The following is a 72,089-nucleotide window of genomic DNA, read 5'->3' on the forward strand; positions in this document are numbered from 1 at the left end:
TGTAGGGTGCAGACACTCTGAGCCAGGATCTAATCAACCGTAAGTATTATATGCTTCAATTTTAGCCATTTGTCAACCTCACAGGGTGCACTAAAGGACAGAACCATTTGAGCCCCGTAGGTGTGTCAAGATACCAGACAAAGGGGGCCATTCCGACCCTGGCGGTTGACTACCGCCAGGGCCGGGGACCACGGATGCACCGCCAACAGGCTGGCGGTGCATCCATGGGCATTCTGACTGCGGCGGTACAGCCGCGGTCAGAAACGGGAAACCGGCGGTGTCCCGCCGGTTTCCCGCTGCCCTAGCACCGCCAGGGGGATTCCGACCCCCTTACCGCCATCCTGTTCCTGGCGGTTTTCCCCGCCAGGAACAGGATGGCGGTAACGGGTGTTGTGGGGCCCCTGGGGGCCCCTGCAGTGCCCATGCGAATGGCATGGGCACTGCAGGGGCCCCCTAACAGGGCCCCACTAAGATTTTCAGTGTCTGCCAAGCAGACACTGAAAATCGCAACGGATGCCACTGCACCCGTCGCACACCTTCAACTCCGCCGGCTCCATTCGGAGCCGGCTTCCTCGTTGAAGGCGCTTTCCCGCTCGGCTGGCGGTCGCCCGCCAGCCCAGCGGGAAAGCCAGAATGGCCGCAGCGTCATTTGACCGCGGTGCGGTCATTCGGCGGCTCCCGCCGGCCCTGCGGTTACCGGGGCCGGCGGGAGTCAGAATGACCCCCAAAATGTGTAAGGTGCTTCTGCGCAATACAGCTCGTTATAAATGCAAAAGTATTAAAGTTCCTCCCAGCTGCTGAGGCTTGCCTCTGTGTCAGCTTTACAGTCGAGAACTTAGAACAAGCAGCACGGGTGCATGGACCGGGTCCGTGTGATATCTTCGAGCTCAATATATACACATTTCTTCAACTCTTTCTGGATACACGTGCATGTTTAACTATGGGATGCATCGGCTTTGTGGAACTAATTACTCACTACTGGAAGATGAGCACACGTCAAAAAAAAGAAATCATCACTATCCCTATGAACAAATATGCAGGTCTTTTTAGCTACTAGCATTTTCTGCCCTCATCCCACTTGAGGATACCCTTTACACAGCCACTAGACTGCGAGGGACCCTTCGAAATACTGTCCGCAGCGGTGAATTCTCTGACCTCTTAGGAGCGATCAGTCGCTACAGCCGTCTCTTTCACTCACACCACGGTCTGTCCTCTCTAGCAGAGATTCTCTCGCTAATGCTGCTGGATCCGAAGGTTCACTGCTAATCCCAGGATTACGTGCCCACCTCACCTCAGCGCCTCACTGACATAATGGTTGGCTCAATAGGATTGGGTCAGAAATCCAGGAGATTAGGGCTCATCTCACGCTAACCGTGAGAGGGGCCTCGGGTAATGATTTAAAGTAGGAACGGCCCTGGACTTCTCAGAAAAGAAGACTCTTCTGAGGACATGATGACTCAGCCCTGCACATCTCCTCCCTCAAATGCCATTGTCTCGTCAGCGCCAGACTCAAGAATCTATGACATCACAGACATAGGCCTGTTCTCTTGTAAGGTTATGTGATGACGTCACATACACAGGCCTGTTCTTTCAGGCCATAGAACGGTCACGCCAGCCTTAAGGTTCTGTGATGACACCACAGACAAAGGCCTGTTCTCTCAGGGTTCTGTGATTAGGTCACAGACACAGGGGGTTCTCTCAGGCTCCTCACAAACACAGGCCTATTCTCTCTAGCCCTAGACCAGTCAGCGCCCCCTCAAGGTTCTATGATAATGTCACAGACACAGGCCAGTTTTCTCTCAAGGTTCTGTGATGACATCAGACACACAGGCCTGTTCTCTTCAGCCATAGAATGGTCAGCACCAGCCTCAAGGTTCTGTGATGACATCACAGACACAGGCCTGTTCTTTCAGGGTTCTGTGAAGAGGTCACAGACACAGGGGGTTCTCTCAGGGTCCTGTGATGACCTCACAAACACAGGCCTGTTCTCTCTAGCCCTAGAACAGTCAGCCCCGGCCTCAAGGTTCTATGATAACATCACAGACACAGGCCTGTTCTCTCTAGCCCTAGAACAGTCAGCCCCAGCCTCAAGGTTCTATGATAACATCACAGACACAGACCTGTTCTCTTCGTAGAATGGTCAGCACCAGCCTTAAGGTTCTGTGATGACATCACAGACACAGGCCTGTTCTCTCTCAAGGTTCTGTGATAATGTCACAGACACAGGCCTGTTCTCTGTAGCCTCAGAACGGTCAGCACCAGCACAAAGGTTCTTTGATAACATCACAGACACAGGCCTGTTCTCTCAGGGTTCTGTGATAACATCACAGACACAAGCTTGTTCAGCCTGAAGGTTCTATGAAGACATCACAGACACAGGCCTATTGTCTCTCAAGCTTCTATGATGACATCACAGACACAGGTTTGATGTCTCTCAAGGTTCTGTGATGACATCACAGACACAGGGCTGTTCTCTCTTAAGGTTCTGTGACGATATCACATACACAGGCCTGTTCTCTCTGACCTTAGAACGTCAGCACCAGCCTCAAAGTTCTATGTTAACTTCACAGACACAGGCCTGTTCTCTCTGGCCCTAGAATGGCCAGTGCCAGCCTCAAGGTTCTGTGATGACATCACAAACACAGCCTGTTCACTCTCCAGGTTCTGTGACGATATCACAGACACAGGCCTGTTCTCTCTCAAGGTTCTGTAATGACATCACAGACACAGGGCTGTTGTCTCTCAAGGTTCTGTGATGACATCACAGATACAGCCTGTTCTCTCTCAAGGTTCTGTGATCACAGACAAAGGTCTGTTTTCTCTCTGGCCCTAGAAGGTCGGCACCAGCCTCAAGGTTCTATGATGAGATCACAGACATAGGCCTGGTGTCTTTCAAGGTTCTATGATGTGACAGGCCTGTTCTCTCAGGCTGTAGAACAGTCAGCAACAGCCTCAGGGTTCTATGAAGACATCACAGACACAGGCCTGTTCTCTCTGGCCCTAGAACGGTCAGTGCCAGCCCCAAGGTTCTGTAATGGCATTACAGACATAGGCCTGTTCTCTGAGGGTTCTGTGATGATGTCACAGACACAGGCCTGTTCTCTCTAGCCCTAGAACAGTCAGCACCGCCTCAAGGTTCTATGATGGCATCACAAACACAGACCTGTTCTCTCTGGCCCTAGAATGGCCAGTGCCAGCCTCAAGGTTCTGTGATGACATCACAAACACATCCTGTTCACTCTCCAGGTTCTGTGACGATATCACAGACTCAGGCCTGTTCTCTCTCGCCCTTGAACGGTTGGCACCAGCTTCAAAGTTGTATGATGACATCACAGACACAGGCCTATTCTTTCTGGCCCTAGAGCGGTCAGCGCCTGCCTCAAGGTTCTGTGATGAAATCACAGATACAGCCTGTTCTCTCACAAGGTTCTGTGATCACATCACAGACACAGGCCTGTTCTCTTTGGCCTTAGGACGGTCAGCACCAGCCTCAAGGTCCTATGAAGACATCACAGACACAGGCCTGTTCTCTCTGGCCCTAGAACGGTCAGTGCCAGCCCCAAGGTTCTGTAATGAAATCACAGACACAAGCCTATTCTCTCAAGGTTGTGTGACGATATCACAGACACAGGGCTGTTCTCTCAGGATTCTGTGATGACGTCACAGACACAGGCCTGCTATATCTAGCCCTAGAACAAGTCAGCGCCCGCCTCAAGTGTCTATGATGACATCACAGACACAGACCTGTTATCTTCCGCGGTAGAATGGTCAGCACCAGCCTCAAGGTTCTGTGATGACATCAAAGACACAGGCCTGTTGTCTTTCAAGGTTCTGTGATGACAACACAGGCCTATTCTCTTCAGCGGTAGAATAATCAGCACCAGCATCAAGGTTCGTTGATGACATCACAGCCAGTTCTCTCTCAAGGTTCTGTGATGATGTCAAAGAAACAGGCCTGTTTTCTGTGGTCTTAGAACGGTCAGCACCAGCCCCGAGGTTCTGTGATGACATCAGAGACACAAGCCTTTTCTCTCAGGGTTCTGTGATGATGTCACAGGCACAGTCCTGTTCTCCCAGGGTTCTGTGATGACATCACAGACACATGCCTGTCCTCTCTGGCCCTAGATTGGTCAGCGCCAGCTTCAAGGTTCTATGAAAACATCATACACACAGGACTGTTGACTCTCAAGGTTCTGTAATGACATCACAGACACAGGGCTGTTGTCTCTCAAGGTTCTGTGATGACATCACAGATACAGCCTGTTCTCTCTCAAGGTTCTGTGATCACGGACAAAGGCCTGTTTTCTCTCTGGCCCTAGAAGGTCGGCACCAGCCTCTAGGTTCTATGATGAGATCACAGACATAGGCCTGGTGTCTCTCAAGGTTCTATGATGATGTCACAGGCCTGTTCTCTCAGGCTGTAGAACAGTCAGCGCCAGCCTCAAGGTTCTATGAAGACATAACAGACGCAGGCCTGTTCTCTCTGGCCCTAGAACGGTCAGTGCCAGCCCCAAGGTTCTGTAATGACATTACAGACATAGGCCTGTTCTTTCAGGGTTCTGTGATGATGTCACAGACACAGGCCTGTTCTCTCTAGCCCTAGAACAGTCAGCACCGCCTCAAGGTTCTATGATGGCATCACAAACACAGACCTGTTCTCTTCGGCGGTAGAATGGTCAGCACCAGCCTCAAAGTTCTGTAATGACATCACAGACACGGGCCTGTTCTCTATCAAGGTTCTGTGATGATGTCACAGACCTAGGCCTGTTCTCTGTGGCCTTAGAACGATCAGCCAGCCCAAAGGTTCTGTGATAACATCACAGACACAGGCCTGTTCTCTCACGGTTCTGTGACGATGTCACAGACACAGGGCTGTTCTCTCAGGGATCTGTGATGACGTCACAGACACAGGACTGTTCTCTCTAGCCCTGAAACAGTCAGTGCCTGCCTCAAGGTTCTATGATGACATCACAGACACAGACGTGTTCTCTTAGGCGGTAGGATGGTCAGCACCAGGTCTGTTGTCTTTCAAGGTTCTGTGATGACATCACAGACACAGGCCTGTTCTCTTTGGCAGTAGAATAATAGCACCAGCCTCACGGTTCAGTGATGACAACGCAGACACGGGCCTGTTCTCTCTCAAGGTTCTGTGATGATGTCAAGGACACAGGCCTGTTTTCTGTGGCCTTAGAACAGTCAGGCCAGCCCCAAGGTTCTGTGATGACATCACAGACACAAGCCTGTTCTCTCAGGGTTCTGTGATGATGTCACAGACACAGTCCTGTTCTCTCACGGTTCAGTGATGACATCACAGACACATGCCAGTTCTCTCTGGCCCAAGAATGTCAGTGCTAGCCTCAAGGTTCCATGAAGACATCACAGACAAAAGGCTGTTGTCTCTCAAGGTTCTGTGATGACATCACAGACACAGGGCTATTATCTCTCAAGGTTCTGTGATGTCATCACAGACACATACCTGTTCTCTCTGGCCCAAGAACAACGCCAGCCTCAAGGTTCTATGAAGACATCACAGACAAAGGGATGTTGTCTTTCAAGGTTCTGTGATGACATCACAGACACAGGGCTGTTGTCTCTCAAGGTTCTGTGATGACATCACAGACACAGGCCTGTTCCCGCTGGTGCTAGAATGGTCAGTGCCAGCCTCAAGCTTCTGTGATGATGTCACAGATACAGGCCCATTCTCTGTGGCCCTAGAATGTTCCTTACAATACGAACATTTATGACGTTCAGTCTTACCTAAAAACATACCCTAGTCAACATCCATTACTCATGAAATACACATTAAGGGGGTCATTCTGACTCCCGCCGGCCGCGGTAACCGCAGGGCCGGCGGGAGCCGCCAGAATACCGCTGTGCGGTCAGAAGACCGCCGCGGTTATTCTGAGTTTCCCGCTGGGCGGGCGGGCGACCGCCAGAAGGCCGCCCGCCCGCCCAGCGGGAAACCCCCTTCCACGAGGATGCCGGCTCCAAATGGAGCCGGCAGAGTGGAAAGGGTGCGACGGGTGCAGTTGCACCCGTCGCGATTTTCAGTGTCTGCATTGCAGACACTGAAAATCTTGGTGGGGCCCCCAGGGTCCCCACGACACCCCTTACCGCCATCCTGTTCCTGGCGGCCAAAACCGCCAGGAACAGGATGGCGGTAAGGGGGTCGGAATCCCCATGGCGGCGCAGCAAGCTGCGCCGCCGTGGAGGATTCCCCAGGGCAGCAGGAAACCGGCGGTACACCGCCGGTTTCCCGTTTCTGACCGCAGCTGTACCGCCGCGGTCAGAATGCCCAGGGATGCACCGCCAGCCTGTTGGCGGTGCATCCGCGGTCCCCGGCCCTGGTGGATTTTACCGCCAGGGTCGGAATGACCCCCTAAGTCCTCTGACTTAAAACACACTCGGGTCAAATCAATCAATCAATCAAGGCATTTATAGAGCACGCTACTCACCCATGGGGGTCTCAAGGCGCTGGGGGGGGGTATTACTGCAGCTCAAAGAGCCAAGTCTTGAGGCGTCTCCTGAAGGCGAGGTGGTCCTGGGTAGTTCTAAGGTGAACGGGGAGGGAGTTCCATGTCTTGGCCACCAGGTAGGAGAAGGATTTGCCTCCAGCGGTGGTTCTGCAGATGCGAGGGACGGTGGCGAGAGCGAGGCTGGCGGAGCGGAGCTGGCGGGTGGGCGTGTAGAACGAGAGGCGTCTGTTGAGGTATTCGGGCCCTTATTGTGGAGGGCTTTGTGTGCGTGGGTGAGGAGCCTGAAGGTGATCCTCTTGTTGACGGGCAGCCAGTGCAGGTGCTTCAGGTAGGTGGATATGTGGCTGTGGCGCGGTATGTCAAGGATGAGGCGTGGGGAGGCGTTCTGTATTCGCTGGAGACGATTCTGTAGCTTGGTGGTGGTTCCTGCGTATAGGGTGTTTCCGTAATCCAGTCGGCTTGTGACGAGGGCGTGGGTAACAGTTTTCCTAGTATCGGTGGGGATCCAGCAGAAGATCTTTCGGAGCATGCGGAGGGTGTAGAAGCAGGCGGACGAGACGGCGTTGACTTGCTTGGTCATTGTGAGGAGAGGGTCCAGGATGAAGCCGACGTTGCGAGCGTGGTCAGTGGGGGTAGGTGCGGTGCCCAGAGCCGTGGGCCACCATGAGTCGTTACAGGCGGACGGGGAGTGCCCGAGGATGAGGACCTCCGTCTTGTCAGAGTTCAGCTTCAGGCGGCTGAGCTTCATCCATTCTGCAACGTCTTTCATTCCATCATGAAGGTTGGCTTTAGCGGTGGCTGGGTCTTTGGTGAGGGAGAGTATCAGCTGTGTGGCGTCGGCGTAGGAGATGATGTTGATGTTGATGTTATGTTTGCGAGCGATGTTCGCGAGGGGGCTCATGTAGATATTGAAGAGTGTAGGGCTGAGCGAAGAGCCTTATGGAACGCCGCAGATGATCTCGGAGGGTTCTGAGCGGAAGGGCGGGAGGTAGACTCTTTGGGTTCGGTCAGAGAGGAACGAGATGATCCAGTCTAGGGCCTGGCCTTGGATTCCAGTGGAGCGGAGGCGGGTTATTAGGGTGCGATGGCATACGGTGTCGAATGCAGCCGAGAGGTCCAGGAGGATGAGGGCAGTAGTTTCTCCATTGTCCATCAGGGTTCTGATGTCGTCGGTGACTGCGATGAGGGCGGTTTCCGTGCTGTGGTTGGTGCGAAAACCCGATTGGGAGGGGTCGAGTAGGTTGTTGTCTTCGAGGAAGTTGGTCAGTTGCTTGTTGACGGCCTTCTCGATGACCTTGGCCGGGAAGGGGAGAAGAGAGATGGGGCGGAAGTTCTTCAGGTCGTTGGGGTCAGCCGTGGGTTTTTTCAGGAGAGTGTTGACTTCCACGTGTTTCCAGCTTTCGGGGAAGGTGGCAGATGCGAACGAGTTGTTGATGATGCTTTGGAGATAGGGGGCGATGATGGCGTCGGCTTTGTTGAAGATGTGATGGGGGCATGGGTCCGATGGGGAGCCGGAGTGGATAGTGTTCATGGTGTCACGGTGGTGGATAGTGTCAAAGGAAAACTAAAAAAAACGCAGAACCCATCATATCATTGTGACACTTGCAGAAAGCAGTTTCCAAATAAAAAACCTGAGAGCAGAACTCCTATGTGTTACACACTAGTGCTGGCTGTAGATGAACTCACTTCTCTGTTTCATACCAATTTGCATCCCCTGGAAAAACAAGATGCCTCCCTCCCTTAATGATTCTTTTCTGTATGTACCCTTCCCGCGTGACACTAGAGTAGCCAGAGGGCCAAAATTCGAACCTCTTCCTGCGGCCAAAGAGGCTCCAAGGAAATGCCCCAATGAAAGAATATTAGGCTTCCCATTTCTCACCTCATCCTGTAACAGGAGGATGAACACACCTGATAACGCGTCCCGACCTAGGTCCTTTACTTACACGGGGACTTGTTTTAGGCCAATGAACCTTTTGACCCTGATTGGAGACACCTTAAGACAAGCTATCTATTCCGCATTTCAATCACTAGATCAATAACCTCATCAATATTCACAATAACAAATCAATCAAATTAGTTAACTGCATTAATAAGAATTGAAACACAACATAACCCTTCAGCCAATGAATAACCACGCAAATTTAGTAAGATTTATGATATTTATTCCCTATTGGTTACACTCTACTAGCAGGTTTATTAGTCTCAATACCAGAAAACACATTAACAATGTCACAATGTGGCAGCTTAAATATGACTTAAGCAAAGCAAAGATCATGAACATTAGAACAAAGCACGACGTCAACATGAATCAACTCGAGCAGAGTGTCATTAGCACGTTATTCAACAAAGCAAAGATTCAGTCATTTGTCTATTTGCATTCGTATTAGTGAACTCCTTATTTAAAATTAGCATCGGCATGTTGGGCTTCATGCAAAACAATTTTGTAACACAAATTTAGAAAACATCTTAACTATGGCCTCTATCAAAGGAGCAGTTGGTACCTAGAAGGAAAAGGCAAACAATTACAATTTCATCATCATATAATTACCCTCCGTAATGGGTCAGCATACAGAATCAGTCTTCATCCTTAGGACAGCAGTCGATCCACCATCAGCCAGGATAGAACAGCAAAGTCTCGGCAGAATAGGATAAGTAGGAATACTTCCCTCATAAGGAGGAGAAGTAAATATCGGGCAAGACAAAGTGAGGATGGTCTAAAGTATCAATAGCAAGGACTAAGTCAGAATATCAGGGCAGCACTAAGAGCGTCCCTCTAATGTCTCGGTAAGAGACACGAAAATGACTAAGAGTGACAGGATAAAGGCACGCAATGGCTGATTTCTCCTTGTGACACGTCGTTAAATTTAAATTTGCCAGACAAGTCTCTAATTTCCAATTGGTCAGTATTTGGTGCATCATTATCTCTATCCAATAGTCCGTTGATCACCTTACAAGAATTTTCACTTAAAACAGTTCTCATGCAGTTTATTGGCTCCTGTGATTTACGTCTTCAACGGATAGAATTTCAGGTAGGAAAAGTTACACTCCTTGCTTCAGTCAGTAGCTCCATTGTCTTTACCAGTTTGGGCGACCTTGTACCTGTTGCGAATTACACTGTTGCATTCATCAAGAATGTCTCCTTGAGCAAGTCGGGTCTCATGAGAAAGAATTTACTACGATTACACACACATCTCTAGCTTCTGGAAAAGTACAATTTTATGTCCTTCAGGAAGACAGCACATTGCATTTTAGAAAAACACATTTAATATGGGACCAGGCAGCTAGGCCCAGACCCTTGCTAACTAAGGCCTAATGATTAATTCAACAAAACCTTAACATATAACTCTAAATGCTAAAACAGAATCATACATTAGTACATTAATAATTCATTATTAGTCAATTTCATTAATCATCATATACATTGGTGGCCACTCCCCGTGGGCACATTTCAAACGTGTTTATTAATATTAGTCTGTCACGTCTTCTATGCAGCTTCATTACACATCATTTTGCAAGCAGTTCACATAAATTTTGATTTAAAAAAACTACACTCCAACACACCTTACAAGCATAATGGATGTGCTCAAGGCACTGCTACACTTTTCACATTTAGAGAACACACAGACCCTTGCACTCTGGTGCAAGGATGTGTGCATTGGCATATGGCTGCCAAAAGTACGCCACTGGAGTGGAGAGGATATGGTGTTGTACTGCCCTCTCCCTTTCTCGCAACGCGGCACAGCAAAGGGCATATTTACTAATATTTGACACAACACAGCACATTGGTGCAGAGGAGATTTGGCAGCTACCTTTGATGTCACAATAATTTATCTATATGTGACTAAATTGAGATTATATTGCGTGAATTTATAACAAGCTTACTGTAATGTGGTGCACTGAAAGTCCATATGAAGGTGCATTCATCGTAGGCTATTACTTTAGTGTTTGTGGTATAGATATGCCAACTACAAATAATAATTTTACTTGTTTTGTATATTAAAAATATAGTTGTCATTGAAACAATGATGAATTTCCTGATAAAAGTGCTTTAAATATTATATGTTAAAGTTGAAAACCGTAGTTCCCCATCATTTTTACTGTCATGGATTAACAATATATTTTACTTTTGCGAGTTACTGTAAAATTATTTATTAATGATGAATTAATTATAGAAATGTGTGTTTCTTTAACATGGATAATATGTGCCACTTTAATTCTGCTTTAGTCGTGTCAAGGCCTGCTAGGCCCTCGCATCATGAATTTGAGAAAGGTTCTTCTTTTCGCTAACATGTCTTTTATTTCATATTTTGTTCACATAAAATGTTAGTTTGGGAATAGATGTACTGTTGTCTTATTCATAGAGAGCCTGAGAAAGTAACCTAGAAGACAGTGCGTCGAGAGACGGTCTTGGGAACTAGTCTGGATGTTGCAGGTGTCTGTGTATGATGTGATTTGATTGGACAATTGAAATCTTAAGATCAATGTGGTGTTACCAATGGGCAAATCATCATTCACCTTGGACTTTAATTTATCATTTCTAGTAAACTGTAGTAGGAGAGACACCTGGACTTTGAGAGGTACAGACATCTTTGCCTTTACCCCACACTTTCCCAATACTTGCTGAGGAGACTTAGATTTTTCTTGACCTATGAGAAGACTCTTGACCGAGCTTCTGAGATGCTGACACATTCCCTATTTACTTACTTTTTGCTTATCTTAGTTAGCCTCATTTTGTCCCAGATGTCATTTTTCCAACTTCTTTTTATTATTCTTCTTTATTCCCATTCTACCTTTTGACCCCATGTTTTGTAGCCCAGCATATGTCAATTAGGGACTTGTTGTCTTTGAAGGAATCCCCAATGTTTAGATATCTATTTAGAATTTTTCAGTTTGCACTAATGCTTAGAACTGGACAACGTTTATATACTGAGCATAAAGTCCTAATATTGATATGTTGAACTTATTGAATGTTTAGTTTGTCTTATGTTAGTCCGCCTAAACTTTTTTTGTCGCTTTGGTCACCCGATGGTGATACTGTACCTTTATATTTTGGTTTTGAGAATTGTTTACATTATCCTGAGTATTAACTTGAAATAAAACCCTTTAATTTCATTTCCAATTTGGGTTTTCATTGTGTGGCCCAATTGGCCATACTGTAAAGCAAATGTTGATTGGTTGTCATGATTGTCATCTCATACCCCCTGCTTAGGGTGAAATGATTTGTCAACCTTGAAATGCTCCACCAAACCTGGTAGCAGAGGTCTGGTTTCTCCCACTGGGGAGGAGAAGATCATAATTGGCAGACAATAATAGGGAGATAGTATTAGGGACTTAGGGAGTCCTATTATGAAATTGTCCAGACCAAGCCCAAATTCTCTATGGTTGTTCAGAGGTTTAAAAGGAGTTCAACCATCATTCCTTTGCAGCAGAAGTGTGAGTATTCATAGGGTTTATGGTTTTTTGTTGCTTTGGCTTAAAAGTGAGGTGAAGTGTGAAGTTTGTGAAGTATTTTTCTGAGTTTTTGTTGATATTGTGTGAATGTGCTAAGAAGTTGTTTTGGTTAACTGGTCCGTCAAGGCCTAAGATCCTGGGATAATGCACAAGTGTAGAAGACACTTGGTTAATTTATTGTCTGCAGTATGAGGTGCTGGTCATGAGACGTCCACAGTACTAGCAGTATTTCTTGTGTGAGTGTGAGAGGTTGGTATTAGTGAATCTTGAGTACACGTAGAGGGACTGTATCAATCTCAGTGAGATCCGCTGGTCGAGCCTCATTCGTAGTATAAGTGTGAAAGCATAGTCAGAAAGTATATCTTCCTACTGCTTTTGAAGTGTTTGATTACCCGATCCTTTAGCGACCAGACAGTTGTTGTTTGTTTTTGCTCACATTATTTTGCATTAGGTTTGTGTGAGAGTGATTATGAGACAAATTGTAAAAAAGGGTGAGCAGCTGCAAGGAGTGTGATTGACCTCACACCGTGTTGTGCTGGTATAGGGAATTTGTGTGGAACCGGCTGGAATTGGTGGACTACGTCACAGAGTGTTGCGCTGCTATTGGTTGTGAACATCGAAAAGAGGAGGGTGGGAACAGAATTACTTTCTGATTGCAAACGAAAAAGTCAAGTGTGAATTATTGAAATGTTTATTGAAAATGAAGTTCTTGAAAATTTTGATAAAAGGTGATGTATTAATCACGATTAGAAAGGGACTAGAAACTCCACCCGAAGTTACTACAGAATATTATATATTGTCCAATATAGGTCTTCATGCATGTTTGCGGCTTGAAAAATGGCATAACTTTACTGAGAAAGTAGGTGAATTAGCATTTCCACGTTATGGAACATTTCATTTGAAAATTATTGAGAAACTGAGGCAAATGTTATATGAGATGAGACTGGCTTCGAGACCTGTCCAGTTTGAAGCACTTAGGGCCATATTTATACTTTTTGACGCACAACTGCGCCAAAGCAGTTGTGCGTCAAAAAATTTAACGCCGGCTAACGCCATTCCAAAGCGCCATGCGGGCGCCTTATTTATTGAAAGACGTTAGCCGGCGCTGCGGACTGGTGTGCGTCGAAAAAAATGACTCACACCAGGCAGCGCCGGCGTAGGGGAAAATGGAGCTTGGGCGTCAAAAAATGGGGCAAGTCGGTCTGAGGCAAAAAATCTGCCTCAACCCGATTTGCGCCATTTTTTGGGACTCCCACCCTCCATTGACATGACTCCTGTCTTAGCAAAGACAGGAGTCATGCCCCCTTGCCCAATGGCCATGCCCAGGGGACTTATGTCCCCTGGGCATGGCCATTGGGCATAGTGGCATGTAGGGGGGCACAAATCAGGCCCCCCTATGCCACAAAAAAAAAAAAATTACTTACCACAACTTACCTCAATGTCCCTGGGATGGGTCCCTCCATCATTGGGTGTCCTTCTGGGGTGGGCAAGGGTGGCAGGGGGTGTCCCTGGGGGCAGGGGAGGGCACCTCTGGGCTCCTTCTGAGCCCACAGGTCCCTTAACGCCTGCCCGACCCAGGCGTTAAAAAACGGCGCCCATCAGGCTGGGCGCCGTTTTTTAAGGCCTGCCCCCTCCTGTGCGTCAAAATGACGTCACAGTATAAATATGGGGCACAGGCCTTAAAGACATTTTTTAGAAGGGAACGCCTACCTTGCATATAATTAACGCAAGGCTGGTTAGCCCTTCTAAAAAATGGCGCACATGGTGGAACTTTGACGCCCGCTGCGTCGGACGTCAAAGTATAAATATGGGGCAGTGTTTGCGCCGAATGTGCGTCAAAAATTTTGACGCACATTCGGCGCAAACAGAGTATAAATATGCCCCTCAATATGTGGGAACACATAGCTCATCAGAGAAAGAAAGAGAAGTATGAGGGTAGAGTAAAGAAAGCAATAGGAACTGTTGCAGAGGTGAGATGGGATAATCACCAAACAGAAAGCTTGGAGAGAAGACATAATAGAGGGAACTAGATTGCATCTTCCTTAGCATGTGAGGAAGGAGATACCACTAAACCAAAGGGAAAGAAAAAGACAGAAAGGGCAGAACTGACAAGAGAGTTAGAGAAAAAGGCTGAAAGTTATGAGATTGATTTGGATGATAATTTTATAAATGAGTTACTGTTAAATCGTCTGCCTCCATACAATTCTGAGCAGACAGAAGTGTCAGGTGAGTCATCAAGAAATTATACCTTTGATTTACCTACTGCACCCGTTGAACAGAGCCCTAATCAGATATTACAAAGTCCAAATTTGAACCAGATGAGAGAGAGTTTTAATCCAAATCAGACAGGACAAGATTTAAATAGTAACTTGATAGGACAACATTTAGAGGTGACAGTTCCTTCAAATCCAATGAATTACACAAACCCAGATGCATTAACATTTCCAGTAGCAATAGGTGAAGTTGTTCCTTTATATGGTCCAGGTATGACAGGAAATAATGCACATGCATTAAATGTTTCAAACATTCCAAATGTCCTGAATACCCCAGTTGTTCCCACTGTTTCTTTATCAACAAATGCCCAGGGATTAGTTAGCCCAGGTGGTTTAGATATAGAAAGGGTTCTTTCACTTCTGAGGCCACTGACCCCTTACATGCATTTCGGAAGACCCAACTTCAATGGCAAGTCAGACAGGATTTACCCCTGATGTGAGGTTTCCTCCTAGATGTTCACCATATTTTGTACCCATTAAGAGCCTACACTGACCATTGCTTGTAGCACCCCAAATAGGAGATTACCTTTTAAATCTTCGGAAGAAGAACTGTCCATTGCGAAAACCCCAGATCAGGCAAATTTGAGTTCTTCAAGAGGAGAAGCCTTGTCTAATCCTCCAATAAGTTTGTGAGATTTTAATGCTCAGGAGTTAAATGATTGGTCAGATGGTCTGAGCGCTACAAATGCAGCAAGAAACACCAGTTACTGTGGAAAATCAGTACAAATCTCAGAGCGAGAGAGACCACTAGATGTGCCCAGACTGAAATTAGAGTTAAATGAGATGATATTGAGAAATATAGATATGGCTCAGTTAGACACTTACAGAAATGATGAACTCCAGTTCGTATGCAAAGACATTACAAAGCGTGCAAGTCAAGTTTATGAAAGATTGGAAAAATTAAAACCTTTAAAGAACAGTATTGTCTAGAATTCAATGACAAGGATATTATGAACATGAGGACCTCTGAGAATGAGGTTGCAGACTGGAGAATTCATTTGTTACGTACGAAAATGGGGTGCACTAGACAAATGGGAAGGAAGATAGGTGAAGAAGAAGGATCAGAAGAAAGTGAAAACAGATCTGCCTCCGGCTGGAGCAGGTCAGAGTGAGGAAGATGCAAAGATGCTTCCAATGACAGAAGTCCTTGGTGGAGGATATGTTCATGTACGTTAGAGTAGAAGTTTTATTCTGTCATTGACAAATGATTTCCTGAAATTGGGAGAGAAACATGCAAAATAGTACAGGCAGATTGAAAGATCTGTTAAACTTTCCAAATATTTGTGGAAGGATTTGAACACACTGTTTGACATTGTGGTTATGAGTGACTTGTGGAGTGAATGCAAGATTTCTGTTGATTGGGTTGACAGGGAGCCTCCAAGAGATCCAATTACTAATGTGCCATCTGAAGAGGTGACGAAAAAGGGAAATCAGAAGATGATTGCATTTTTTAAAGAAAAGGTGTCCCCCCAAAGCTATTGATTGGTTGCAAATTGACATATCGACTCAGAAGTCTCAGGAGTAAATGCATTCCTACTATGGGAGATTGTTGCAGGCCTTCAAACATTTCAGTAGTACTGAGACCATAGAAGTGAAAGATATAGGTTATTTTGTGTTCAGGTTTGTACAGGCATTGAAGCCAGAAGTGAATACCATGATTTAGCAGCATTTCGATTTGTTGGCAGAACAAACCAATTGATGGGATCCAGCTATATGCAAAGTATTGCAGCAAAGAACTGGATTTAAAGCAGAAAAAGTGGAAGGAGAAGTTAATGGTAATGCAACTGAAGACTGTACAGAGTAATCAGAATCCATGTTTTTTAGGAAATATAGGCAGAATGCAGCAAGTGTATCAACAGGGAGTAATGGTTTCTAACAGCAAAGTAAAGGACAAGGTGTTCCTTTTGATCCGAATACAGGCGTGGATGTAATGACTTTGAAGAGAACTAATCCATTGCACCTGTGTGGCAAATTGGGCCATTGGAAGAGGGAGTGTCTCCATCATGTGATTAATAATCAAATGAAGAATAGTGAATTTGTGCAAATGCAGGGAAATCATCAGGTTCAGATGCAGCAAGTGCAGAGACCCCCAAGTGCACAAATCAAATGTGTCTCAAAGACAACAGATGCAGGTTACACAAGCCCTTATGACCCAACAACAGTCAAATGTTCCTCGACAAAATTTGAACCAAGTCACAAATGTAAATTCTAACCCAATGGCAACATAGTTTCCCTTAACTGATCTGAGTGATGATGATTTTTCAGATATTCTCCAATTATGATGCGCGAAGGTAGAAGAGGAATGTGTGTTTGGAGCATCCTTAGCGGTAGATCTGTGTGGTCTATACGTTGATGGTAACGTGTACGGCTCCAGTGTGTCCTTTTTAGTAGACACAGGTGCTTTCCACTCCACTGTAAGAAAAGGAGAGGTCCCTAACTTGCCACTCTATGGAAAGAAAATCCAAGTTGTAGGAGTTGCAAATCAACAATTGACCAACTCTGTAACAGAAGGTGAAAGCTGTAAAAATAGGTTCCTTCAAAGATGAGCACCAATTTGTGGCATGTGACTTGAGTCCTGTGAGTTTGCTTGGACGTGATGTGCTATGCAAGTTGAACTATTCTATCTGCTGTACACCAAGAGGTGTAGAGATTCATACTAGCGATGTGGATGCATCATTGAAAATTACGAATCAAAGCCCGAGTGTCACATTGTTCCCTATGTTGACCTGTAATGATTTATACGCAGATTTGAGAGACACTGTGTTACCTGAAGTCTGGGACTTTTCAAGAAAGGAGATAGGAGTCATCAAAGCTGTCAAAATAATTGTGAAGCAGAACGATGTGCATCCAAGAATCCTGCAATACAACATGACACCCAAAACAATTGCAGTAATTACTCCATTGCTCAAGTCCATGACAGCACAGGTAATCTGTCCATGTAGCTCTCCCATTGTGGGACTGCGGCAACCCAGACAAAAGTACCTCATAGTCCAGGATCTTAGAAAGATAAGAGAAATAGTTGTTACTTGTTGTCCTGTGATACCGGATTCAGCAGTGATTTTGTTTCAAATTCCATGTGAAGCCGAGTGGTTCACTGTGACTGACCTGTGCCAAACATTGTTCTCCATACCGTTGCATGAGGAGAGCCAGATTCTCTTTGCATTTTGGTTTGACAGTAGTGTTTTGTCATGGTGCCGAGTTCCTCAACGGTATACCGAGAGCCCCTCAATTTTCAACCACATCTTGAAAAAGACTCAGGAAAAATGCCCTGCTACTCAGTCCTGATACAGTATATTGACAACCTGTTGTTGGTGTCAACTACTCAGGAAGCTTGTAGGAGAAACACAATTGCTGTGTTGAACCACTTAGCTGAGAATGGACATAAAGTTCACCCAACTAAATAGTAGTACTGTAGAAAAGAAGCCTTGTACCTAGGACACCCGATGGTGTTACTATATCTTTATAGTTTGTTTTTGAGAATTGTTTACATTAACCTGAGTATTTGTAATAAAACCCTTTAACTGTATTTCCGATTTGAGTTTTCATTGTGTGGCCAAATTGGTCATACTGTAAAATAAATGTTGATTGATTGTCATAATTACCATCTTATACCTCCTGCTTAGTGTGAAAAGATTTGTTCGAGAAAATCCAAGGCAATTTGCTGCGCTGCGTGAAATGAAGAAGGCAGAAATACACCATATCTAGAGAGATATGGTGCATTCCTGCTCTCTCTCTATGCTGGCACTCTTGTAGCTGCCAAGCACCAACACAGACACCCTTGCACCATGGTGCAAGGGTGCCACTTAACACCCAGGACTGTTTTGTGCAGAAAGGGACACCTCCTGCAGAAAGAAATCCCCAGAACCTTTTTCCACTCTCTACGTGTGCTGTGGAATTTCTCCTCGTTAACACCTCGCCTGGAAAGGTGTACCATTTTGACACTTTCTCATGTTTACTAGTGTTAGTAAATCTGGGAATGCACAAAAAATATGAGTGGATGCGTGGGAACACTCACTCTCCACTGATGAAACACCTTCCCATGGCAAAGTAACACAAGGCAGTAACTTACACTGCCTTGCTTTACTCAAGATTCACTATGCCAAACAGAGCCACACAAGGTAGCCCTGAGTGGCATAGAAAATCCTATCTAAGGGCTTGCATTCCCCTTGTGTTACCTTGCATGATGCAAAGGCAATACAAGCCCCCGATAAATCTGGCCCATAGTTTAGTTACTGCATTGCACTGGGTTTAATTACCTTTTAGTAAACCTGACCCAAAATGTTTTGAGCCTGCCACTAAACACATACATGCTAGGCTGTTGTATGTCTGAATATAAACTGTATTTTTTTTGCTACAAAACTATTGTAGCCAAAATAGCGGCTATCAAAATATGGTGACATTAAGCATATATAATTAAGTATACATTTTTATATACATATAACATCTAGTTACATATTTATCCAATAACGTATAGTAAATCCATACTTACCTTTATCTTCTTACCTTCACAATATTTTAGAAGCATATTTTAACAATTATATTTTTGTAGCACAGTATTTAGTAGCCAATATTCTGGCACTATACTATAATGGTGAAGTTCATTCCACCATTTTGTCCCTGTTATCTGGATCATTTTATCCCACAATGTTTTCCTCAGAAACTTGGGCGACCTCCAGCCAGCCTTGTTCCAAGTACGCCAAGGACCATCCTAGCACATAAGATTTAAATTACGATCTCTGGTGTTCCAGCCCCTGCTCGTGAATAGCTGTGGTACCAAAACTGGTGCTTGAAAAGTTTCCACACTAACATTGTGGCATCAGTGTGTATTCTAGTCAGCACAGGGCTAATGTTTTTCAGGCAAGTGAATCCAACCACCACTCAGGCTGTATAGTTCTGAATTTATTGTAGGTACTCTAGTATCTTCAATGGAGGCTTCCACAAGAGTAGTGCCACAGTATTTGAGTCTGGATCCCTCTTTTGCTTTTGTGATAGCGGTGCTAGTTTCCTCCCATTAAAATAATTTCATGTGTGAATGCAGTGGATATAGTATCCACGCGTTCCTATAAGATGGTTAACTTCCCCTTCCATAGAGAGGAAGCTGTTGAAGCTAAATTCAAAGGTGTTTGATTCTCTTGAACACACACCTTTGAAAAGCCCAGCTTCCAGGTCATAAGTAACTTACTTAATGTTTTCCCAGCAGCGACGAGCAGCAGCTCCATTTTAGCAGCAGCATTAAGTGAGTACTGGCTCTCACACATCCATCTGAGGAGCTCATCCACCAGGCTTGAGAGGGCAGAGAAGACACTTCCAAAGTCACAACTGAGTGATAACACCAGCTGGGTGTCATCAGCATAGACGTGAAAACCTATACGTGTCTTCAAAACATCTCATGATGGTTTTATACAAATGTTAAAGAGCACAAGGTACAGGGAGTTGCCTTGAGGTATTCCACATCAAACTGGATCTGCTGGTTCTTTGCCTTCTTCCTTAACAAACTGGGAAAGAGTCTACAAGAAGAAACAATACAACCACTTAATCGATGGGCCAGTGACCCTGGCAATTTCCTGCAGTTAGTTTGGAGGGTGTTATAATCTGTTGTATCAAAACCAGTTTAGAGTGGAGGAGCACTAAATGTGCTGCGAACTCCTCGTCTGTAGACTCAAGAAGCCTCTTTCATTGATCAGTGTTGACTTACTTCTCTTATGGGACCTGAGTCAAAATTGCAACTTGCCCAGCAGACTATTGACTTTTTGATGTGGCATGAGCTCGTTGGTGAGCCTAAGGAGAAACAAAGTCTCTGCAATAGGTTGATAGATTGAAGAATACACTGGTCACAGAGAGTGCATCTTTATTAAAAGTGTAAACCATGATTGCTTCAAGCAATCCATGACCCATTACTATTGTTGTGTAGCCATTTTAGGTATAGCTCCATGCACGTTATTTTAGCAAAACCAGGCCTGCCGCTGTGCACTTTCACCTAGATATATTTTATTCAGGTTTGTTTATTATTTTAACAATAGCCACATTTGCGGTCTTGTTTTATTTCTCTCTATCTAGCTGTTCTTTGCCTATACCAGCACTGCGTTCTTAAGCAAGACCTTTCTTTCATTCTGTGCTTTTCTCAAGGCTGCAGTAAGATAGGTTGCCAGTAAATGTGGTAACGCTTTGTCTCTATTGTTCATAAAAATATACACATCCTTACGTAGGGACATTTTCTCAGAACATAAGCTGTTTTATTATAAAAACACTTCTCAGTCCCATACACGTTGGATGGAGATTCCAGTTAGATGACCCCAACTGTATGCTGATTGCTGAACGCTTCGCTACAGCTGCTTATGTAAGCTACAGGCCTCTTGCTCAGGTATGAGGGATGATATCTTCCCAGGGGAACCTGAAGGGCAGAACAAGAGCTTAACAAGCTGGGCTCTAATATAGCCTAAGTAGGAATTATTTTTATGACTGTAGTGACAATATGGTAGCGTTATTTTTATGCTTTATTCTCCTTGTCACAATCTTAATCCTGTCATGCTTCATCGTCCTGGTTATTGCAGTACATGCCTTATTATTATTCAAGATGCAGTTGCTTCATTAAAACCTTATTTTGTTTATAACTCTATTTTATTGAGTTTATGATATTGAACAACAAAAAGATAAAAACAGTGCATTGCATATCATTGCGAGATACCACAATATATATTTATCACCTGACTGGAGTGAGATGACATATACAGACAAAAATATGGAGCAAATCCAATTGTTGCAACAGTGGATACCCCCAGCCTCCCCTACCCAAGGACCTCCTATGTAACCAATTTGTTCATATACAATGATTTCCAGCGTTACAACATCACCGCAGTTGGTTGTCACCTTTTATGAACAGCATAACATTCCATTGGTCAGCCATCATCATCAGTACTCCAGTCAGAGCTGGACTCCTCTGCCCTTATGAAGCATTCCAATAGTGTACCTCAGGCCGTTATGTCCGTCAGTGACCCCTCCTCCCTACGTCTCATCCTCATGTATTGCTCTTCAGCAACACCCCATTCCAGTACGTCACAGACCCAATAAGGAATAGATGTACTTTGTGTACTCTTCCAACCCATAGCCACCCTATACTTAGCCAGCACCAGAGCGAGCTGTGCAAATCTATATGGGACGCGCCTTCCCCATGGCCTCCGCAGTACACCTAATAGACAAGTCAGAGGTGTCGCTTCGAGCCCCAAACCGGTGACTCCGTCTATCTTTCGAACCACCCCCCACCAAAATCGCTGCACCTCCCTGCAGGACCAAGCCAAGTGGAAAAAGGAGGCACCTTCTCCCCACATCTAGGACACCCGGTCTCTCTTGTCGGGTCAATCTTATTAAGACGAGCAGGTGTAAGATATACACGATGAACAAAATAAAAATGCAATAGCTTAAATCTGTTGTTACAAGAAACCGTGTGCACCTGCGACAGCGCCATATCCCAGTCCACGTCCTCGAAGGGGTCCTCCAGATCTCGATCCCAGGCCCTGCGTGCCAAACACTCCACCCCTGATTGATCCCCCGTAGCGCTTTATAAAACAGGGTAATCAAGTGGGACTCCTCACCCCAATTTATCAGCCCATTCAACACCTTTGATGTCGGGGGGCCACCAGGACTCCAGACCAGACTTCTCAAGCCACACTCTCCATCTTGGCATTCTGCAAGAACTGACCAGTACGCAATCCAAACCTATTTTGCGCCTCCTGAAAGGAGATAAACTTACCATTGGGGTATAAGTCACCCGCCACTAGGCAGCCTCCCACTCTCCAAGCATCTATTGACATTAGAGTATCCATATTCCTAAAGGCGGCTAAACTCCAAATCTTCAGTTCCCTATCAAATGGGGCACATCGAAGCACTTTCTTAACAGCTTGCTCCCAGATCCCTGCAGTAGTTTTGACCAGATAGGGGACAGCAGTCTCCGACCGACCGCCCATCATCAATACATGCACCAACACCTCTCCTCCCAACATGCCCGCAAATAGTCACTTCTCCCAGGTATCCGACTGAGTCATCCACTTTGCAGCGTGTTTAAGTGTGCTGCATAATAATAGTGTTGAACATTAGGGATTGCCAAGCCGCCGTCTTCCATGTTCCTCTGCAGCGTGGATAACGCCACCCTGCTACGATGCCCAGACCAATTAAATCAACAAACTGTCCAGACGATTGGAAAGCCAAGCTGCTAACGGAAACAAAGAATTCTGCACCAGAGAAAGACACTGCGGCAAGAACACCATCTTGGCCACAGCCGCCCTCCCCATCACTGAGAGAGGCAGCGTATTCCAGAACAAAACAGAGGGCCCCAGACCAGTCACCACCCGCTCTACATTGTGTGTCACATGCGCCGTCACCATATGAGTAACCCATATACCCAGGTATCTAAAACTTTCGAGCTCCCACCTGAGCCCCACCACTGCAATTCCTCCAATGGGGCACCACATAATGACTCCAAAGGAAACAGGAGCGACTTCTTCCTATTCACCAGATATAGGCCCTCATTCTGACCTTGGCGGGCGGCGGAGGCCGCCCGCCAAAGTCCCGCCGTCAGGTTACCGTTCCGCGGTCGAAAGACCGCGGCGGTAATTCTGACTTTCCCGCTGGGCTGGCGGGCGGTCACCTTCAGACCGCCAGCCAGCCCAGCGGGAAAGAGGCTTCCACGATGAAGCCGGCTCGGAATCGAGCCGGCGGAGTGGAAGCTGTGCGACGGGTGCAGTTGCACCCGTCGCGTATTTCACTGTCTGCGCAGCAGACAGTGAAATACATGTAGGGGCCCTCTTACGGGGGCCCCTGCAATGCCCATGCCAGTGGCATGGGCACTGCAGGGGCCCCCAGGGGCCCCGCGACCCCCCCTACCGCCATCCGGATCTCGGCGGTCCGACCGCCGGGATCTGGATGGCGGTAGGGGGGGTCGGAATCCCCGCGGCGGTGCAGCAAGCTGCGCCGCCGCGGAGGATTCAATGGGGCCGCGGTACACTGGCGGGACCCCGCCAGTGGTGCCGGTCCGACCGCGGCTTTACCGCCGCGGTCGGAATCCCCATTGGAGCACCGCCGGCCTGTCGGCGGTGCTCCCGCGGTCCTCCGCCCTGGCGGTCAAAGACCGCCAGGGTCAGAATGACCACCATAGTGCCAAATTCTTCCAGCAACCTTAACAAGAAAGGCACTGAAACATGTGGCTCTCGAAGGCATATCTACGCATCATCAGCGAATAGGGAGACAATATGAGTAACCTGTCCGACCTTAACGCCTCAGGACACCAATTCCTCACGAAGCCAGACCGCCAGTGGTTCCACCGCTAAAGCAAAAAGAAGCGGTGACAGTGGGCATCCCTGCCTGGTCCCCCTGCCAATCGTCCAGGATTCCAAAAGCTCTCCGCTTACCCGAATGCGTGCAGTAGGAGCAATGTACAGCAAATGAATCCAAGCACAAAAATGGGGGCCAAATCACATTCCCTGCAGCACCACCAGTAGGTAGCCCCACTCCACTGTATCAAAAGCCTTCTTTAGGTCCAATGATACCAACACCAATGCGTCCCCTGCCCTCATGGCTTCATGCAAAACATGTGCCAAACGACAAGTTGTAAGTCATACTACGACCAGGAATAAAACCACACTGATCATCATGTACCAAGCACCGAATCACAGCATGTAGCCGAGTAGCCAAAATTTTACACAGAATCTTGACATCACTATTGAGCATAGTGAGTGGGCGATAAGAGGAGGGGTAATCAGCATCCCCACCAGGCTTAAGCATTAGGCAGACAATGCCTTGACGCATGGTCTCTGGGAGAACACCCTGCTCCCGGGCTTCCTCAAACACTGGCAACAGCCTCTTTCTCAAATGAAGAGAAAATGTTTGCTACAACTCAATCGGGAAACCATCCCCACCAGGTGATTTAGATTTTGACAATGCCTTCACCACCGCACTCACTTCCTCAACTGTTATCTCAGCCTCTAACTTTCCATTCTCTCCCGCTCCAGCCCCGGAAGTCGCATCCGCCGCAGAAACTCTCCTAAGCCAACATCCAGGGCTGACGCACCAGCACTGGACACAGCCTGCAAATGCTCCACCAAGACCCGAAGGATATCCCTGCTATTAGTAACCTGCACACCTTCAGTGTTTTTAATGCATAGAATGGGAGGAGAGTCAACTTCCCGCTTGAGGACCCACGCAAGTAATTTACCAGACTTTTCGCACACCCTGTGGAAGTGCTGTCTATACGATCTAAGTGTAACCTTATCTAGCGCGCTCCAGCAGCTACTGACCTTCTTATAAAGTCAGAGCTCCCTGGCTAATGGCATCTGGTGCTGCAACACTTCCAGCGCACTCTGCCAGTCAGTAAGTTCCTGTTCCATTTGTTTGCGCACCCCACAGGCAGTGCCTATATAAACTACCCTTAGTATGCCTTGATGGCTTCCACTCCATTCCCCTAGAGTTGGTCGTACCCCAATTCAAGTCCATGTAGTCCTTAAGGACCACTGCCATTTTATCACGACAGCCAGCATCCATCAGAAAAGTCATAGGCATGCGCCAACTGCGTGTCACTTTGGCATCAGATCCCCACAGCACTTGCATCAATACTGGTGCATGATCAGACAAAAACCTCCCCAAATGCTTTATATCCATCACCTGTGAACAAGTCAGTCCACCCAGGAGGAGACGGTCCAGCCGACTATATGTATTATGTGTCTTAGAATGACAGGTATATTCCCTACTTTCGGGATGCAGTTCCCTCCATCCATCCCAGAGCCCTAAATTGTGCGTAACCTCTCAGGGATCGTGCCATTAATGGTTTAGTGCCCAGTTTTTGTTAAAACCTTATTGAAACATATACTGCCTCTGTTTGTCCTTGTATATGTGAGACTAATGTAAATGAGAGAAACAGATGCGATCTGAGTGACCACGATTTCCCTGAGGAGTCAATTGTGTCATGCGCTCGGCTGCCCAATCGTCCCTGCTCTTGGGTGGAGAAGAGGTACTGCTAGTTAGCTGGAGCAAAACCCGGATTAGGCCAACAGATGTCACCTGTAGTGGGTTAGACTCAGTCCCCCACACCGCAGGTGATTCCGCCGCTCAAATCCAGTAGTCTCATTAGAATAATGAGAGCCTACGTGACACTATTAAGTTGTTCACATTTACAACATTGAGCCGACCCACAGTTAGATCTTTAATCAAATGAGAAGAACATAATTTTCCTGTTCATTTTGTCACGTCATGCCCTGAATTATTCTCTGAATATCCTGGTGGCAGCATGAAATAGGTTTTGGCAACATCAATCTTGAATGTCAGCTATTGGGAGATTGCCTCAAATTCACTCCATCATCTTTGGTCGGTACAATATCTTGACTCTCTCTACCAAAAGATTTTGTACAACCTGCACAGATAAAGGTCCTTTTAGGGGTTGGAAATCTTATTGAGTCACAGTAGATCTTACTTTACTCAAGATAGAAAATAACTCCTTAGAATAGTTCTCAGCCTTCTCTATCCTAGTATTAAAACACATGGATTTGGCCAATTCAACGCTGCCTCTACAGATATTTTGCCAGGATTGTATAACTTCCCTAATGCTGCATTGCTCAGGTTTTTTCCATTAGTAGCAGCCAACAACCATGACTTAATTTCTTTTAGTTCTCTGATGCACCATATTTTAGATGGGGTGGCTTTTTCTCTGGCTGACAGTCAGGGGCATATCTTGGTTGGAAAGACGGGGGCTGGGACCTTCAGATTTTCCAACAATCATGAAGTCATATCCAGTTAAAATAAATTCTACCACTAGCAGGGTATGAGGGGCTTATGTGACAGTGGAGAGGAGAAGGAGTTTTGATTGTTAGGGAAAAGAGAAAACATAACACAATACAAAAAGAAAACAGAACAAATATTACTAAGACCGCATGAAACACAACCGAGAGCACCTGTACCCAACTATTTGTTACAGAATACATTTAGTATGGTGGTGTAACAATGCAAACACTCCCTTGAAGCTAAACCCCTGCTCAAAACCCTACGCAGAGCCAACTTTTCCCAAGCCCCCTTCAAAGTAGTATGACAAACTTTAACCCTCTTGTCAAAGGAGATTGGGGATTGATCCCCAAGAGATCCACCAACAATGGTTCTTTTGCATGGAACAAACACTTCCTTTAAACTCACTCACAAACGATCTTCTTTCTCCTGCTGTTACCTCCCTAAAATGCTTCCTGGCTCAATAGATAGGAGATCAAAGCATTGTCGGGCCATGAAAGACAACAAGTGTGGAAGCCTTGGTTTAAACTAAAGGGTAAGTCTCTTCATGACTCATATTTTCAGAAGATTTATTTTCTTTCACAAACTTAAAAACCTTCAAAAAGGGCACTATATGGACCTGTTTCTCCTTTGCTTCATTGTTAAGTAATTCTGCTGGAAATCATTTATCACACTTTTCAGCAATCCAAATGTTTAGCACCAAATTGACCCTTCATTAATTTTAGATGCTTCGTTATGGTTTGGTAGCCCTAATGTGTTTGATCTTATAGCACACAAACACCCAAGTCTTACAGGAATTACAGAAGTATTATTTTTGAGTAGGGCATCAATAGGGCTGATTAAGGAAAATAATGCAACTGGCCTTCCAGCTATGCAAATTACACATAAAAAAACACAGAGAAATCTCAATTGGAACATAGATATCTGTCTAAACAGAACAGCAACTTTGGGGATATACGTCCATTAATTGGCACCAGTCAAACTGGTGGATCTGAGAAAACCCAAAGAGCCTGATGGCATCACACAGGTGATGTCATGCAGGAAAATACCTGAGGTACGACTGGACAGTGGAGACCATGAAATTATGATCCAGGCTGTACCCCAGAGATGTTATTCTGTAGGGATAGTATTACTGCAGCAGAAAATATTTACATGTCATTCAGGCTGCCTGCCCTGAAAACAAAAGCAGAGCTCTTCACTACCAAGAAAGCCTCTAAACTAATGGACCTCATTGAGAGTCTATTTGGGCTTCACAAGCTTTACTCAGTGGATGTGTTCCGTTGTCGCCTGGTATGACACTAAACCCTGTGATGAGACAGGGTGACTTCAGTGCCCAAAAACAATGATGTTGTTCATCTATTGCCCTAAGAAAAATGGTCATTCAACCAATTGGGAGTATACTGACAATCAGGCCAATGAACCCCAAACTTCATAGGCTGGCTGCAGACTGGTTTGGGACACTCTTAAAATTGTGTGCATTTTTAGGACGGGGTCCAATATTCCCCAAAGCAACATTTCAGCGAGGGTATGCATTATGCTACAATGGCAGCCTTAACCAGGAGTACTGGCAACTCACATTGGCATCATCAAAGGTGGGGGGGGGGGGGCGGTCAGTTTTTGACTGGCAAAAGGCCATCAGTGCAGAAAGATGGAGAGAAAAACATCACCATATCTTAGTAGTCGTGGCGCTCTTCTGCTCTTTCTCTCTTTCTTTACTGAAACGCAGCACAGCAGCTTTGGGTAATTCTCATTAAATGTACCTCTCCATTTATACTTTTAGTTGGATTCAAGTGGTAGAGGGCAGTACTAACTATAGAAGCCATTACACAGTATCCAGCTCTCTTTGGGCCATATGTACGAACACATTTTCCCATTGACACAGAATGGGAAAAACCCTTTGCTACATCTGGCCCTTTGTGTTTTGTTATGCCATCTTTTCTGTGAAACACTTTTTTTCCCCATATTTACTTCACAATCCTTTCAAAATTAGTCTCGGAAATTTTCTCCCACAGCGTGTATCCAACAAGTGCTGCCACATTTTATGTTCTCCTTGGCATCACCTGCTGGCAATTCCTTCCTTGACAAGGGATTCCACTCCTCCTCCAGTCTTAGGAGCATATTTATGATAGGCTTGCACTGCCGTTGACGCAACAGCGTGCAAACCTTTCAACCATATTTATGAGGCCATGCAAAGCCACTTTGCATGACTTTGAATGGCCTCACAGATATGGAGTAAGGCAGCGGAAATCGCTGCATTGCCTTATTCTGAGCTAGGGAGGCGTGCCATGGGCGTTGCGGTGGGCGTTCCCACGCGGCACCCATGGATTTTGACGCATCCCCACACAAGGCCATGTAAACCTGGGGACGCGCAAATACTTTACGCCTCCCGATAGGAGGCGCAAAGAGGAGAAATATCTTTATTTCTTCTTGTTTTTCCTCTATGTGTACTGCATTCTGCAGCCCACATAAAATAGGAAAGAGCCTCCCAGGATTGTTTTAGTGCAGGAAGGTGCCTCTTTTCCTTTGACGCAGGGCAATGCAGCAAGGTGACTTGCTGCGCTGCCCTGCGCCAAAATAACGTAAATCTGCCCCTCAATGTCCATCACTGTGAGTGCACACTTTCATCAGAAGTGAAGTGCTCTTGGAACTTGCACTAATGCCACTGACCAAGCAATGGTAGATTACATTGCCCCCCTTCTCCCTGTTGAACATTTAGGTCATGCCAATGTTTTTTTACTTTTATATGTCCCTTTTTACTGCTTCATTATAACACTATCCGCACAATGGTTTTCCACAGTTTTTTTTTTTATTACTTGTTTTGTGGGTGAGCGCCTCAAACCTGACCATGGATTATGCACAGCTTTTGAGTTTGAATCAATTGAATCAGCACTTTTTTTCCTTTTCATTTTAGATGCACTTATGACTAAAGACATCCCTTATGGCTAGGTGTGGTAGCAACCGATGCCCTTATGTAGCTGTATGCAGCTTAAAGACCATTGACAATACACAGCTGAACAGCTGCAGCCTTGTCCGTGTAAATATGCATTTGCCACACTCGTCACACAATCCAACATCATCTCCATAATTTGCAGATTTTAACAAAAAATGATAAATTATTTTTATCTCAAATTGATCAAAAGTTATTAAATTGCTGCACATGTGGGGGTAATGCCACACCAGACACTTTGCCAAAGTCAACTGGTCACTTTCAGCTTTTGAGTGCTTTAATCCGGCATTAAAAGGGATGGAAATTTAGCTTGGATACTGTTGTGTTATTTTTTTTAAATGGTGACATAGTGATTTCGTTCTTGGTGGATGGGTTACTTCATCACAATGGTCAACATATAAATTCTGTCATATCCTATGGGATTTATATTTCAGCGGACGAAAAATCCATTGCCGTTGTGACGGAGTAACCCATCTGCCAAGAACTAATTCAGGCCCATAATGAAGTCACATGATTGCTTCAGAAAGCTGCATGATCTGTCTTTTCTTGCTACGTAAATTGCCAACCCTGCTGCATAAATTGGTCTTCCACTGACGCTCAAACCCACTTTAACTAATGATCTTGTAAAAATAAGTATTCCTTTTACCTGCTAGTTATTTTTGTCTGCTCACACTACGACTTAGTATTTTCAAGAAAATATTTTGAAAACCGTGTCTAGGACCTAATATTATGTGATGTAATGTCCTTGTAATTTACAGGGTTTAAAGCGGTCTTCCACTCTGACCATGATTCTACTGAGATCATGCCACTGCTGAGAGTATTTTGTAAGATCTGTCTGCTGTTAATCCTGCAAATACGACACATTATCAGGGTTGAAATGCAGTGCCTGCTCCACAGTGACGAAGACTAATGGACCAGATGTAGGGTGGAACGGTGAGAAATCCCACGATGAAACAAAAAATGGGACATTCCTGACAGAGTTTGTCCTTTTGGATGTCTGGATGGAAGTGCTTCAAACACAAAAAAGAAGATATGAAACCAGTGCCAGGGTGGTAATTGTGGTGCAATGTTTTCCTTAGGAGGCTGCTGTTCATCCTGTTGAATAGCAACCAGGGTTGCCACCACCCTCCGCTTCCCGTCTCTGTATCTCAATCTTCCAGGTTCCTTTTCATACTGGATCTCCCTTTGTCCCTATTCTCATGTCCTTATCTTCCTTTCTTTCTCTATTTTCTGCCCTACCCTCTGTTGCTCTGGGTCTGTTGATGGAAAGTAACTCCTGGTCCCCAAAAATGAGTGCTGGTGGTAACCACCAACATAAATTGCTCTCTTTGGATTACCAATCAAACATGAGAAGTGAGGGATATTTCTTACCACTGGCTCTTGTACCCGAAGATGGATCAAAACAGACTTGTAGGTAACCTACCCAAGGGTGAATTGTGTGTACTGTGGAACATGCAATTCAGAAACTCTACATCGAGGAAGAGGGCTGCTGATGTCCAAAGTTGGCACACAGTCAACATTTAGACTTTGACTTATCCACCCAAGTGGCTTTGCATTCTTCAATTTGGGAAACAGCCTTTACTGCGAGGGCTGAACCACTCGCTGCACTTACAAAGCGGTCATTCCATCGGATGCATCTTTACCACGCATTTCTTTACCGCACATGTCGTTACAACGACATGCCCGAGGGAAAGCAGCATTGGACTTTAAAGTCCAACGCTTTCCCTACTGTTGCGTAGACTGGAGATGGAATTGTAAATTATTCCACTCCAAAGTCCAGCCCTTCCCCTAAGGCATATCGTTGTAATGATATGCGTGGTAAAGGAATGCGTGTTAAAGACTCATTGATTGTATGACTGAGGAGTACCAGCATGCAATGTAAAGGCATGCGTTCTACGGACATACAACCCTTCAATCTACAATTGGTGGACAAATTTGCCGTGATACCTGTTCGAATGGAGGTTCACAGTCTTGTGTTTATTCAAGACAATCTGCGGAGTCCTGAATTGGACATGTACTAGCGCAGTGTGTCCAGGTTCCTCCTTTATGGTTACTCTCATGCGTGACGAGAGAAGGTTCACTCACCAGTGCCTCAGTTCTGAAAGCGGTTGATAGCACCACAGAGGCACTAGTCGTACCTCGGTGCTTATGGAAACTGCTGGCCTGGTCCACCCCTTACCTTGCTTGAAGTCACTGAATGGTAAAAGCAAGTGGCGATCCCTTACGGAGCAGAAGTTTAGGGAATTTTTGCTAATTGCTTGAGAGCGAAAGGGACCGGCTGCGGTTTCTCTAGTTAGTTGATCTTGAGTACGAGGGCATTAGTGAAAGACGCACCCATGCACTAGACTGTTCATGGAAGTGTAGCGAGGCCGGGTTCCATGATCGGAAGGTACTGAGGCCGGCTCACCTTGACTTAGGGTTAGTGGGTGGTGTACACCACCCATTACTACGTACTAGTGAATCAGTTGAAACAAATGGCTCTGTGTTGCTTATGGAAAAATGTAAAGGCTGGAGGCAGTCTTATACCTAAAATGGATTTCTGTTCGTGTGTCTGCTTGCTGATCTATCAGGGTGCCCTCCTATCGCCTTGTTATGTTTTTACGCTCTTCTGATGCTCATCTCTTGCACTGTATCTCAATAGTTGTGTGTAAAGCACACTTTACACCTTCTTAGATATAACTCTGCTATAGAAGAACGTATATAAACAAATATTTTTTCCAGGGGTTAAATGTAATGCAGCAGGCACTTGAACAGGTTAGTCTAAACCAATTAATCAGTGTTATAATTGCAAAGTGTAGTTGCACCAGTTTTAGCACTACAGCAAAGTAGGTGTTGGGCACACATTGCACTCACTCTGTGTGTAAATAGGCAATTGCCAATGCAAGCCTGTGCACAAGAGGTACTAACACATGCCAACATGGTGCAGTTATGGTTTAGTCCCTTTCATTTGCCCACTGTGCAACGATTTTGCATCTGCCTTGGTCTAAACGCCCCCTTGAGTAGAGTTCGATGCTTGAGCGGAGAGTGTAATGTCCATTTCCATTCAGATCCTAAGTTTAGTGAGATGGAATTCTTGCCACATCAGTAATTGTGCTCAACTGTATCTTCTGCCGACCCATTTTCAGCGTTGAATTATGCAAACATCATTGACCAGGGCAAACGTCTAGCATCTGCGAAATATCCAATGCCTGTTGTAACAGTCTTTGCAGAGGGGTATTGATGACTGTGTGGGTTGGGTCCAGATGATGAAAGCCCAACAGTGCTAGAGGGAGACTGCTCCCTGTACCTCCTGACCTTTGAATGCCACTGCACATGGCTATGTTGTTAATGATGGTGTGAGAATGGTCACAAATATGAACCTCTTCTTATACAAATGAGGTGTTCTACGCAGCCTGTTTTTTGCCCTTCGTCAAGTCTTTGCACATAAAGGAATGTACGTGTGCCTCTGAGGTCACCACGTTTAAGGAATACACATCCTAGTGCTGATGTGGTGTATCTGCGGCTGGTGGGATCCCAATTCAACTAGGGAAAAGTTTTGCGAAAATGAGTGTATGCATCCCAGAGCATGCGGGGATTACCCAGCAATAATCTGGTACTGTAACCCCCTGTTAGCATAATACTGTATTCCTGCAAACGGAGAGTGGGACATTTGACAAGTTTCCACTTGCAGACTGTGTAGGCTTTACCCCTGGGAACACAATAATTTGGAGGGTGAAGCGTTAGCTCACATTTCTTTCTCCTGGGGGTTGTAACTGGGGGGCACGGGCCTCATTTTTCCCCACCCCAGTAGAGAAAGTGGGGAGATGGCGGTCAAACTACCTTGAGTGAGGGGTTCACCTGGTATTGCAGTGGCCGTGATGCTTCTCTGTATTTGGTTTGTGACCTCTTTCTTATCTAATGCTGACCTGGTGGGGAAGTGTGGCACTGGTGGACTGTGACCGGGCGCTGGTGGACTGTGACCTCTTAGAGGGTACGCCTTGTGCATACCCCAAAACCACTGCAGGCGGTGTGGTCTGTGGGGAGAGAACGGTTGTGAAGGAACTCATGGTTGGATAGTGTCAATAACTAGTTCAGCTATCCCACAATATTTTGTTAGAGCTGAGTTCCTGAAAGGAGATGTGGCCAGGGTGTGGTCACAGTACCATTAAGTCCTTCTGTGCTAAAATGTAACATCAAACTTTCACAGTCCATGTAAACTGTGTCTCAGTGGGACCTGGCTTACTGGTGCGGGCAGGTAGGTAGACCAGTAACGGAACCGATGGTCATGGAACGGCAGTGACTCTAGGGCTTGTGGAAAAATCTTAAATATTTGTAAATTATGCTAAGTAATCATCAGGAACAACGTTTATTGCTTCTGAAACATAGGCCCTTCGAGGCAGCTGTGTCACGAATGGCCCTGAAAATCATATTTCATATTAATAAATGAGGTCATGCTTTTACAGGCCAACTTTGCGAAATTCCTGTAGAATCTGGTAGCCCACAGCCTAAGAGCTCGTGCCTTCTAGGTAACTAGGATCAATCTTGGACTGCAACGCCTTGGAAGGGTTCCAACCATTCCACCAATGAAAAAGCAAGCTTTGGCTTTATTGCTAATGATGTTTCAGTTTTCTTCAAAACACATTATTTTTGCTTTGTGGACGAATATATTTCCCAAGATGTCTGGCATTCAAGAAATGCTTTCAAACTCAGAAAGCTTTTAAAGGAAAGTTCGAGTTTTTTAACAGAAAAACCTGAACCCCCAGTCCTCACGGCACAGAGTTCAACAGTGCTGAGCGCTTAGATGAAATGTCTCCAAGGCCGTAGCGAGCTTGAGTATAACAAAACATGTTTTTCTGGCCGTGAGATCCTTTTAACAACCAAGATGCAGACTATTTAAAAGCTCGTCTACAGCAAGGTTCACTGTAAATACTGCCAACCTGCATTGCAGTGCTTCAGATGTAAACCTTGTGCCCCTTTATGAAGAATGTTGCTCTTCCAAAGGATAAAGCTTGACTTCAGTTTCTTTCTTATTGGTGACTATGCGAATATAGCACAATATTTTGGTATAGTGCTTTCAACCTACTTACTCAAAGCTCCCCAAAGTTTAATTATTGGGGTGCATGTCTGCACCATTCCTTTTCACAGAGCACATTCCCATCACAGACAAAAGAGGAAGTTTGCATTGAGGTCCACTTACAAACTGTGTCAGTTACTTATAGGTAGTCCAGGAAAATAGGATTTTTTCTGGGTATCCAAGTAGTTTGGCCAAGAGGAATATGCGAGAAACACCCTGTGCACCTAGGCACTAACACTCTGAAGAAATCTTGGGCGCACCCTGATGGCCCAACTGAGCCACTTTCCGTTTAGTAAGGATCTAAAAATATCCTTTTCAGGGAGGCTATTGACTACTACTAAGAGGTGACTCACTCTTCCATCTTTCCCTATGAGCCAAATACCCCATTGCAACAAGAACCATCCCTTCAAACCTACAGACTCACCCCATGCAAGGCTGGCACCTCATTAGAACTGAGCCCTACTGTAATAGAAGACCAGTTGAATCACCTATACATTAATCTACTCATTAATCCATCCATCAACTCCTGCACCCATCAATGCACTCTCTCATACACTGATACATTTACTCATTGAACCATCCATCCTCACCTCGGCTTCCACCCACTCCCACATCTACTCACAGGTTCTTCACTAATCCACCCCTTAACTCACCCCTCATTGAGATATTTACTAACTCAATCATCCATCCTCATCTATCTATCCACCCCTCGATTCAGTTTTTCACTCAGCCATCAGTCTACCTAGCTATCTATCCATAAATTCATCATGCATCATTTCAATTACTCACCTTTTTACTCACACATAAACATACACACATTCATCCATCAGTATACAATACACAAGTGGCTATATATGATAATACCAGTTCTGGTGACTGTCAAACCTTGTTTTTTCTGCAATCTGGTTCCGCAGTTGTTCTTCGTTGATGCTGGCAAGAAGCCATAAATACATGCTTTTATTTAAGGAGTGAAGAATGTACTTATAAATTATGCTGATCGTGTCCTACTGAAATAGTGCAAGAAATGAGGATATTTAATAATGCAATGGAATATCTTTTTTTTTATTTTTTTTAAGGAATATGTTACACTGGACACATTCCTATGTGTTTAATTAAACACATTTGATCCTTTGGTAAAAAATTTATGTTAAAAATTTGAAATCAACATTGATTTGTGTGGGTTGAAAAACTAACCTAGCAGGACCCAACACCTGACCCGTAGTGCACTGGATTCTTGTGTCCGAAGCGCAGGATAAAACTAAGGGGCAGATCTACAAGAAAGTGGCACGTCGGTCCAGATGAGCCACTTTTCTTGTGTCCCCTACCGCCGCTTAATGAAACCATGATTGCACCGTATTTAAAGTACGGCCGCACCATGGCGGTTGTTAGCACAACAGCGTCAACATTTATTACGATATTGTGGCGCTTTGCTGCACTAGTGTCAAAAATGTTGATGCTAATACACCAAAGCACTAGGACGGCAATAGGTATTATGGATGCCTCATTTTAACGCCTGCTCTAAGCAGGCAATAAAAATGACGGAAAAAATGACGCAGTGAAATGTAAATTTCAATGTGCCATTGTTCCGGGCCTCCCTGTGTCGGAACGCCCCCCTTGCATACATTATGCTTGGTGCAGGCATAATGTGGCGCAAGGGTTTACAAAGTGACACAATGCAGGCATTGCACCACTTTGTAAATATGGTGCGGGAGAAAGGCCTCCCTAATGCCCCCTTAGCGTAAAAAAAGGGCTTGTAAATCTGTCCCTTAGAGATGAGGAGAGTGTGACTCAAGCAACCATTGGGTATCTCTGGAGGAGTGGTTTAGTACACACAAGACAAATACCTTAACGCTGGGAAAGGGGTTGCACTGGGATTGTAAATGGTGTAAAGCCTGCAAAAGGAAAACTATTCAAATAAGATGTGTATTGAATAAACAATGAGAAGGTAAGATCACAGTACAAACAGAAGCATGATAAACAAACCACCCTAAAAGATCCTTGGGAAGTGATGTCTCTATGAGAGGAAAGATCATACAAAAGGCAGGGAGCAGCAACCCTCAGAGTCTGGGGACACACCCGTCAGCTCCTATGGGAAAAGGGTAATGGGTGAGTCTCTGCACAAGAAGATCCAAGCCTCAGGATCCCACTGGCTCCCTCCATATTAATATTCAAGACCAACACAACCAAGAGAGAAGACAACATGGAGCAGAGCTGGATAAACTGAAAACAGGAACTGAGCTCAGGGGAGAGCAGGGCTGGATTCAAGAACAAGGACAGGACTGAACTCAAAGTCTATGGGAATAGGAAACAGACACAGGGATAGGACTGGTGCAAGGAACACGATGTAAGGAACAATAGCCCAAGGTGTAGCATCTGCACATTACCAAGGGCAGGTCAGGGAGTGTGCAGAGAGAATGGGAATAACAGGGATAGGACTGGGACCTGGAACACAAGGTAAGGAACAAGGATCCAAGACTCAGATGCTGCACACCAACTAGGGTAGGGCAGGGAGCATGCAGAGAGGACAAGAATCACAGAGAGGTACCAACACCAAGGAACAGAACCAGGGAAGGCAGGATGCCCAAGCAGAGGGCACGGAGCAAGAGAATAAAGGGACATCCACGTGCAAAGGAATCAAGGATGAGCCTGGGATCATGGCAACAAGACAACACAAACAAGTATTGCATCAGCAGAAAGGGCCATTGCAAGCCCCTGCACACAGCGCGGACACGGATTAATTAGCGGGAGGCACAGGGGGAGGAGCAAAGGTGCAGAGAGTCAGGTGGGAGTCACCAGGCAGGTGTAGGGAATCAGGGAACCACCAATGAAGGGAAATCTGCGGGAAAATGGGAGAAGAGGAGACTAAAGAAGCCAGCAGGCACAAGGAGGGGAACCCAGAAACTGAGAGCAGAATGGAGTAGAGAGTGCGAATAGTGAAGTAAGCAAGTCTGGAGTAGTCTGTATAACTACAGTAGCCAGTAACAAGAGCCGGAGAGAACTCCCCCTCCTGGACACGAGCTTGGTAAGACCTGACAACAGAAGGAACTAGATGTCCCACAATGCACTAGGAGGGTAAGAGAAAAGCCACGTGGAGCAAGGGGCGCTGTGTGCTGAAGAGTACACTGTCACGGCCAGATCTAAAGGCAGAACCTCACTGGGCCAATACGAGCGCCGCCTGGTGGCCGGATGATGGAATCTCCAGAATCCTGACACTTGGTTATGCAATCACCTGTAGTGGAAGAGGGTTGGCATGGTAATACTTGACATTACAGAAATGAAATGAAGGTGAGCGGAGCTGGACAGATAAAGACCAGACTGTATCAAGAAAGAAAAAGCGTTCAGATAGATCTGGCAAAGTATTAAAAGAGAATCCAGAGATAAGGCATCTGAGGAAACAGACATGCTAGAAGGTCAATGCTATTTGAATGTTCCCTAATAATAAGAAAATAGTCCAACGTGAGCTGATGAAATGCCCTTACACACCACCAGAGATGAATTAGAGAAGTGTTCAAGTAAAAGAAACTATCTTGAGCAACCGTACTTACCGATGAGATAAGGTTAGGCGGGCAAAGCTCTTTTTCTGTGAAAGTGAAAGGCAAAATCTGGCAGCAGAGACACACGCATGTTCAGTTTATATTTCTTAAATTGCTCCTGAGATAAACGGCAAAAGCTTAATCTGTTCAATAATTAAAAGAACTAGATTAACTTTTATTGATTAAGTGTACACCAATGGTTTAGAGCAACAGAATTCTTCAATGATGTTTTATGATTTTCACAGCAACACTAATTGTTTGACAAGTTAAACATTAAAGAATTTGAAGTTATCGAAACTGCAAATACAATGCTTTTACGTAATGTGTTTCTTTATGAACTTTATGTAATTACATAATACTCATCTTTTATTTAGGATGAAAAAAGACATGAACACACTAGGGTAATTGGTGAAATTCGATGTTAAATGAATATGAACAAATGTTTTATTTTTATTTCATCTATACAGATGAGTTTGCATCCATATTATTAATGTATATTTCTGTTTAGCAAAGGGATATATTACTGTGCAGATGTTGATCAGAACTGTATTTGTGAGCATATGAGAAGTTGAGCATTGTCAAACATTTACCCACAGTACCAGATCTGGGTTAAATCCATTGTTCCTTGGCTCACCAATCCACCCCAGTTTGGACCCAGCCATATGCAGATCAGTCTTGACTCTGCTTCCCATGGGGAGTCCAATCTGACAACCCAAACGGTCAGGTTCTCCCAGGACTGGAAACAAGCATCCTGGGACCAGTTTTGGAGTACCGCCCCTCACTAGCCAGGCTAACTTAAATCCAGTGGCACAGTGAGCACGGGACCCACATCTGGGTATACCCTTCCCAGTTAGGGCCACTATAGCAACACAAAAAAGATGATGGACATTATGCTGAACATTGCTAAACATTCACCCACAGTACCAGATCTGGATAAAATCCATTGTTTTTTGGCTCACCACGTCACTCCAGTTTGGGCCCAGCAATACGCAAATCAGTCGAGACCCTGCTCCCCCCAAGGGACAATCCAGCCCGATGCATGCAGATACCTATTAGTAGAGACAGAGACTACATTGACCTGCTTTTAAATGTTTGCATTCATAAAACTTAAGTGTACAGGATTTCTTTAATCATTTCGCATTCCAAAAAAGTATTTGAAACACACTGGACAGCTATGTAGAGCGTAAAAAGCCTTTACAAGACTTAGTTTGTGATTTTCTGGACTTATACTGGGACGCTAAAATGCAAACCTATGGCAAGATGCAGTAATCTTGTACATGGAATTCAAAGGAGGTGATACACTCTTCTGTCTCTCACCACCTTTACCACTGAGGGCCAGTGGTGGACCTGGGGAAACGGGAATGGGGTAATTGAGGAAACAGAGGCACAGGGCTCCACCACTCTGACTCACCATTCATGTTGATCACAGATGTCTGCAGGATGTAGTGAATGCATATTAGCCAAAGAGACAAGTTGAGTAACTTGGCATTAAAGATTCTATGATTAACTGCAATGGTGAATAGATATACCTCAGTATTATCACTGCACAACCGATTCCTGGTACTTTGATTCCAAACTCATAAATTCTGAACACACAAGAATGAGTAACACAATCAAATACTCATTAACACTTCTCCCTATGACTAGAACAACTACCTCAAGTATCATCACTATGTACTCTAGATGGAGTGAACTACAATTTCTACTTGACCATTGTAGCACTACAAGATAATAGACAATGCTATATCCTGTTGTTCCCTAGTTTCATTCTAGAGTTATAATACTTTATGCTGGGCATTCAAACGCAACATGAGCAGCATAATCAAAGCTAAGAACCATTACTTCTGTCACAAAATATTCCTTAACAAATATAACAATCCCCAGTCTTAGAAGAGTTTATAGAAATGTTCACCAAACAGTTCAAAGTTAATTTTCATCAACAAAATGACTTTCTGAATACTTCTCTCTGTTCCCAATGTCCTTCAATACTCATCCTTGTCAAAATTCTGCCTCAATGCGTATTATCCGTGCGGGTGCAGCCTGTGCCATCACTCTGTGTTGACTAGCATTTTATCAAACAAATAGTTTCTTTTTTTCCAGTTGTCTTTCATCTCAGTGCCACACATCTTAGGCTTTTTGCACTCTATACAAAATTAAGTGAAATCAAGTTAACAGTATAGATTTGTTAGCTAGTTTACACTAATCTAAACAAGGTCTCAAAGAGAAAAACATATTTTTAGGTACAACACAGACATTCGTCCAGTTACTTTCCTGAGATCAGTGTACAAACTCACAAAGAATTCTAAACATTGTTTCAAAATCATCTCAAAAAGGTATTCTGCAGTTACAATGGAATTATATTCAGTCCATTGGTTCTCATTATGTCATATCCTAGGGTCACTCTTCATTGGTAGGTTAAAAAGTAAATTTCCACTTTACCTGATAATGGTTTTGCCCAGTAACAATGATCTCCAGATCTAAGCAAAGGCTTTTTATCACCTCCTCTGTTATATCCACCTTCATTAGTTAAGTCAATCGAGAGGCCGGTCACCTGGACTGTTCTTCCCTTATAACCACTCTAGATATCCTAAACACCATTGCATTCTGTGAAAGTGCTTTGAGTTCCCCACCCACGGACTGAGTTTCCAATATCTATGGGAGGGATTCAGAGCCCTAGATTCGTTCCTGATGTGCTGTACTCTATTATGACAGAGCAGTGGCCCTGTGGTGGCCCACAGCCTGCCATATTAAGAGATCTCCCCCTAACTGGCAGAGACCTCTTTGCCTTCTTGGGGGTTCCATTGAAAGCCCTGTAGCTTGTCTGGGCAAATGTTTAGTTTAAAAGAAGAGCTGTTTTTGTAAAACAAGAAACAAATGTCCCTGACTGGTGGGAGTTTTCTCCAGTGTGTGGGTCATTTCTGTGTTTTCTTGTTTTGGACTGCCAGGTTCTCCCTAGCAGACCCAAATAGGAAAAGGTACACCAGAACATCTTCCCTAAACAGGGCAGACAGTCTGAGGTACTTAGGTTGACAGCCTGATGTTCATAGCGTCATGGGTTTAAGGATACCACTGGTGGGGGTAGAGAAGGCTCCACCATCTAAAACATGGTGGTTCATCTGGCTCCGAATAACTAAGAGTTAGGGAGACATGTTTGAAGTAAAGTTGCCTGTCGGCAAAACTCTTAACAATCCCCTTAGTTCAGGGTTCTTGTAGTAATCACACGGATAACTCAGGTAAAAGATGTTTATTACTCAACTCCTCACAAACCACTGGCACAAATCAATCTCAACATTCTATGGCAAACTCCCGGTTGATCCAAAGTCCCAACATTCTAAGGTGAGTGGAACATACTACTTTAACCACTTGAAGCCTGAAATTATGTACATATTTACCCAATAACACTATATCTCTATGCTATGCTAATATATATAAATATATACATATTTACAATAACAGAAGATATTTCTCTTCACGTTTAATGCTTATAACATATATCTCCTTCCCTTACGGAAAGAGTACATAGTCTCTCTGCCACATTGGAGCTCTTCGGTCACGTGAACTTATTCTTCTCTGAGGGATACTCGGAACTTGTCTAGCATTGTTCCTAGTTCCGGTCACTTCTCCACGCCTGTCTTCTCCTTCATTGTAGGGTACAATGCGATCCATGCTCCACACTTTACCATTCTGTAGTCTAACTACATTCCGATACACTTCTTTGATTTTAATGGGATCAGAAAATTTACTTCCGCTACTTGGATTACATCTAGGGAGTCGAACCCTTATCCATTGGCCTGCATACCATTGCTTGTTCTTGGCTCCAAATTTTCTATTGTACCACTCTACATACTTATTTTGTTTACGCTTAAAACACTCTGCAGTTACATCTCTTTGTTCACAAACTTGTTCACCCCCTTTTAGTCAATTAGGGTTTAACTTAGTACCGGGTTGTCTACCCTTCAATGATTGGAAAGGTGACAAACCTGTGACTGAGTTTGGCGTGTTATGATATGACCAGAGCATTTCATTGAGCGCTAAATCGCCTTGCACACCTGACATTTTAGCCCTTTGGATACATTCTTTTATTACTCTATTCATTCTTTCTACTAACCCGTTAGCTTTCGGATTGTACAATGCTGTTCTGAAATGATGCACTCCCCATTTCTTAAGGAATTCTTTCATGTTATCCGAGGTGAACTGTAATCCATTATCCGTCACCAAGGTGCTTGGGATACCTTCTCTCATAAATGCTTCTGTCAGGAATTTAATAGCTTCACTTGTGGTTATTTGGCTAACTATCTTAAACATAGTCCAGCGTGAATGATAGTCAACTAGAACAAACATGTACTGACCTTTGTTCCCCAGATGACTCATAGGACCCAAGATGTCAAGACCAAGTTTATCCCATGGCTTCAAAGGAATATCCACAGGAGACAGTGGAGCCCTACGTGTTGCGTGAGACTTATCACTTGCTGCACATGCCCAACAATCCTTCACTACTCTCTCTACCTCATTATCCATCTGGGGGAACTAGTACATAGCACGCAGTTTATTTTTAGTGAGACTGCGTCCTAAATGTCCCTCATGTGCCAATTCAACCAGTTTGGTCCACAGAGTACTAGGAGGTACAATCCTTTCACCTCTCATTACCAAATCATTAGAAATATGAAGTTCAAATCTGACATTCCAATAACTCTTTAAATGTTCTTCTACATCTTTTGCCCTATTGGGCCACCCATTTATAATCTTACTCTTGATTAGTTGCAATGTTTGGTCTTTTCCTGTTTCTTCTATCCATTCCTTCTTTGCGAGACAAGCGAGATCTATCCATAATATGGATTCAGCCGCTTGCAAATCCTCTTCTTGTTCCACAACTTTTCCATCTACTTTGTTACTTCCCGTGGATCTGGACAAGAAATCAGCTATGTTATTTTTATTACCCGGTACATATTCCACATTAAAGTTATATCCCTCCAAACCTAATAACCATTTGGCCATTCGTGGGGTAGCACGTTCCCTGCCTTGCGTAGTGACTACATTAATCAAAGGTTTGTGGTCTGTTTTGATTACAAATGGTAAACCCCATAAGAAAAATTTGAAATGTGTTATGGCCCAGAAACAAGCCAAAGTTTCCCTTTCAATGGTTGAGTATTTCTTTTCTGCTTCATTTAATGCTTTTGACGCAAAAGCTACAATTCTTTCCTGCCCATTAGATTTCTGACATATCATAGCTCCCAACCCCTGACCGCTGGCATCTGTCGATAGATAGGTTTTTAGTTTAGGATAAAATTTTCCTAGGTGTGCTGAATGAATTATGGCTTCTTTAATGTCACAGAATGCTTGTTGACATTCACTATTCCATTCAAATTGAGTGTTTTTTTAAAAAAGTGATCTCAGAGGGGCGTTAATTATGGCAAAGTTCCTTACAAATTTCGCCATGTATTCAGCTAGGCCTAAAAAAGATCTGAGTTCCTGTTTGTTTGAAGGAGCTAAGGCTTCCTTTACCGCTCTTACTAGATCATTTTTAGGTTTGACGCCCTCCTCTGAAATATTATGACCCAGGTATTCTACTGATGACACCCCAAACTGACATTTTTCTTTCTTAATTGTCATCCCCGCCTTGTATAAAGCTTGAAGAACACTCCTTAGAGTGTCGTCATGCTCAGACTTGCTGTTCCCATAGATCAACACATCATCTTGGAAGCACAGCACGTGTTCCGCATCCTTCAATATATTTTGCATGATGCGTTGAAATACAGCTGCCGCAGAGGCCAAACCAAAGGGCTTCCTGCGATACCTGTAAGCTCCAAAAGGTGTGATAAATGAGGCGAGGGAGCGTGAGGACGGATGAAGCTCCACCTGGTGATACGCTGACGAAAGGTCCAATACACTAAATATTTTGGCTGGTCCCATTGTGCTTAACATTTCGTTAATTTTTGGTAACGGGAACCTCCCTACCCAAATGTTAGCATTTAAATCCCTGAGATCTACACATACACGTAATCCATGACCCCCTGTTTTCTTGGTGATCACAACCGGAGCAACCCATAATGCACTGTCAATTGGTTCAATGACTCCTAACTGTTCTAACCGACGCAATTCCTGTTTAAGAGGTTCTCTCATCATTAGCGGCACAGGCCTGGCCCTATGTGTGATGGGGATTGCACCTTCTTTAACTATGATCTTGTGCTGATAATCTACTAATCGACCCAGTTTATCTTCGAAAAGACTTGGAAATTCATCACATACAATATAATCATTCTCTGGATTTCCCACTAACCATACCGGTTCCTCCCTGTTAGGGTCTAAGCGTATACCTAAATCACATTGATGTTCCCACCCTAATAAATTCGAGCCCTTGCTGGTAAAGTACACCTTGCCTTTAGTTAATCTACCCTTAAAGGTTATCTGCATAGACATCATTCCCTTCAGGGGTATTGGATCACTATTGTAACCTCCTGGACTGATGTCCGCTGGGTGTAACTCATATCCCTTACTCTTGAATTTACTCTCAAAAGTGTTGAAGTTTATAAAAGTAAATGGTGAACAGGAATCAGCATATACTTTTATACGTTCTCCATCAAGATTTTTTTCACATGACGGATACATTGTCTTTATGCCTGTGTTCTCATTGCTCTCTCTCACTTGCAGTACGAATTTGTTATGATTGTCTTGGGTATCTTCCACTTTATGTATGACTTTTCTACCATAATTCTCATTTTTCTCTCCCTTACAAGCCCTTGCATAATGCCCCTTGTTTCCACATTTTCTGCATATGCAATTTCAGGCTGAGCAATCCGGGCTGTTAGCCAAATGTTTCACATTACCACACCTGAAACACCTGTTCTTATAGTTCCCAACGATACTTTTCTTATTAGTGATTTGCTGAATTTTGTGTTCCTCAATTCCACTATGTTCCTTGCTTTCTTGGTTGGGTGTAGGTTTAACCTCCATTACTTCCTCCTTAATGGAAGAATTTATAAAAGCTCTTATACATTCTGCTGTTTGCTCAATACTCTTAGCTACCTCAATAGCTTCCTTCAAGGAAGGGCTTATAGTTAATAGTTTCTCCTGTACTTTGCTGTTATTGGTACATCTCACCAATTGGTCTCTAATAAGAGAGTCTTCAAGGTGACCAAAATCGCAGGTCGCAGCCAGACCTCTCAAACAAGCTATATAACTTGAAACTCTCTCCTCCCTCCCTTGGACTCTACTGAAGAATTTATGTCTTTCTAACACTACATTTACTCCAAAATGTCCTTCCAATTTTTTAAGAGTCTCATCGTACACATCCAGCTCTCCATCCTCATCTTCCTCCTCCTCCCCATAATCAGTTAAATTGTCATACACCTTACGCCTGTGCACACCTAAATTGTGCAATAAAATATGTTGTTTACTTAGTGGGGAAAACTTCTCTCCTCCAATCGCTATCAGGTAGGATTCAAATAACCATCTCCAGTCCTTCCATAATAGACTGCGTTCCCCTGCATCATTTAGAAAGGGAGGAGGTTGAGACATGCTAGCTGCAGCCATGTCCACCTACAGTTTTATTTTTTTTTTGTTTGTTTTTTCCTTATTACTCAATGCTACTTACGGTGTGCTATATCCTTTCAGAATTTGTAATAATCAAATTCTATGAGCATTTAACACAATATTTCCAATACATCCACATATAATTTACTTCTTGTTTCAATGTAGAAATAATAATTGACTAACCAAATATTGCTTGGCTACAACACTGTTCTCTGTGAAGGACTTCACCTACTTAACACACAAATTATACCATCTTGAGGAAGCATGAATTCCTTTGAACACCGCTTGGAAAAAAAAAGAAAGTCACCTTCAATACAATGAAATGTCAAAAGCAGCCGAAATGCTAGCGGAATAGGAACAGTCTCCCGGTGACGCTCGTCATACGCGTCAACTAGAAATTCTGGGAGTTGTAGTAGATCAGTACAAAATCCTTGACGTGATCCAGGGAGCTGCGCTATATTAAAATGCTGCCGAAGTGCTAGCTGATCGGGAACAGCCTCCCGATGACGCCCTCGAAGCGCGCCACGCAGGAATGCTGGGGCTGGAGGAAGTTGTTTCCTGACGAGACTTGGTGAGCTCCGCTTCAGCCGTAACGCTGTGGTTGTCTACCGTCCTGATCGGACACAGCTTCCGATGAACAAAGGAGAGTCTCACTCGCACACAACTTACTTGCCTTGGACAAAGAAGCATCTCTCTTGCACACGCTTCCTTGCCTTACTCGCTTCTCCGCCTTCCACCTGCGACACCCTCGGAGTGGTGTACGCTACTCCAACCATGCTGCTTCGGAAGTTGCTGTCACTACTCTTCCAAGTGGTGCCACCGTGACGGCACCTCTCAAGTGACTCTTTCCTTAGGAATGCGTCTACTCCAAAACCTCCGCGGCGGTGAGGGTAACCTGGAAACCCACTCGGACAGTTTGTCTGGGTATTTCAATGGAAGGTACCGCGTCCGCTCCACATATAGATGTCTCAAAGCCTAAATAAGACGGGTGAAGGCTTATCTGTGTCTCCAGAGGAACACATCAAGATGAAGAATGGCCAAAACTAACAGGTACAGGGGTGAGGAGTCACACTGCCCCTGCGCAGTTCTTCAATAGTTGATTCTCAAGAGGAATCCCATCCTCGTCGCCAAATTAAGTTATCCTGTAGTAATCACACGGATAACTCAGGTGAAAGATGTTTATTACTCAACTCCTCACAAACTACTGGCACAAATCAATCTCAACATTCTATGGCAAACTCCCGGTTGATCCAAAGTCCCAACATTCTAAGGTGAGTGGAACATACTACTTTAACCACTTGAAGCCTGAAATTATGTACATATTTACCCAATAACACTATATCTCTATGCTATGCTAATATACATATATATATACATATTTACAATAACAGAAGATATTTCTCTTCACGTTTAATGCTTATAACAGTTCTGCAAAGTCGGTCCTGGAGAGCCGGGTCCATGCCAGGTTTTTAGCATGTCCACATTTAGAAAAAAGATGTTTCAGAAATCTACATTTTTCTAAATGTGGATATGCTAAAAACCTGGCATGGACCCATTTTTCCAGGACCAACTTTGCAGAACCCTGCCTTAGTTTAATCAAGAGTAGGATAACCTGATATGTAGATACTTTTTGGTATAAGTGATTAGCTGAGCTTCGGTGAGCTTAATTCAGTGTCAACAGATTTTCTGGCAGCTGTTTTATCTGATGTACAATGAACATTCATTATTTAATTTGGACCTATTGCTTTTTAGACATTGTATTATTTGTGGTGATGAGGTCCTGTTTACTGTAGAGTTTTGTTGTCATTTGAGCATGACACTAAGAGAAGAGTCAGAATGTGTGCTTGCTAGCCTATATCTGGGAAGGTGATATGACAATAGCTTTCAGTGTATTCTCATTGGGCCTGATGGTTGGGACTGAATGGCCTACGAAAACCAAGAAGTCAAGAAGTTATTCATCTTCTTGACGTCAGTATAAGATGTTCCCTTGTTAAATCCAAGACTTCTATATCAAATATTTCTTACCCTTCCTGATCCTGGCCAGTGTAATTACTAACAATTTGGCTCCTTCAGCCTACTCTGATTGTAAGATTGGGCCAGCCAATGTGTTTTGAGGATTTGAGCTATCTCGAGTGGATGAGATGGGATATTGAGATGCTCATCTTTATGCCTTTGGAAAGGAACCTAGTTAGCTCCTGGAAGCTTGTGGTCCCCCTTTTGATGCTTCAGGGATTTCAGGTAACCAGACCCCTCCTTTGAGCTCTGACATGAAAAAGGATTGTCAATAGAAATTTTTGTTTTTCCAATACCCCCATATAGATTATTTGAGCATTTTAATAATGTTCGCTTGGAGAATTCATTATGGAAAAAAATGAGGTTTCAGAGAAATTGGGTGCACAGGCATCATTTGAACAGAATTTATATTTGCCCATAATGTCTGATTTAGTGGTCACCTGCTCAGTCCAACTTTTCGAACTAGAAAGTATTTGTGTTTTTCTCAGTGTACTTTGTAATTCAGAATTGTAGAAAATGCTAATATCATGAATTAGTTTGAGTGTATGCACTAATTGTTTTGAAATTAACACCATGGCAGCATCTGAATAAATTAACATTTTATCTTTGACGTCAGCCATTCCACTACCGCACAGGCTCTGATCAGATTTTCTTTGCTCTTGTAAGTGACAAAGAAAAATGTTTTTATAAATGGTGAAAGGTCACAGCCTTATGTCTTATCACATTATAGTTGAAATGGATTTAAGACTTTTCCACTGGTACCTATGTTGACCTTGGTGGTGTCATACAATGTGTACGTGTGTTTAGCCCCAGACACTTGTATTTTGTAAGTTTGCACCGCTTTTGCATAAAAAAGTATAAATATGGGCCCAAGTGCTCTGCCGTTTTAACAGGGGAATTCTATATTGATTTAGATTTAACTCAGGTTGTGAGTACTGAGTTCAGGGACCCAGAGAATGAGACAGTGGCAAAGATGTTGTGAGTACAGCAGGTGCAGTGGCACTGAGGACATGGCATGTGAAAGGTCCACTGCACTGTAATTATGGTTGACTTTCACCACTTTACAGAAAGCAAGGGCCTGTTTTTCTTCTTGCATTAGGTTCTTTGCTTGCAATAGACACCCTTGCTGTGCCACTGGAATCGATAAACTGTGTGGAGCGGTGTCATGGAGCCCGGCATGCACCAATCGTGAGCAGAGGAGTGCAGCCAGAGGTGCTGGAACAATTTTTATAGTCGGGGTGCTGGCGATCAGTTCAACTCACTAAAGGCACAGGGGATATGCGGAAGGCTGTCTTTGAAAAAAACAACCAATGCTTCCAGAAAAAAAGACATTTGGATGGTCCCTTCATTGTTCATCCTCCAGCTAAACTCTTGTGATATGGAGGTGCTGCACGGTGCTTAATTTGTGGAAAAAAATTGCTAGGGCCTTTGTCTTGCAGCCACTGCAGGCTGGACCTCCCCTTGCCCTCACCAGGACTGCCAGTGTCAGTATCAACATAACTGACCATCACACGCCTACAAGCGTGACATTTGTATACATTAGGAATGATTAATACCTGCCCCTCACGCTATTCTTATAGCTTTGTGTGGCAAGTGTTAGATATTTGAATGTGTACTGAATTATTAAACTGTAGTTGTGCTCATCACAAAATTAGACAAACAGCACCATTTTGCCGCAGAAGTGCCAATGTTTACAATCAAGTGCCGGTACCGAGCACTGGAAATCACCAGCTCAAATTAAGCACTGGTGCTGAAGTACCTCCTGGAGCCCTAGTTGTGAGCGCAGCCCTGGGTGTTACACCTACTCTGGCTGGAGAGAGCATCACCTGACACTGCTCATCCAATGGGAGTGCAGTGTGTTGTTCCCGGAAGCTAGACCTGGGAACAGCTGCCATCTGTGACCGGAGGAAGGCTCCTTGCAGCTCTCATGTTACAAGCCTGGCGGCGTCCCACTGGAGGTCAGGCGGAGGCTGCTGACTCCACACTGTCTTTTGTCTGCGGCAGCATTATACCCCTCTCCCCGAATTCAATCCACTCTCAAAATTCAGCACTTGTTTGCAGGCCTTCTAATCATGCTCTGCAATCCATGGGTGGGTTCACTGACCTGGTCAGTGCACTGCTCTGCCTCCCGTGGCTCCACCCTGTAAGTAGAGCCCTTTCCCTGGCTCCTCTGAACTCCCGACCCCTGTCAGGAGTTCGAGGCCCTCCTCCACCTGCAGGCTTCAGCCTGCGCCTCATCCCTGGTGTCTAGTGGGAGAACTCTGCTTTCCTTCTGCCTCTCTCCTCCTTTTGCTTTGCTCTCTGCTCTGCTTCACTACTGTCCCTTAGTGCTCTTTTTCCTTGTTTATCTCTCCACTCTCTCTCGCTCACTTTCGCTCTTCCCCTCTTTCTCTCCCCCGCCGCTACTGCCCCTGTGCCCCTGCCCCCTTTTTGGCTCCACCCCCTTTCTTGTGCCACTTTTCGTCCCCCTCCCGCCTCACAGCTGTCCTCTCCTCCCCCCCCAACTCCCTACTTAATGGCGGCGGACGCACGCAGCTGGCACGTAGCTGGCATGCCAAAGGCAAGCCCGTTTGCGCCCATCCGCACCTGGACCTTATCCAGTGCCAGAACCCCTGGCTCCCGTCACCCCCACTGCCACCACGCATATCTTCACTACGACGACACCACTTTCCACGCCCTCAACACCGGCCGCTCTTCCGCCTGCCTTCAAGACTCCCCGCAGACCACCCACGGACCCTTCTCTGCTGGAACTGCACCTTCACCAGCCTCCACGCCAACAACCCACCCCCCAAGGGAGGACACAACCATCTCAGATGTATCCTCCTCAACAGCCGCTCTGTCCACAAGCACACAGTAGAGCTTTGGAATCTACTCGACTCAGCCTCCCCAGCCTCCCCAGATGTCACCGAGACATGGATGAACCCCTTCTCACCGCCTGACATCGCCATAGCCATCCTGGACGGCTACAAGATCACCCGCAGGAATCGCTCCAACAAACCAGGAGGAGGCATCGCCATCATCCACAAGAACACCCTCAGGATCTCGACCAACACCGAAGACACCCTCAGCACCGCCAAACACCTGCACTTCCAAATCCACACTGACCCAAACACCACCCTCTGAGGGACCCTCGTCTACAGACCCCCGGCCAACGAAAGCAGTTCAGGGACTCCAATACCGACATCATCAGCACGCACGCTCTCGCATCCACTGACTACGTACTCCTTGGGGACTTAAACTTCCACCTCGAGAACACCAGCAACAACAACACCGCTACCCTGCTCGACAACCTCTCCAACCTCGGCCTCAAACACCTCGTCACAACACCAACCCACTCCGCAGGACACACACTTGAACCTATTTTCTCTGCCAGCAATCACATCTCTTTCAGCCACACCACCAAATTCCACTGGACAGACCACCGCTGCATCCACTTCTCCTTCAAGAAACCCACAACACACCACCACCCACAACGGATCCCCCACCGCAGTTGGAACAAGGTCACCGAAGACCAACTTATCGCGACCCTCTCCCAGAACCCACCCATCGACACCACCGAAGCTGATGCAGCTGCCCGCAACTTCAGGCAATGGCTCAACACCTGTGCCAATACTCTCACCCCAATCAAGAATCCCTCCAACAGATGCACCAACAGAAGGGTCTTCTGGTTTACTGCCGACCTCCACAAATCTAAGCAAAGTTGTCAAAGACTCGAAAGAAAGTGGCGCCAAGATCAGACTCTGGACTACTTCACAGCCTTAAAAAACGCCATCCGCAGACACCATCAACTCACCCAAGCCGCCAAGAGAACCACCTTCAAAGACTTAATCAACAACATAGCACACAGCCACAAGGAGCTCTTCCACGTTGTGAAGGAACTCTCCAAACCCAGCTCCAATGCCAATGCTATCCCGCCATCCCAAAACCTCTGCGACTCCCTAGCCACCTACTTCTACCGAAAGATTGCAGACATCCACGACAGCTTCAGCGCCCAGACCCCCTCGGCAACCACCAACACCACAGATTCACCTACGACCAACCTCCTGCTCTCCTGGACCCCCGTCAATGACAACGACACCATCAAAATCATGAACACCATACACTCCAGCTCTCCATCTGACCCCTGCCTTCACCACATCCTCAACAAAGCAAGCTCGGTCATCGCACCCCAACTACGGAAGATCATCATCTGCTCCTTCGAGTCCGCCACCTTCACGGAGTGCTGGAAACACGCCGAGATCAACACCCTCCTTAAAAAACCCGAGGCGGACTCAAAGGACCTCAAGAACTTCCGGCCTATCCCCCTGCACCCCTTCCCGGCAAAAGTCATCAACAAGGCGTCAACAGGCAACTAACCCGCTTCCTTGAAGAGAACCGCACCCTTGACCGTTCCCCATCCGGATTCCGCAGCAACCACAGCACCAAAGCCGCCCTCATCGCCACCACCAATGACATCAGAACTATACTGGACAGCGGCAAAACCACGGCCCTTATCCTCCTGGACCTCTCGGCCAGGTTCGATACCATCTGCCACCACACCCTACGCTCACACCTCAGCAATGCTGGAATCCGCGACAGAGCCCTGGACTGGGTCACCTCCTTTCTCACCAGCAGAACCCAGAGAGTCCGCCTTCCCCCATTCCGCTCAGAGGCCACCAAAATCATCTGCGGCGTACCTCAAGGTTCGTCCCTAAGCCTGACCCTCTTCAATGTCTACATGGTCTCGCTTGCTAACATCTCCCGATCCCACAATCTCACCATCATCTCATACGCCAACGACACCCAGCTGATCATCTCCCTCACCAAGGACTCCGCCAAGACCAACCTCCACAAAGGAATGAAGGCCGTCACCGAATGGATGAAGAGCAGCTGCCCCAAACTCAATTCCGACAAGACGGAAGTCCTAATCTTCGGCTCCACCCCCTCTGCATGGGATGACTCCTAGTCGCCTGCCACTCTCGGAACCGCTCCGACTCTCACCGACCACTCACTTAACCTAGGATTCATCTTGGACCCCTCACTATCCATGACCCAGCAAGTCAACGCCATCTCCTCCTCCTGCTTCAACACCCTCAGCATGCTCCGAAAGATCTACAAATGGATACCCACAAAAACCAGAAGAACAGTCACCCAAGCCCTCGTAAGCAGCAAGCTGGACTACAGCAATGCCCTCTACGCAGGAACCACGGGCAAATTCCAGAAGAGACTGCAATGCATCCCGAATGCCTCCGCACGCCTCATCCTGGACATCCCCTGCCACTGCCACATCAAAGACCACCTGAAAAACCTGCACTGGCTCCCAGTCAACAAGAGAATCACCTTCAAACTCCTCACCCACGCTCACAAAGCACTGCACAACAACGGACCAGAATACCTTAACAGACGACTCTCCTTCTACACCCCGACGCGGCATCTCCGCTCCGCCGACCTCACCCTCGCAATGTCCCATGCGTCCGCAGAACTACAACCGGTGGTAGATCATTCTCGCACCTTGCCGCCAAAATTTGGAACACTCTTCCCACCCACCTGCGGCAGACCAAATACCTCCTTACCTTCAGGAAACTTCTCAAGACCTGGCTGTTCGAGCAGCAGCAGCGCCTCACCTCTCCCTTACTCCCTCCCCTCCTCAGCGCCTTCAGACCCTCACGGGTGAGTAGTGCGCGTTACAAATTCCTGATTGATTGATTGTTGATAGAAGGGTGTGTGGTGGGGGTGCTGTGGACTCGGGAAAGGTCAAGATCAGAGACATACATTGTGCATGATTTGATAGGCAACACAATGCCTAGGAATACCTCATAAAAGAATACAAGGGAAATAATTATGTTTAGGTTTTTATGAGTCCTCAGAATTTTGGCAAAGGAATGAAGGAATAGCGAGAGCTAGAATGGGTGCAATGGGGGCCAGGACCCCAATGTATTTAACAGAGCTCAGTCCAGTGTGGGTATCAATAAGTCATGCATGGGATGTATAACCAGTGAAGGAAATAAGGGGGACCCAGCAGGACTTGCTTTCTTTTACCTAACTCCAAAGAAATGGAACAAACATCATCCACCAACCTTCCCCTTATCTGACTTTAAACAGATTAACATAAAGATTGAAAACCTGGTTAGTTTTCCACACCATAATGTTGCAAGTACTGCCCCCTCACACTATGTTGCCCTTTTTTAGGCAACAGTGCGCTTTACAAGCTTCTGAATATAACATTTTTTAACTGGATTCACACTCCAGCCCAGTGAATATGTTCTATTTGTCACAGTGACCTGTTGCCTCTGCCAATTCTGTTTAGTATTTATTCTCTGTGCATGTTCACCACTGCCTGCTCTTAAAAAATGAAAAGAAAACTTTTCATTTTTCCTTTTTAAAAGCATCCCGTTTTCCTTTAAGGAAAAAGATTAAAAAAGATTTAAGATTTAAAAAGATTGCTTTATTTAAAAGCAATCACAGACATGGTGGTCTGCTGAGCCCTGCAGGCCACCATCCCTGTGATTTTAGCTCTTCACAATGGCTCGCAAATTGCGGCCTACCTCATGAATATTAATGTGGTAGGTCGATTTGCGAGCCGCTGGGAATTACTGATTGAAACTCCTGGAGTTTCATACATTCAAATAGTGATTACCTAATTGCGATTCGCAGAAAATCACAATTAGGTAATCGCTATTTGAAAAAATGATACACCTGGCCCCTTGTATTTTCTCTCAAAGGACTAAAGAATTTACTCTAGAGATCTGTGTTTGAGCTCATGGTCACAGGTTTGAATCCTGGCGAGCTCACACAGCCTGTCATTCTACTGAGGCGGATAAAAACGAGTTTGGTGACAATACACATGTTATTCAGTACAAAGGGGTGAACATGTACTTCACCAATGCGTTATGTTTTACCCAAACTCACATAGAGCCCAGCTATCCGCAATGCGCAACTATTTCTTCCAACGTACCCGTGTTTCCTACTTCTGTGGCTATTGTTCGCACTCTCTATCCCATCCTCCTGTCCCTCTCAACTTCGCAACCTCTTCTACCCTTTCGTTGACTTTTCTTTCATGCTATCAAGCTTCTTTCTTTCTTTCTTTCTTTCTTTCTTTCTTTCTTTCTTTCTTTCTTTCTTTCTTTCTTTCTTTCTTTCTTTCTTTCTTTCTTTCCTTCTTTCTTTCTTTCCTCCTTTCTTTCTCTCTTTCTTTCTTCCTTTCTTTCTATTTTCTTTCTTTCTCTCCCCTCCTCCCACGTTCTGTTTCTTTAGCTTCCCGCTTCATCGAACTCCCTCCCTCACTCCCCTTTCTCGTCCGGCCCCCCTCTACACCCACCACATTTCCTGGCACACTTGTGACGTTTCCCCTGTTCGACCCCAGAGCTGTTTGCACATTCAGGCCCTCATTCTGACCTTGGCGGGCGGGCGGAGGCCGCCCGCCAAAGTCCCGCCGTCAGGTTACCGTTCCGCGGTCGAAAGACCGCGGCGGTAATTCTGACTTTCCCGCTGGGCTGGCGGGCGGTCGCCTTCAGACCGCCAGCCAGCCCAGCGGGAAAGATGCTTCCACGATGAAGCCGGCTCGGAATCGAGCCGGCGGAGTGGAAGCTGTGCGACGGGTGCAGTTGCACCCGTCGCGTATTTCACTGTCTGCGCAGCAGACAGTGAAATACATGTAGGGGCCCTCTTACGGGGGCTCCTGCAATGCCCATGCCAGTGGCATGGGCACTGCAGGGGCCCCCAGGGGCCCCGCGACCCCCCCTACCGCCATCCGGATCTCGGCGGTCCGACCGCCGGGATCTGGATGGCGGTAGGGGGGGTCGGAATCCCCGCGGCGGTGCAGCAAGCTGCGCCGCCGCGGAGGATTCAATGGGGCCGCGGTACACTGGCGGGACCCCGCCAGTGGTGCCGGTCCGACCGCGGCTTTACCGCCGCGGTCGGAATCCCCATTGGAGCACCGCCGGCCTGTCGGCGGTGCTCCCGCGGTCCTCCGCCCTGGCGGTCAAAGACCGCCAGGGTCAGAATGACCACCTCAGTGTCCTAAACCACTCTAATCGCTTCTATCAAGGCTTTATCTTCGTCCCAAGCTGACGACACATACATGTTGATATTCTTGTCAGTAGATTCATGGCATGTACTCCTGTTTTTGTGTGTCTACAGAGCTTTCACTTCTTAATTAAACTCTTGCCCAGCTGATAGAGAAGCTTTGTGCCTGAGGGGGCCCTTCACTGAGTCTGGAAAACTAAGCAGCTACTAGCATGCACTCTGAGCAGAGGCTTACCCTCAACAGCTGCACTATGTTTACAGTACTCAGAAAAACATTTAACACAGAAAAACATGCACATATCTTATTTTGTTAAGAGATGCCTGTATTTTTTTACATGTGTGTGTGTGTGTGTATTCACTTAAAAAAGCAAAGGCTACAGGGATGTTATAGTTAGGTTCTGAATTTACTTGCACAAAATCTTATAAATTCAGCAGTTAGAGTTATTTAGAGTAACTATAACTTGCGGCCTAAGGTAACTATAACTCGCGCCGTCGCCATGCACAGTTCTAGCTTCAATAATTTAACTTTTAATGTTTCATTGATATTTGTGTTGCTGTTACAAAAGTTGTCATGAGTGCTGAAATATCTGGGGTAATGAGCAGTGCATGGCAAGGGCTTGCAGGGCACTCAGTGTACAATGGAATCACGGGGGAGCCTGAAGGCACCTGCGGTCCCAGCTGGCTCCCCACCTCCAGATGGAGCCAGCACTGCTTTTGCTCACAGGGAGCTGCTAAAGATGCTTCTCCCTGTCTGCAAAAGCAGTTGTTTCCTCTGTTTCCCTGCCTGCATGTATGTGGGCAGCAAAACAGAGGAAACATCCACTTCCAGCATGCGAGAGCTGTTTGACAGCCCTCAGCTGGTAGAACTGGAATGTTTCTCTGACTTGGCAGAAGCTGTTAAAGCTCCCACCAAGTCAAAGCAAACAGCTGTGTCCCGAGGGTGGGCACCACACTGCCCCCCTCCAACATTTGAACTTTACTCCAGGAAGGTGGGGGTCCCTGGGGGCCTGCAACGGACCCCATTCCTTATCTTTTTGTCAGTCTCGGAGATGTGGCAGTACCCGGTCTGTGGGCGGAGGGGTGCGGTATGGTCCTACCCTATTTAAAATTAATGTTTTTCACCGGGAGGTGGTAGTCCTTGGGGTGTGGGGGGGCCTTGGAGCCCTGCATTTATCTCTGATATCGCCCATGGGGAGGTTCCAAGGCTAATGCAAGCTCTGGGAGGGGGGCCTGTGCACCCCCTTCTATTTCAATCTTTCAATCCCCCATTACCCCCAGGACCTAGCCCACCCAGAAGCAAAGTAAAAAAAAGGGTGGGAGACCTCCTTTTTTTTTTCAAATGTCAGGAAAATTCATGGATCCGGATTCACGTATTTTAAAAAGATGCTTTTTTTTGTGGGACTGAAGATGGCTACCAACACTTCCTTGAAGTATTGGCAGCGAATCAGATATCAGCATGGGGACAGTTGGATCCGCGTCCTTAGGTATCTATATTTTTTAAACTCTAATATCTCCAAAATTGATGAAGGGAATTACAACACATCATAAAAAGTGTGCTTTCTGGGCCAACACCTAGCTTTCTGTCAAATTTGGTGAAATTCTATCCAGCAGTTTGGGTCGTAATCGTGTTAAAAAAATAGAAAAATCCTATTGGCATAGAATGTGGAAAAAGTGTTTTGGGACCCCCCATTTTCTTGGCCCCTGCTTGACGGATCACCCCAAGCCTTTCAACACAGCAGCTGAACCGTCTAAAGTATAAGTTTTGAAAATTTCTCAAAGTTTCGTCAAGCAGAACCAAAGTTACTGGCAAAAGAAGAAATGCTCAGTCTGTGGAAAAAATGGCCCTAACTATAACTACCCACTTGCAGAAAGAGAGGCCTCTTAATGGCATCCACCATTTTCCTCAGTCTGGGTTTGGAGTAGCAGTCCAGCCAGGGGAACACTTCCTAAGCTGCTAGTTTTGAAGCAGTAAAAACTGGGGGCACAACTGTCCCCAAGATCTTGCTGGAGTAAGACAGTTGCATGCCGAGAAAAAATAATGTGCAAGTTGCAAGTGAATCTCGAAGGCATATCGTCATTGATAAGTGACCAGGACCACTGGAATGAGGCGCTCCAAATTATGAGGCAGGGTTGAGTAGATTATGTGGCGAGACAAGCCAAATTATGAAGTGTAATGTGGCATATTTTGTGATAGTATTACTTAATTATTTTGTAATTTTTACACTTATGAATACAGCCTGGGCATTGGTTGCAACACATTAGTACTAGCTTAACCCCGAAATATAGCAATAGGCAACATGAAGATGACCAGTCAACCTTTGCAGAGGGCCGTCCACTGCGCTGCAATAAGTGTTGCTGCAACTGTAGTAATTTGCAGCAACATGAAACAGCGTTTTTTGTTAAAATCTGCTGCTTGTGCAGCATATGATAGATTGTGTGGCAAATCTATAATTATGCAAAAAACACTGCAGCCGCACAATCACATAATTCCAGTGGCCTTGTAAGTGACAGATGCGTACCACTGTTAATGTACAGCTGTTTTTGATTAGGGGATACTTTCCAGCCCAACTAAACTTCACCTAAACGATAAGGGGAAATACTTCTGAAAGAGAGAAGGTACTAGTTAAATTGCGAAGTTCCTGATATTGTCACGCCATACCTGCATGCTGCACAGTAGGTCCACTTTGGCTTGAGAACATGCGTACATCAGCTTTTTGTCCTTTTAAACTTCACGCCCATGAACGATTTATGATGTGCGTGACATGCGTGTACAAGTAGGAAGGTTAGTTAACGAGCAGACGGGTGTAAATTTTGTACTATGTAACCTCCTGAGTGGATGTAGCGCCCCAAAAAAGTCTGCTTTTTCCTCTGGTGTATTATAAATTAGATTTTTGACGTGCAGGCCAGGGGGCGGCACCATATATTCGAGAAAGATGTCGCTGGCTGGTACTGGCTTCTCCTCTCTGAACCCGCAGTTCACACTTTCGTTTCTGACCGGCGGTATTTTTACCACCAGGTGGTATCACGATGGACAAAAAGGAGCCCCTATTTTATGCGCCTTAAGTGCATAAAACGAATTCATTTAACCCCACATTACTCCTAGTTAATGTTTTATTTTCAAACAACACAGCTCAGAAAGAAGCAAACCTTGCCCACTCATTGCTTCCAGGCTGAGCTACTGAGAACATGCGTTGCTTAAATATAAAAAATGTCCTTGCTTAAAAACAAATTCACGGTTTCACTAACTTAGGACATCTTAGGCGTCGTTGTCCATCTTTTCTGTGAAGTTGCTGTCTGTCACGTGACCTCAACGGCTGTTGTAGACATCCCCAGCTGAGAAACTGATTCCTCTTAGCCACCTGAGCAACACTTTCCCAAGGACAGAGCAACTCTCCCAGGTAGAATAACATGCTGTGTAACCTTTCATGCACTCAAAACAGATGTCCAGAACACTAGAACATCATGCATTAGAATGATGAGAACATGTTCCAGTGTATTCTGTTGCAAATGTTTGCTTTTTGCTTGTGAAGTGATGACGTCGGCACAAGAGTAAGTTGTTTAAATAAAATAATAGGTTTTACTTGAGATGAACAAGCGCGGCTCCTTCTCCCTGGCCAGACACATCGCAACTCCACGAACGACCGGCCAGGTCAAAAAGCCACATTCCATTAGAACGCTTTCTAAATAATGCTTAAAGCGACATCCTATAAAACAAGTTATAACAACATAACACATCTCCTTCCCTTCTGAACCTTTAACAATAAAACACATTTTCCACAAAAAAAAACCATAGCATAATATCCTGTTTAAGACCTCAATAGTACTTCTTGTCGTTATGTCAAGCAAAAATAGGACTATAACCCATCTTGAATGAACATCAACCATGACTAGGGCATTTTGTAAATTATCCCTTATGCCATGTATGGGACCAATAAAATCCAGGAAAACTGTACTCCACGACAAGCCTGGATCTTCAATGTGCCCACACACACTTGTGGCCCCAGTTTTCAGTCTTTTTTCACTTTCCTTACAAACCACACAATCTTCCACCCATTGAGATATTAAGTCATCCATACCTGGCCACCAACATTTTTCTCTGACTCTTTTTTTTGTCAAAGTGTGGTCTAAATGACCTTCATGGGCCAATGCAAAAATTGTCCTTTTGATACCCTCTAGAGGCACAAACTTGTCATTTCTCATCAACAGCACATCATTTACTAAAGTCAGTTCATTGACCAACTTTACATAGGGTCGCACTGCTACACTGACCGTGCTCTCTCTCCTTTTCCCTTCTGAAACCATAAGTATTACCTCGCTCAAAACTGAATCCTTCTCCATACTCAGCTCCCAATCCTTTGCACTGAAAGCTCCTGCTCCACAGTCCTCCACATCCGACAACCATGCTACAGCTCCTTCCTCTTCATCACCGATGACATTCCTCTCCTCAACATCTTCCCACTTCAAGGACACTCTAGATAAACAGTCAGCCTGGGAATTTTTCCAACCAGGAATGTGTTCAATTACAAATCGGTACTCTTGCAATCTGGAGTCTAGTCTCGCCAACCTGGCAGAGCCCTTACCCGCCCCACCTGGACTTAGAACTTTAAGTAACGGTTTGTGATCCGAATGCAAAGTAAAAGTTATGCTCCAAAGAAAAGTTCTAAAATGCTCCACTGACCAAGCAGCAGCTAACGCCTCACGCTCAATCGCAGAATAGTTGTGTTCACTCTCCATTAAAGAGCGCGAAGCAAAAGCTACTGTTACATCTTTTTTCCCTAAAACCTGCGACAACACCACTCCCACGCCACACGTACTTGCATCTACTGTTAAAATTGTCTTGCGATGTGTGTCAAAGGGCGTCAAGATACCTGCATTGCATATATCCTGCCTCACTGCATCAAACGCTTCCTGTTGGTCACGCTCCCAGTTGAAACAACTCCCTTTCCGCAACAACTTCCTCAGACTCTCCGTTTTCGTTGCAAAACATTTAACAAACTTGCTGTAGTATTCAATGAGACCCATAAACAAACGTTGTTGTTCTTTGTCACTCAGAACAGGCACAGACCTAATAGCCTTTAACAGGTCCTCCTTAGATTTGACCCCTTCACCAGAGATCGTGTGGCCTAAATATTCAATTTCCTCAACTAGGAATTTACATTTGTCTTTCCTCAGAGTTAACCCTGCTTCTCTGAGTTTGCGCAACACAATTCTAAGAACTGAATTATGCTCTGTTGCAGTTTGACCAAAAATCAAAATGTCATCTTGAAAAAATATTACATTCCGCACACCTTTAAACATATGTGACATTACTCTTTGAAAAAAACTAGCGGCTGAAGACAGCCCAAAAGGCATTCTGGTGAATTGAAAAGTCCACTCCATAGTTATAAACGCTATTAATGCCTTGGAATCTTCGTGCAATCTAATTTGATGGGATGCACTCTTTAGGTCTAACTTCAAAAAAGAATTTACTACCCTTAAGCAACAGCAATAGTTCATTAATGTTCGGCAGGGGAAAGACATCAGTCACTACAAATTGGTTCAAACTTCGCAAGTCCACACAGAAACGAAGTTTTCCATCACATTTCTTGGTTATTACCACTGGAGAAATCCAGGAAGATGCCTCTACAGGTTCAATGATACCATCCTTAATCATGTCATCCAACAATTTCTTAACTTCACTCCTCACCACCACAGGCAAACTGCTCACCTTATGCTTCACTGGCACAGCTCCTTCTTGCAAGATTATTTTATGTACATACACTTTCAATTCTCCCAAACTCTCTCCAAACACATCTTTCGCGTCACTCAAAATGTCATCAACACTAGCATCATCCACCATCAACACTTTCTCCACAGAATGAGGATCAATGACAATATGTAAATCATATTGATCGGTCCAGCCTAATATTGGAGGGCCACTATCAGCCACATACACGTTCCCTTCAATACTCCTTGACTTAAAAATGATGGCTGGCTTAAAATACCCTAATACATTGATCTTTAAATCCTGTTACCCTCTGGGGTTAATATATTTCGGTAACAAAGATACTTCAGGCAAATTCTCTATCCACATTGACTTTGGGACAATAGTATATAGTGAGCTTGAATCAACTATCAACTCTACATTCTTGCCCAATGTGGAAAAGTTGCTCTTCGGTCTTGCATCTCTCCCCACATCAGCTTCATCTAAGTGTACCATGAGCACACGATCTTCCAAGTAATTCTCCTCTCCATATGATTCAGTCGCAGCCACACGTGTTCTGTACCCATCATTGCACATTCGCGCAAAATGTCCTTTGCGACCACACTTTCTGCAATCCTTGTTTAAAGCAAAACACCATTTGGCTTCGATGGTGTGCGATGAACTTCCACACCTGGAGCATCCATTACATTTTGCTGGTTTGCCCTCCTTTGCAACCTGTTTACTGGCAGAACTACTATACTTAGAAGCAGTACTTTTTTGATAGTGCCACATCTTTTTTTGATATAAGTGCCACATCACCCTCCCCTGAGATATTGCCTTTTTTACTGATCTCCTTCATACACAGCTCCAACTCCTCAACTACTTTAGCTATTGCTATTGCATCCTTGAGAGATGGATTTTTCGCTGCCCATAATCGTACCTGAGTTTTCTTGCTCCGACAGTGCACAATAAGTTGGTCTCGAATCAGTTCATCTGTCATTGCACCAAACGTACACTTCACTGAAAGATCACGTAAACTTGAAATAAAGTCATCTAGTGACTCTCCTTCTCTCTGGGGTCTGGTGTAAAATGTATATCTTGACATACCAATATTCTCCTCTTTAGAAAATCTCTTTCCAAACGCAGTTTTGCCTCCTCAAATACAGTTTGAAAAGGCTGTCGATCATCATCGCAGATTTCTGCTAAGTACTTAAATATGTGGTGTGCTTCCTTGTCAATTGTACTTAATAATAAAGCTTTTTTTCTCAGGGGTGAAAAGTTTTATCCATCTAATGCCAATAGGTAATTTTCAAAAATGTCTATCCACTCCTCCCACTGAATGGCTGGTTGACCATATTGATCCAACAAAGTAGGAGGCAAATTAATACAGGAAGCCATAAAATGTGTCACAGATAACTGGAGAAAAGAGTACCAGAATTGAGAGCACTATTGCCCCACTATACTTGAAGCTGTTCCCAAGTCCACTTTCAGTTTCTGGTTTATACAGAAAAGGAGCGCTCCCAAGGACTTTTCCTTTAAAGTGAGACTCCCAAGGGACTTCAACACGGAATCCATCAAAGCTGGAGAATCTGCACGAGCTTGCTACACGAGCTCATCGCATGCGTGGTTGTCTACACGTTGCCAGGCAACCGCCGGAGGATTGCGCACGTGCGATATGTGGCAATACTGTTTAGAAAAACAAACAGAGACCTCACCGATAATCTGCAAATGTTGCCGGTCTCTCACCACACTGAATGCGCTTATCCTGTAAGCTTCAATTACAGTTGTCCGCTGTCCGATGCGGCGATAGTAATATGGCACGGAGCACATCTTGTTCAAAAGTCGGAGCGTCACCGATGTGACTGAAGCAGATCCCGACTCGTCGCCAAATGAAGTGATGACGCCCGCACAAGAGTTAGTTGTTTAAATAAAATAATAGGTTTTACTTGAGATGAAAAAGCGCGGTTCCTTCACCCTGGCCAGACACATCGCAACTCCACGAACGACCGGCCAGGTCAAAAGGCCACATTCCATTAGAACGCTTTCTTAACAATGATTAAAGCGACATCCTATAAAACAAGTTATAACAACTTAACAGCTTGATTTCTATTGGTTGTGGTCATGTGGAGGTTTTGCCCTGCAAAAGGGTGATGTGCCCATGCTAAGAGGAGCCCTTTCCCACCAACTGAAGGCAAATCTATGCTGGATTCTAACTAGAACTTAACTGACTTCTTGGCAGTGTTCTTGTCTTCAAACAAACATGGGGTTGGGCTTCTATAAAGCGGGAAGAAAACTGGACCACTCAACAAGTTATATAGAATAAAAAGGGGCAGTGCCAGCTAAGTTTAGAGCTTCATGAGCGGGTGTGAGCTGGATAAATAAATTACCTGACAACATTCAATGAAACAATTATGTCATTTTTTATGTTTGAAAGTCATTTCAAATATCTAGAAGACAATTACTATTTAGATTCAGCACAATTTGGGTTTAGACCCAATCATAGTACTGAGTCAGCGCTGGTAGTAACAACAGATGAATTGAGAAGCATCCTTGATAACGGCAGAAAGGCAGCGATGATCCTCTTGGATCTATCGGTGGCCTTTGATACCATGAACCATGCGACTCTGTTGGACCGCCTGAGGGAAATTGGAATCAGTGGCATAGTCTTTTTCTCTCATTTCTACAGGGCAGAGAGCAATAAGTCACCCTGGGAGATTTTACATCTAAACCCTTTTCGCTGCCATGTGGTGTTCCCCAGGGCTTTTCACTGAGTCCCACACATTTTAATACTTAGGTGGCTCCTTTGACCAGACCGATCCGCTCCTTTGGCTTTGCGCCTCTGGCCTATGCTGATGACACACACATTCTCATGTCAGTCGCTAATGATGTTGATGAGACTGCACACCATTTTAACAACTGTAAAGACGCTATTGTAGGATGAATAAACAACAATAGTTTCATGTTGAACTCCGACAAATCCTAAATTTAGTTTTTCAGAAAAGATACAACATTCTGGAACCAATCTTGATCGCCTCAGTTACTCGACACTCTTCCCACTCCTGTACCTTTTGTCAGAAACTTGGGCATCATTTTTTACTCCAGCCTTTCTTTTAACACACAGGCCAATAAATGTACTTCTTTCTGCTAATTTTTTCTTTGCACTCTAAAAAAAGTTCTTCCTTTTATTCCATAAGAACTGCAGAAATCAGTTGCTACTGCTTTAATATTATCAAGGATAGGCTATTGTAATGCCTTATACTTAGGCATTCAGCAAAGCTTCATAGTGAAACTTCAGAGCTTGCAAAATGTGGTGACTTGATTGCCAAAGAAAATCCCTAAATTTGAGTCTGTGGCCGATACATTGCATGAGCTCCATTGGCTCCCTGTGAGGTAAAGAGTAGCTTTTAAAGCCTTATGAGTAGCACACGAAACCCTGAATGGCAAAGGTCCAGCATACTTGGAAATAAATCTTTCCTGGAATATTCCCAGAAGAACCTTGCATTCGGCACATTTTAGGACAATTAACGTCTCCAAATTCTGAAGAAGGTGCTGGGGAGGCAGGAGTTTACCCAGATTACTTCTCAATTGTGGAATAAATTACCCTACCAGCTTAGAAGTCGGCATAATCACCTCAGATTTAGGAACCTTCTCAAAACATAGCTATTATCCCATGCACAATGACGAGACAGAGGTTTGCCCGGCGGTAACACTGTGCTTGTATTTTTCTTCTCCCTCTATGTCTGCGAACTCAGCGCCAAGACGCCTTTTGGCATTCATGCACTATGTAAGAATTATCAATATCAATAAAGTGTTTACAAATATCTACAACAATTCTGAAAAACAATTAAACCATCAAGTGTCACAACCAAAGTGTGTAGTCAGAAGTGCTCCCCCATCCACACCAGTGGTTATATAGATGATCAAATTAATACAAAATCAACGTGAAGAATAAAATTCCAAATATAAAACAATGAGTCATGAATAGCCTCCTTGGAAACAAGTCTGAATTATGTCCTGTATAACAGTGGAAAATACACCTCAGTTACATCTTCCATTCTAAATGTACAAAGGGGCCTGAGGAAGGGTCCCATCAGTTCATCATTCTGCCACCCCAAAATTGTTTTAAAATGTTCAAAAGTCCATCATTCTTGGCACCAATATCATCAACGCGACCTCCATATGTATAAGGACTGGTGTGGATTGCGGAGCACTTCTGATTACCCACTTTAGTTGTGACTCTTGATGGCTTAACAGTTTTTCAGAACTGTCGTAGTTATTTGGAAACATTGTATTAATATTGGTACACTGTACCCTGTTCTATGTCTTTCAAACATAAAAAACGTCATAGTAATTGTTTCATTCAATGTTGTCAGGTAATTTATTTACATAGTATGGCTGAATTATCCGGCTCATACCAGCAAGGCCCCTTTTTGTTGTATAACAGGTCCAGCGGGCAGCACCGAAGTCCCGCAAAGACTACACCGCTCTCAATTCGGTGCGCTCAGGAAAAAATCATGCATGGGTTTGCAATATTTGAAAATAAATCTGAAAATAAATCACTAACTCAGAGAAATATTTGGTTAAATCAATTCCCTTTATGCCCTGCAGGAGCATTAGACAGGTGGTTGGCTGTGCACTGCAACAGAAAAACCCATCATGAACCGGTTCCAAACACAGCACGACTCAGACTTGAGCCGAGCGGACCGCAGAGACCTTCTTTCTGACAAATCTGTTGATTGCCCAAAAACAATTTTTTCAAGCACACCAAAAGCTAACTACTAAGACTGGATACAGGACAAAGTAAAAGGTTCCCATCCTCAGCAATCCCAGGATACCATAATATAAGGATCTTCAAAAATCAGCTTTACATAATAGTTTTAATTAACCGACCAATGGGGGAGGGTTACTATACCCAGACAACAGATCCAATCTAACCTCATTCTTCATCTACCCTTGAGAAAGCCACAGGCCTTTACACAAGAAGAGGCGAAACACGTGTTGGCTATCCAGAGTGATTGAAAGATCATACTTCAGAATAAATGAATGAGTTTGTTCTTAAACAAAGGAGAAAATGTACTCACTCTGTTTTGGATTTACATAATTATGAAGAAATTTGAGACGTATGTGCATAAATTAGTTACCCCATCTGTGTTTCGTTGCATAAATTAATTACTCCATCTGTGTTCCGTAGCTTGCTATCACCATGAAATTACTTCTGGCGGTAAATACCTAATGGTGGCGGTAATTACCTAATGGCATTCACCTCTGTCAGCAATGTTACGCCTCAGGTAGTATATGTATTAACAATAATGCCCAAATTAGCAAAACATGGAATGGTAATCTCAGCAGAGTGTTGGTTTACCACTGGCTGCATTTCTTTGGGATAAAGGCCTGTTAATAAAAACAAAATCACGTCATAACTGGATAAAGTAGTAAACGTGCGGAATCTCAAGACTGCAGCCTCAGCTCTGAGGAGGATGGAGGCCCAGAATGTTGATATCTCAGGTCCGGGTGGGTCCAGGAGCTCCAGGCAAAGCCCGATGATGGAAAACTGGGACAGGCCAGTGCTAATCACCAAGGGCCATATGTACGAACACTTTTTCCCATAGACACAGAATGGGTAAAAACCTTTGCTACATCTGGCCCCAAATGTCCTCTCACTGACCTCCATCAAGCATTGTTCATGTGCGGCCCAGCCGAGATGCAAGGGGAAAGAGTTAGAAAACAGAGAGGGAGAAAGCAGGGGATAAAGAGAGAGATAGGAAGCTGAGAGTGAAAGGGAGATAGTAAAAGAAGGAGGAAAAAAATCAAGAAAAAAGAAAGTCGGGGTGGAGAGAGCGCAAGAGCGAGCTCGAGAGAAAGAGAGAGGGTGAGGGAGACAGTCTCGTTTGCATTTTGTGATTATTCGCCACAAATAAACACAAACCCTTGTCTAATCTGCATGGATTTTATCTTTGTTTGTTGATATAAACAATCCATGTACATGAAAGAATTCATATACTTGGCGATTTGCAATCTATACTGGGAAACGAACTTCTGCACTTTGACCTCTTGACGTCATCTCTCTCCTCTTCCAAACCTGATCATTTTGAAGGTATAACAACTCAAGAGTACAGGCACTCCAGTGCTTAACTGCTTAACACACAGAACATTTTCAAGTGTGACACTTAGCCAGAGTGCGTTAATTTTATATTAAAAAAACTGTCGCTTGTATGTCTCAGGAAACACTACTGGAGCTCATAACCATTTTTTTTTTTAACTGTTTTTATTGACATTTTGGTTTTATGCTTCCTTGATACATAATATCACAATATTCACTCTTCAAGACACAGGTCATAGTTCAATTGCAGCAACCATATACAAGTAGGTACAGTGCACATACAAGGCAAACGTTTGAACCCAACATCTGCATAAGCGCCATGCATCATTTATCCATTTTCGCACCTAATTGCTTTGCTTATCCTTTTCCCTGTCAGTTTCCAGGAACTCACGTTCTGTGATCAAGAGCCAACATGTCATAAAACCAGAACTAACTTTAAGTGTAACAGTGCACTAATGGGGTGAGTTAACAATGGACGGAGGTTCGTAGAATGGGGGCAACACTGTCATGGCAGCTCAAGTGCGTACGCCACTTCGGAGCTCAAAACCACTTAATGCCAGTTCTAGGAAGGGAGCTTGGTGGATCCTGGAAACTTAGCTTACAGGGACATGGGCAGACCAGGTCGTGTTGTGGCTTCAGTAATAATAATATTAATGATATTTATAGCGCGGACAGCTGCTCCCGAAGGTGCGTCCCGGCACTAGCAAACAGGGACTTCTAGGAAAAAGTAGGCCGCAAGGTCTGGATTAGGCACTGAACAGATGGGTTTTTAAACCTTTTCTGAAGAGCCTTTCTGAGAAAGCCAACCATAAACTGGAAGGCAACGAATCCCACAATTTTGCTGTCAAGCAGGCAAAGGATCTTCCACCCCACCTTGCTCTATTAATCGTTGGAATGCAGAGGAGCCTCTGTGAGTTAGACCTGAGGGAAAGAGTCTGCCGATAAATCTTGAGTCTACACCAGTGCTTAATTTCTGTTTGTTGTTTCCGGTGCAGAGAACCAGCACTTATTTTTGAGGGCCGGCACTTATTCTTCTGCCTCAAGCATTTGCTGCGAGCAAAAGACATATTTGGGAAAGACGCAGAAAGAGAAAAAACGAAAAAGCGTCACAATAGGAGAAAGTAGAAAGCTGCAAAAGTGAGCTGAAGGGGCAGGGAGTGGCTGTACATGGATTAAAGAGGCCTGAGATGGCTTCAGGTTCACGCTGTCTCAGTATTCCCTGTTCGTAAATTTAATTGCAGCAGCAGTGTGTTTAAGATGAGGGCTTTGAGCACCGGCACATTTTTATTTACAAATTAAGCACTGGTCTACACCTTAGGTACTGAGGTCCCTTCTTCTCAAAGGCCCTATAGGCAAAAATGAGAGTCTTAAACTTGATACGGTTGGCCCCAGGGAGCCAGTGTAACTGGCAAAGGTAAGCAGACACCTATTGCAGCATCTGGACCTTAAGAATAAGGCGTGCTGCAGCATTTTGGATTATCTGCAGCCAATGTGCAAGGTATGCTGGAAGTCCCAGATACAGACTGTCAGCATAGTCGAATTTGGCGGTGACAAGGGCATGAACGATCGATTTACGGGAGGCCACCGGCACCAAGCGTAGCATCCTTCTCAAAGGTTTTAGTGTGGCAAAACAACTGGCTGAGGATGCCTTGGGGAGGAGAGAACCCCGATTCAGGCGGCCACCAACCAAGAGAGTCCGGGATCTTGCTAGTACCAAAAAAGAGAACCTCCGTATTGTCGTAATTATGCTTGAGGCGGCTCCCACCCATCCAGGTGCTGACTGCCTTGAGGCAGTTTTTAAAGGCCTCTAGGGCGACAGGCACATCTTCCCAAAAGGAGAGCAGAAGATGTGTATCATTAGCATATCTCACTATCTTCAGACCCCAGCATTCTACCAGCTTGGCCAAGGGTTTGAGATAGATATTGTAAAACGTGGGGCTCAAGGCAGAGCCCTGAGGAACCCCATGCTTGAGAGGCCTGGGCTCGGAAAGAAAGGGCGGAAAAGAGGTGATCCAAGCAAGCGCCTTCCCCTTAATTCCAATCCCGTCGTCTATTCAACAAGATACGGTGCAAAGCCATATCAAAAGCGGATGACAGGTCTAAAATAATGATCGTAGCTGATGTGCCCCTGTCTAGGTTGAACCTGATGAATTCTAAGACCTCCAGCAGTACAGTCTCAATGTTGTAGCCTGGCCGAAATCCAGACTGCGTGTCATGCAGGTTATTGGATTTTCCAACATCTTTGCCACCACAGGAAGGAGGGAGATAGTTCTAAAATTGTTAAGTAGATCAGGTTCTGCATTAGGCTTTTTCAGCACTGGAAGAAGAAAGGCCTGTTTCCACTTCCAGAGGACAGTGGTAGAGTCCAAGGAAGCATTCAGTATTTTGTTGAGGACAGGATTAACAATAGGCAAGACTGACTTAAACATATCCGGGGGGCAGCAGCCCTGTGGCAAGACAGACTTGCAATCAGCCAGAAGTAAAGTAAAGTCCTCCAAAGAGATGGGCTCAAATTCCTTCAGCCCTGGCCAGGAGGGGTTGCTTCTCTGTGACACATTCCATAACACTCAAAGCTGGGAACTGATCATGAATCAGCTCATTTTCTTTATACAAATCTCTGAAAGCTCTTCACACAAAAGGATGGAGTAAGCACATTATGCATTGCCCTGGGAGGGAGGAAAGAGTTAACGATCCTCAATAAACATCATCACCTCCTCAGTGACTTCAATCTACTCAGGAAGTAGAGACTGTGGGCCAGATGTAGCAAAGGGTTTTTCCCATTCTGTGTCAATGGGAAAATGTGTTCGTACATATGGCCCTGTGACTTTAAACCTGGATGTGAGATGCTCTAGAAGCAGACGTTCTAAGGCCTGGGCAAAGGGGGCAATAACCAAGGGCCCCTACCTTGGAAGAGGCCCCTGGCAGAGTACATTTTATGTCTAGCTCACTTCCATGTATTTCTGCATCTCAACCTTCAAAATGTATTTCAATATTGTGAGGAAATATAGGGCTTGATTGGGCAGAAAATAGGAAATAAAATTCAGATGCGTTCCAAACAGGGCCCACTAAAATATTGACATCCCCCTCCCCAAGTCCTTAGGATGACACTGTCAATAACTTCAGGAAATTTTCTTTCACGGAATGAATGTGAGAAATCTTGAAGTGTAAGCGAAGGCGAGTTGATTAGAAATGTATGGGACTAGTTAAATCAATCAAATAAATCAAAGTAAATCTCAAGGCGGTGCAGGTTCAATAAAAGCCATGTGACTTCTCTTTCACTGATGATAACTGAACATTGGTTTGTCAATTTTCAACTATGTGCTTTCTGCCATCCACTGCCTGGCTATATAATCAAGATATTTGCTACAAAAACAATTGCTGTCTGTGTTTTTTGTTTTGATACTGAACACAAACATTTTTAGTTGTGATCTGAGTTTGCAAAGTTCAATAATTTCTCTGGTTATGACATAACAGACTTCCAGTGCAGATGTGACTATTTCATCTAGTAGTGTTGTGTTGGCGAACAACATTTTGAAATATGGGACTTCTAGGTTCAATTTTGTATTTATAGATGTAAGACTCTTTGAAGCATTCCTGCATGCAGGGAGTTGGAAAAGTCCCTCTCATGGTCCACGACATTAGTGCTCTACCTTTGACACTTTGAGCATGGTGCCAGGCGATGAAGAGACATCAGTTACCTCCAAGTGAAAAGTGTTTGGTGGCTGGATAGGGTGGCTGTCACTAAGAGATGACAGAGCTGTAAATACCAAACTTTTAAGACCTCACAAAGATCTGTGCTGAGGCCTAAGATCTTTGTGAGCCGGCAGCCACTGCAAGTAAGCTTCTGCCAGGCCATCAACTTGGCGGGCAGACACAAAGGGGGCCCACCAAACTGCGCCAGTCAGACCTCTGAACCCATAGTATGCCGGGACCCCACCAGAGAGATTCCAGCAAGTCCCCCCCACATCCCACAGCACAGGCAGGCAGGCTGTATGTGTATATATTACACAGCGTTTCAATGGAAAGAGCATCTTAGGTGCCTTTTGATGAGTCTTCATTAAACTTTCCAAACCATAAAAGTTCATCAGCTCAGCTCCTTCCTGGAAAATTTCAGTGTGACCAGTCAAGCATGGGGCAAAAAAACAAAGGGGAGGAGGGGTGGGTCCAATACACCTTTTTCCCATACATTTTCCATAGGAAGAATTAGAGAACGATACAGAAAAAACTGGCACTCAAAATTACACTAAATTTGGCAGAAAGCTAGATCTTTACTCAAAAGGTATACTTTTCAGGCCAGGCGTTAACCAAGAATTTTTGATTTTACTAAAATTGTATGTATAATATACCTACTTAAGTACCAGCTTTCATTTAGTGGTCGAAACGAGGCTGCTTCACATTCCGAATTTTGTCCAATCCGGACTTCTTTGCAGGACACATGGACGACAGAGTGCGAACAGTCATCAACGTCTCCTTTACTTTGATCATCAGCACTTTTTTGCAGATTTTACAAACTCCCAATGTGTGAGACTGTGCTATTCAACTAAATGTTCTAAGACCTGTAACAACACTATTGTCCTTTCCCAGCATCAGAATTGCAACACCTCAGTTTCACAATTACTTAGCTTTACTGTTCCAGTAAAAACAGTTTTGTGCTCTGTAGATGTTACAGATCTGAACTTACAATAACACAATGAGCATTGTGCTAAGAGGAATATAGGTGCTCTGCTCTTGTCATTATCAAAGTGTGAAATCCAACGCCAACTGAGAAGTTCACCCAAATGCTTCAGGGCCTATCACACTGTTGGTGGCCACATGTAACTCAAAGACAGTTCTTTCTCCTCCAGATGTCAGGTACCTTAACATACCATGCTAGATGGTCATGTATGTCTTGAACCAATAACATAGAAGTGTTAATTATGACCAACACGTTTGAAGATGCTGTGATTGTGACCAACTGTGAGCAGCCTTACGCCTGGTCTTAAGGTATTATTCCAGAATAGAAACTGGTAATTTCTAGATGCACCCTTGGTAAAGACTGCCCCTAGGCAAAAAAGCTGGAATTCTTATACAGTATTAGACTTTACTTTATGTTCTTTTATTTTTCAAATAAATATTGGTGGGAGAACAGAATAATTAAAACAATAGAAGCTGCCAGCAACCGAACTAAGAAGAAAACAGCATATTCTTACAACAAAGTTTACGCAAATGGGGAAAGAGGATGGAATTAAAAAAACTGTTTTTGTACAAAAAAAGGGGCGAGATAAAC

This window comes from Pleurodeles waltl, chromosome 5 (assembly GCF_031143425.1).
Source record: "Pleurodeles waltl isolate 20211129_DDA chromosome 5, aPleWal1.hap1.20221129, whole genome shotgun sequence".
Lineage (NCBI taxonomy): Eukaryota > Metazoa > Chordata > Amphibia > Caudata > Salamandridae > Pleurodeles > Pleurodeles waltl.